Raw genomic sequence first — 60,948 nt, forward strand, 5'->3', positions numbered from 1 at the left:
TGAAAGCATCTCTCACTCAGCTGGTTCATCTATGAAAATCCTCGTATGGTGGCGGGAGCTTTACCAGCACCATGGCAACAGAGGATGGAGGTGGTCTATGATGGGGAGCTGGGCTAAAGCAATTTGAAGACAGGCACCAGGCACCCTTGAAATCAGCTTGCAGAAGACGTCGCCAGCGAGCTCAGACACCTGCTCCTGCACGCGCTGAAAATCCATTGAGATTACATGATCAAATATCTGTAAGTTCAGCAAAGCAAACCACACTCTGTTGACTCTCCATCCACTGAAAACTCACAAACCTGCTACTATATTCAATAATGGAGCCAGTTGTTAGTGACTGTCATGATTTGCTCGACTCTCAGTGGTGACAATCTGGCCTGCAGTGCTGCTAAATATAGAAACTCATGTATTGATTCAAATACATGCTTGGTTTGCATAACAATACAATATGCTATGATACTACTACTGGCCAGAGGCGTCTGTTCTGGAATTATTTTATGGACATGAAAAACTGTCAGGTTTACTTTCATTGCTTTCATTGACTGGCATGTAGATTGTTTTATATATATATATATATATATTAATATATATATATATATATATAAACCCGGGTGAAACCTGTCCAGCATGATTCCAAGAAAAGATAAGAAATTATACTTTGTATATAAAAAAGTCCCATTTAACGGCCATTAAAGTTGTATTATATTATATTTATTATATTATAATATTAGATTACATACACATACACATACACATACACATACACATACACACACACATACACAAAACTAATACAGTTTTAACAAAATGAATAAAATGAAAAATTACAAATATTCAAAATATTTATAAAATCTATTATAGTATCTCAATAATACAAAAACAAAACAAACGAACACTACCATGCATTTTTTTTACTTTACTTATATTTGTTATTCTGCTTTTGTATTTTTTCACATTTATATATATATATATATATATATTTATATATATACAGTACAGACCAAAAGTTTGGAAACATTACTATTTTTTATGTTTTTGAAAGAAGTTTCTTCTGCTCGTCAAGCCTGCATTTATTTGATCAAAAATACAGAAAAAACTGTAATATTGTGAAATATTATTACAACTTAAAATAATAGTTTTCTATTTGAATATACTTTAAAAAAATAATTTATTCCTGTGATGCAAAGCTGAATTTTTCAGCATCATTACATTTACTTTTACATTTACATTTAATCATTTAGCAGACGCTTTTATCCAAAGCGACTTACAAATGAGAACAATAGAAGCAGTCAGGTCAACAAGAGAACAACAACAACAGTATACAAGTGCTATGACAAGTCTCAGTTAGTCTAGTATAGAACGCATAGCCAGGGTTTTTTTTTTTTTTTAATAAATGGAAAGACAAGAAAAGGAAAAGTGAGTTGGTTATGTGCTGTCGAAAAAGATAAGTCTTTAGATCTTTCTTGAAAATGAATAAAGAATTTCAGATTGGGAGGTCATTTCACCAGCTGGGCACAGTCCAGGAAAAGGTCAGTGAGAGTGATTTTGAACTTCTTTGGGATGGCACCACAAGGCGTCGTTCACTTGCAGAACGCAAACTTCTGGAGGGCACATAAGATTTAACCAGTGAGTTTAGGTTTGTTGGTGCCGTGCCAGTGGTCATCTTGTAGGCTACACTGGTAGCCAGTGTAACCTGATGAGGAGAGGAGTAACGTGAGCTTTTTTTGGCTCATTGAAGACAACCCTCGCTGCTGCATTCTGGATCTACTGCAGAGGCTTGACAGTACATGCAGGAAGGCCCGCCAGGAGAGCATTACAATAGTCCAGTCTGGAGAGAACAAGAGCTTGGACAAGAAGTTGGGTTGCTTGCTCTGACAGGAAGGGTCTAATCTTCCTAATGTTGTATAAGGCAAACAGGACCGGGTCGTTGTAGCAATGTGGTCTGTGAAGCTTAACTGATGATCCATCACAACTCCTAGGTTTCTGGCTGTCCTAGAAGGAGTAATGGTTGACGAACCCAGCTGTATAGAGAAGTTGTGATGAAGCAATGGGTGAGCTGGAATCACCAGGAGTTCTGTCTTTGTAAGGTTAAGCTGAAGGTGATGGTCATTCATCCAGCTAGAAATGTCACTCAGACAGCCTGAAATGCGAGCAGCTACCGTCGGGTCATCTGGTTGGAATGAGAAGTAGAGTTGGGTGTCATCAGCGTAGCAGTGATAAGAAAAGCCATGATTCTGAATGACAGATCCTAATGACGTCATGTAGATGGAGAAGAGAAGTGGTCCAAGTACTGAGCCTTGAGGAACCCCAGTAGCAAGGTGTTGTGACTAAGAAACATCACCCCTCCAAGACACACTGAAGGATCTGTCAGAGAGGTAGGACTTGACCCACAGAAGTGCAGTTCCAGAGATGCCCATCTTTCTGAGGGTGGGCAGGAGAATCTGGTGATTAACAGTATCAAAAGCAGCAGACAGGTCCAGTAAGATGAGTACTGAGGATTTTGAAGCTGCTCTTGCTAGTCGCAGGGCTTCAGTAACCGAGAACAGAGCAGTCTCAGTTGAGTGGCCACTTTTGAAGCCAGATTGGTTGCTGTCCAGGAGGTTGTTCTGTACAAGAAACATAGAAAGCTGGTTGAACACAGCTCGCTCAAGTGTCTTTGCGATGAATGGAAGAAGGGATACCGGTCTGTAGTTTTCAAGAAGCGCTGGATTTAGAGATGGTTTCTTGAGCAGTGGGCTTACCTGAGCCTGCTTGAATGCTGAGGGAAATGTTCCAGAGTGAGGAGAGGAGTTGATAATGTGAGTAAGTGAAGGTATGACTGAAGAAGAGATCGCTTGAAGGAGGTGAGTGGGGATCGAATCAAGTGGACAAGTAGTAGGATGATTGGACAGGAGAAGTTTGGAAACGTCCATCTCTGAGAGTGGGGAGAAGGAGGAGAAAGAGTGTGCATCAGTCATTGTGAAGTTGTCCTCAGTCTGCGGTGTGGAGAATTGGTCACTGATGGATCTTGTCTTATTTATGAAGAAAACTGCAAAGTTGTCCGCTGTAAGAGTCGATGGAGGAGGTGGTGGCGGCGGATTAAGAAGAGAAGAGAAAGTCTTGAAGAGTGTCCGAGCGTCACAACAGTTGTTAATTTTGTTGTGGTAGTAAAATGTTTTAGCCGTGAAGACATTTGCAGAGAAGGAAGAGAGGAGAGACTGATACACACTGAGGTCTGTGGAGTTTCTTGATTTCTGCCATTTCCTCTCTGCAGCCCTGAGTTTAGAGCGATGTTCACAAAGAACCTCGGACAGCCAGGGGGCAGGTGGTACGTGCTGGTCTCGACAACAGTGGGCAAAAGTTGTCCAAGCAAGATGTTAAAGTGGAGCAAAGAGTGTCCGTAGCGCTGTTCGTGTCCAGAGCAGAAAACTGAGAGAGTGCAGGAAGTGAGGATGAAACCACAGAAGATAGGCGAGATGGAGAGAGTGAACGTAGGTTCCGTCGAAAGGTGACCTGCGTTGGAGTGTGAGGAACTTCAGGAGTAAGTGCTAGGTTAGCAGTAATGAGGATATGGTCTGAGGTGTGCAGTGGAGCAACTGAAGAGTTGTACACAGAGCAACAGCGCGTGTAGATGAGGTCCAGTTGGTTACTCCAGCCTTCAGTGTCACATGTAACATCCAGTCTATCACATGATCATTTAGAAATCATTCTAATATTCTGATTTATTATGAGTGTTGGAAACAGTTCTGCTGTCTAATATATTTGATGAATAAAAGGTTAAAAAGAACTGCATTTATTCAAAATAAAAAAAAAGTCTAATAATATATATTCTAATAATATATTTTCTTTACTATCACTTTTTATCAATTTAACACATCCTTGCTGAATAAAAGTATTGATTTCATTTAAAAAAAAAAGAAAGAAAAAAAAATTACTGACCCCAAATTACTGACCAGTAGTGTATATTGTTATTACAAAATATTTATATTTTAAAAACATAGCATCTTTTTTTTTTTACTTTTTATTCATCAAAGTATCCTAAAAAAGTATCACGTTCTGAAAAAATATTAAGCAGCAGAACTGTTTCCAACTTTGATAATGAATCATCATATTAGAATGATTTCTAAAGGATCATGTGATAATGATCCTAAAAATTCAGCTTTGCATCACAGAAATAAAGGATAATTTAAAGTATAATAAATTGAGCAGAAGATGATCAGACGAAACTTCTTTCAAAAACATTAAAAATAGTAATGTTTCCAAACTTTTGGTCTGTACTGCATATATATATATATATATATATATATATATATATATATATATATATATATATATATATATATATATATATATATATATAATGCTTAATCATCAATAAATAAATAAATAAATATAAAAAATGAGGTAAGAAATTATATTTTGCCCATATATAAGCCCATTTTAAGACCACTAGTATTTTATTTCATCATGATATTATTTTCAGTTGTGTGACAATTAAGCACATTTTACATCCAAACTTTTCATATGTATATATACACATAACCCTTTTTCCATTATATTTTGAGGTAAAATGTGATTTGGAAATATGTTTGTTTTAGCCAATATCAATATCTATGTATTTCAAGTGTCCTGTGAGCTTTTCACAATTAGCAACATTTAATTAAATACCATCTAGAATCTGAAGACTGCGTCACTCAGATGAATATCATTCTGATGTTACTCACTGCTGCTTTCACAAACTGACATGAGTAATGACATGCTGAAGTTTGCTGCAATACACTTGCACTCGACTGAATCATAATGGATTCTCTTATATAAAAGGGCAAGAGGAGAGCAGAGGGTGTTATATACTGCCAAATCCACATTCAACTCATATGACCTCACTTCCTGCTGAGTTCACACTCATGTCCAGGTCACATTTAAAGGTACAATTTGTAAGATATTTGCAGTAAAATATCCAAAAACCACTAGGCTAGTGTTATATATTTTGTCCAGCTGATTACTAACAATATCTCTAATGTTTTCAACTACTTGTAAATCATGGGAAAATTCCCATTCTAAACACAGGGCAGTGCAGTCGCCTGTCAATGACATTAGTTCCCCTTTGTTAAAGCCTTTACTGACGTAGAAACCACATGACAACAGTGTCGTGGACAAATGCGGAAGTAGTGTCTTAGCGTCCAGCAAACCACTAGCTTGCTTCAAGCAGTTCCTTATTTACTTCTTGCACGTTTTATGGTGGATTGTGTTACTTATTAATGGAACATAATTACTGTTTACCGTCTGCCGCTGGTTCTGTCAACAAGGACAGCTCCCATAAATGTAAGCGTACGGGCCAAACGACCCAAGAAGCATTTGGGACAAGAGGAGAGAAAGAACGAAGATCAATATCGGTGTTGTATTTTCTAGATGAAGAAAACTTCGTGAAAAACTTCAACTAGAAAGAGATGCCGATCTCACTTGTGTTTTACTCGACAGGTGAGTTGTTTTGCATTGACTCTGTATGTAATCTATTCGCGCAAATCGTTGCACTCGCATTTGCTATGTATGCCCAATTATTGTGTTTGAATGTACACAAGTGTATATATTTGCTGAACAAGTGGTAATCGTTTTCATATCGTCTGATTGCTGGCCGTCAGCTGTTGGGTAGAAGACAACAAATCCCATCATTCCACGCTCCTTCTTAGCATCATCAAACCACACGATTGTTATTGTTTTGATAGTGTGCCCTCTAGTGGCAGGTCCTACAACCTGTACCTTTAAACTTGAATAAAAGTAAAATAAATGTCTAAATGAATAAGAAAAATAAATACATTTATACATTTGAAAATAACAAATACATTTTAAAAAAACAATAATTACCTTAGACAAACAAATAAATAAATTAATTAATTAATTAAACAAATAAAAAAAACATTACATTAGAAGATTAGATACAGTAGACAGACAGAAAGATAGACAGATCTTAAACCATTAAAATAATTGTTCAATAAAACAAAATAAAAATATTGATCTGATAGTTGCCAGGCAAAATTTCTCATAGAAAAGAAACACAACAAAATTATTAAAACATTACCTAAAATAGGAAATGACCCTAACCCTAATGGAAAAAATAAAAAATAAAAACAGATTCAAAATATGACTAAAATATTTAACATTATTTCAATGATAATAAAATAACACTGCTCACAACTTCAACTTCAAAATTTTATTTACGTTTAATTCAGTATGTAACTTGCCATAATTTTGCAAATATTTCTGAAATTTACTAGCAATATTTGTTTTTCCTCGCCCAAAAAAAAAAGATTTAAACAATATTTAAGACCAGTAACATGCATTAAGAAGTGGACAGGGGCAGTTTGATTTCATGTATAATTCTGTCTGAAAATATATAAAAGACATTTTAGGTTCATCAAAAGAGGTGAATTAATATAAAATAAAATGAACAAGTGCAAAGTATTTTTCAACATTCTTTTACTCCAATTCATTTTCACGGCAAGTGAGCACTTCATTTTCTGATTTCATCAGCTCAGTGGCCTTAATTTTCTATAATAAGAAATGACTGTGCTTTCTGACACAGAATGGCAGAATGAACTGATGTTATCTTACCAAACGTGCTTGTGATTCTTGTGATTCATGTCATTGTCTGGCATCCTGTACTGCAATGCTGTGTGCTTTTAATATAATGTGACATCCTGTTCTCTTCACCCACACTTAACTCCATCAGATCATTTCAACACAATTACTATTGAGCACCATCTATTAGATGGTGTTTATCAGCTCAGCAGCTCCAGGTATCTCAGTTAAGATCAACACTGAACAGTATGGCTTTATTTTTATGTTAAGATTGTTAATGGAAATGCAAAAAAGTGAAGGACAGACTCTGGAACACTTAAAATGAAAAATCATCTATACTTGGATGAAAATCACTCATTTAAAGGGGGACATTTCTCTGAGCCAGGCTCTGAGGCGATGTGAGCATTTGGCTGTCGGTGCTCCATCTGGACATAAAGACTCAACCTCATTCCCTCCGGACAGACTTTGGAAAGTGACTCCACACAAGATAAAACAAACTGTTTGGTTCTGATGAGATGTATATTTATAATGTATTGTTTTAATGATCAGGACACTCAAGCTTAAGGATGACGTGTGTGATTTTTAATGTTAAAATTATTTCAATGTCATTGGCAGGTTAGTCTAGACCTCAGGAAAACCCAAGGACCAATGTTGTTACCGTTAACAAAAACTAAAACTGTTAAAAACGGTAGGTTAATTGAAATAAATTAAATGTTAAATTAAATAAAATGGAATATTAAAAATGTATTAGAGAAATATTTATTTGCAATTAGTTGCAACAACAAAATTTCTAATGTTTATTTCGTTTAAATACTAAATGAAGAAATAAAAATAAAAAATAAAACCTAAATAGACATATTTAATAAAAACAAAAAAAACACAACAAAATTACTAAAACTTTTTATTGAAAATAAAATAAAAAAATATATTAATAAAAATGAAATTTAATGTTAATTTATATGAATTAAATAAAATTGAATATATAACATTTTACAGAGACATATGAAAAAACAAGAGCTCGACCGATATATCGTTTAGCCGATATGTAGCCGATATATCAGAATCTGCGAATGTGCCGCAGATATGCCGCCGATATGAATTTTCTTTTACAAAACATATAACGCAGATTAAATGCATCTGAATGGTGAAATTACTTAGTTTTTCAGTGCGCTGAAGTTACTTAGTTACTTAGTTTTAGAAACAGTGCGCTCCATTGTTTGTTACTGGTGACCCAGGTCACTGTTGTACAGATGCACGGATGAGCTCAAACTTCAACCGAGTACACTGCTTCAAATTATCTGCCCACCACCCACCCTCACCTATTTGATTGCCACATTACAATGATTCTAATTCTTAGTTTTGCCTGACGATATGATGAATGGATGGCTCATTTTTAACAGCAGACTCAGCGATGTTAGAGACAGGCATCTGCGGCGCATTAAAGCCTGTGTTACAGCCACCGGAGCTGATCGTGGACACTCAGTCAATGCAGGTGTTTAGCTGGTGTAGAGGCCCAGAACTCATGCTTATCACATCGGTCTATTGTATTTTGTCATACCGCACCACACTAGGTGCAGTAAACTGATGCCTCGTTCTATTTATGACATGTTGACACAAAGTTTAAGTTATTTTCAGTGGTCGCTCCATCGCATCTGTTGTAGCGCAGACACTCTGTCAGCATATTTGGTCTGTGAATAGGCTATTAAACTGCAAAAAAAAAAATATTTAAATACGAATGTACTGCATGTTCACTTGATTACCAGAAAAATACACAACACAAAGTTTGTGATTTATGTTTATTTGTAATTAATTATTATTGTTTATTCATTTTATTCCTGCATGAACCTGCCCCTGATCCTTGCTTGCCCTTCACAGTTACCTTGTTTAATTTATTAATTCAAGTTATATAAATTTTGTTCTATTTCTGTTAAGTTATTTATAATAAGTGAAGTAAAGTTTACTGTTAAGTGCACTTATGTCAGACTCATTTTGAATAATAAAGTGTATTGTTAAATTGTTAAATACCCTGCCTCTACTACATAGGCCTATGTTTGGAACATTATTATAAGTGTTGATCACCACATTTGAGTTATCATTGTAAAAAAATGGTTATGTATGTATATATATTCTGTTTATGTAAGCTATATACTGTACTGTATTCTATATATAGTACCAGTCAAAAGTTTGGACACATGACACATGGGAAGTGGGTCCAAACTTTTGACTGTACTGTACTATAATATAGCCTACACAAAGAATATTGGCCGATATATCGGTATCAATATTTTTTTTTGCTCCCTAATATCAGTGGCAGCATTGGCCCCCAAAAAACCCATATCGGTCGGGCTCTATTTTATTTCAATTAGATGTAATATATATATATAATAAAAATGTGATTTAAAAAAAAAAATAATAATATATATATATATATATATATATATATATATATATATATTTTTTTTTTAAATCACATTTTTATTTACTTTAAGTACTAAATGAAGAAATTAAAAATGAAATTAAAAATAAAAACTAAAAGGATTTATTTAATGACAATCCAAACAACAAACACAATTATTAAAATTTTAACTAAAATGAAAATTAAAAGTATTTAAATAAAAACTAAACACTAGTGAATACTAAGGTGGCATGTTGATAATACTACAATAACACTGCCATGCATGGTTCAGAAAAAAAAAAATTAACTTAATTTTTAGTTGCTTTGCATTGATTTTTATCGTAAAAAGTGCTATACAAATAAACTTGAATTGAAACTTGAATTGGATGGTTCAGCAAAAATTGCACACAAATCTAAGAAGCACTTGTGAAAAAACAAAAACCAAATAATCACAAGCTTCAATAAAACTGCATTCTGGTTTGAGAAATTGTACCTTATTCTGATCCGTCCAGTACAGGAAGTATCCCTGAGGATCGACTCGTAATGTCACTGGAGTCACTGTAGAAGAATCCTGAGCAGAAAAAAAATGATATATTTAAGTATAAACACACAGCAGAAATAATATAAAAATGGCTATGGACAACATATTCACAATATGCTTTAAAACTTGTTTTATTTCTACTTGTTGCAAAGGCAATATTTTTTTCATTTCCGTTTAGTTCAACTTGAAGTACTAAAGTAAATAAATGGGAAACACTTGCTGTTGTTAGATAACAATTTTGGACAATATCTAAATCCAAGATGTCATTATTTTTGGTCTGTACCGCCATGCATTTTAAATGCATATATCTGCTGAAAGTTTCCTTTTACACTAGCATACAGAGCAGGGTTATTATAATTATAATGAACTAAAATCATTAAACAAACAAACAAATAAATAAATAAATAAATAAATGTTAATAGAAATCAAATAAATATATAAAATAAATATATTAAATAAAATATTTCTCATTTTCATCAAGTTTTATTTTATTTATTGTATATAGACTAATAAAATGGCAAAAACTCACAACAAAGTTACTTAAAATAACAAAAAAAATTAAAACGATTCAAAATATTAAGCTAATAGTATATACTAAAATAACAGTGGCTTAGAGCAAACAGATGGAATAAAATAAATAAGTTACATTTGAATATCATATATGGCAGAACATAATCCATAAAATTCAATAATAATAATAATAATAATAATTATTATTATTATTTAGAACAAACTTACTTGCAATAAAAATCATATATATATATATATATATATATATTTATTTATTTATTTATTTATTTATTTATTTATTATTATTTATTTTTTCATTTTCATTTAGTTTAGGTTGAAGTACTAAACTGGCTAAATAAAAAAAACTAATAAATACAAATTTATATATATATAAAACAAATGTATACAAATGACAAAAACACAACAAAATAACTAAAAATAAAATTCTAAACATTAACCAAAGCTAATAGTATATACTAAAATAGCAGTGGCTAAAGGTCTGATTTTGATATCATATGGTCTGTGCAGTGAACTGCAGCAGTTATTTTAAGCGCTCAGAATAAAAAGCACAGCAGAATCAAAGTCTTCTGTAAACCGACGTCATGTTTCAGAGGGAGGTAAAGACTAATCTTGCCTTGCACAAGAAAAACACTTGGGATTTCTGTGGCAATCCACTTGAAAACATGTTTCTCGATACGGTCTCGGGACGAACCGAAATTTGGGGTTTGACTCAGACGTTGCATAAGCGTTCTATATTTGTGTGATTCACGCTGGCTGCAATAATTTCCCACTGGTGGAAGTCACAACATTTAAGTCACAGAACATTTGAAAAGACTAGGGATCTGCTGAGGGAAGCCGCCGACGTCCTCTCTACAGAGATCTGTAATTGATTGTGTTATTTCAGCTCTTGCGTGGGTCTGCCCACATTCTAACTGCACATCCAACTTGTGTCTTCGCTAATGTAAGACAGACAAGAAAGAAGAGGAATTTAAAGCATGAAAGTTGCCATAGCAACAGGCCAACATTTCTCATTTTATTTGCAGAGAAAAGCTTTTAAACGTCAACAGTTTCAGCATAAGCTCATGTAAAGCTGCCCGGCATTATTGTGCTGATGGCAGGCAGACTCCTCAAAAATACTCACACCTACTGCATTTCCTTAGTGATAACAGCTTCTAAAAGAGCACGAATACATTGAAAAGATGGGGTTCTGTCTCCTTTTAAACTTGAAAATGTTCAAACCAATATGCAAAATGAAACAATATTTCAGATTCTTGGACATATCATTCAATTAGAGGCACAGACACTGGTTTCTTCTTCCTTATAACATCTCAAATCATTCTGGAGAACATGATCATCAGGTTTTGTTCAACTGCAGTACATTTTAAAATCCATGTTAATTGTGTGAATTATTCTTAGGATGTTGTTAATTTGTAACGAAAATGTGTTTAAATTAGAAAAAAAGGTAGAGCATGCTAGATAAATGGTATCTAAAAATGTGTGATAAACAATGTTTTAAATGAGGAAATAATGCTGGAAATGGTATCTGACTTAAGTGTACTACCTAAAACATTTTTTAATCAGAATTCATAGCAGAAGTTTCTAAAATGAATGTACTGTATTTAGCTTTAGAGCATTACATAATAGACAAAAGTACTGTTATTACCAACATCAACAAATGTTTTATTCTGGATAATGTGCATTAAAAAAGTGTTTAAATTAAACAAAATGCTAGATTATTATTTATTTATTTTTTATGTAAAAAAAGGGTATCAGACTAAATTTACACTAAAATAATGAACCAGCGTTTTCAACATTTTTTTATAAAAAAAAAAAGTTTGTTTTTGTCAAATGAATGATTTTTTTTTTTTTTTTGGACATGAATGTAGCCTATATGAAAAGCCATTCTTTATTATTTTTAGAGCATTACATAACAGACCAAAATACTGTTGCTACCAACATCCACAAATGTTTTACTACAGAACAGAATCTGAAAATCTCTTATTAGCTGAATCACATTTGATTTTTGATTAATGATGTAACCAAATATTCAAGATCTGTGTAAACTAAAAGTAAAAAGAACAAGAATTGGACATTAAAACCCATGTTGTTCAACAACTAAATGTATTATTACAGAGAATATGATCAATATTCTATGAAACGCCTCGCTTCTTAAAATCTCTGGTAGCTTTTTGGAAAAGAATAGAAGCAGTTTCTAAAATGAATGATTAAAAATTACCATGAATGGCCTTTATATAGCCTTAGAACATTACAAAACAGACAAAAGGTCTGATGTTAAAAACAATAACAAATGCTTTACTTGGATCATTTACAAAACCACCTCAAAATCTCTTAATATTTAAAGTGCCCCTTTTATTTTTTCATTTTTACGGTTCCTATTTAGTTTTGGGAGTCTCCTACAATTGGATTTCATGCATTCAAGGTCAGATTTTGTGTGTGTGTGTGTGTGTGTGTGTGTGTGTGTGTGTGTGTGTGTGTGTGTGTGTGTGTTTTATAATACATTTAATATCACATGATTTTCCAGCAATTTTCAAATTATTCATTTAAAGCAGTTCTAAGATTTAATGTCTCTCTCTAAAAACTTAAAAATAAAATTTTTGGATAGAATAGCAGATGTGTCTTAAATTAATGTAATGCTATTATTTCAAGCTTTAGAGCATTAAAAGTACTAAAGTTAATCAACAAATGTTTAATGTGTAAAAACCTCCTCGGTTTCAAAACCTCATACTGAATTACAGTTGATTTTTAAATAATGGTGTAATGAAATATTCAATACCTGCATGAACTAAATGCTAAATTCCATTAAAACCCATGTTGATCAACAGCTAAATGTAATTACAAAGTTGTAAATAAAAACAAAGATCACTGGAGTATGTTTCAGTCAGCCTCATGTCAATTTTACATTTACTTCCATGCGTTTCTTTATAATTCATTGTAAAACTGTTAATTGTAAATTGTTTCTATATCCGTTTTTTTTTTCAGTGTAAGGAGAATGTACTAAATATTCAACAGAACCCCTCATTTCTTAACATCTGATACAAAATAAAGCATCTGCAATAGGAGAAACAAGAAAAAATGTGTATGCTTTTAAATACAGAAAATATTAGATATTTATCTTATAGAATCTTATCTTTAAATTGCTTCATCTGTAGCTGCAGTGAGAAAACTCTTTCATCCAACAGGTGAATGTGTGTGAGATCCTCAGCACTCAATCAATGCTCATGCAGCACGCGCGATATAATGCGACACACCACTGCACGCTTGTTTTTAAAGGTTTAGGTTTCACATTACGACCCATAGTGTAGTGAGGAATCACATGAGAGCTTGTTGCATTAGTGCAGTCAGGTTTCTAGTGACAGGTTGGTGAAGTGATACATTATACTGCACACAAGTAGCCTGATGTCATTCTCTTGAGGCTCTGCAGACTCTGACACTCGCTCCAGATGGAGTCTGTGATGGACTTGAGAACTCCCAAACCTTCTCTAACCTCAGGAAAGATCAATGGGGAGCTGATTGAGAGGGTCTGCGCCGTTTGCTGGGTTGATGTTGGGCGATCAAACAAACCGCATTCACCGCCGAGGCATCATATGCACTCATTCTCTGACTTGAAGACGTCAAACACCCCCCCACACACACACACACACACACACACACAGACTGATACTGGTGACTTACCTCATCCCATTTCATAAATCTGCTGCCTCGCTTCAGACTCTCGGACACGCGCACCCGCTTGAGCTGAAGCGCATGAACGCCAGGTTGAGCTCCAGCCATTCAAGCTTCAACATTTACAGCCAAAGCAGCGGGGAAAAAACAAGAGTCTCTCTTTTTCTTTTCCGGGAAGAAGCAAAAGCGGAGCGCGGAACAGTTGTTGTGAATGGAAACGCTTTACGCGCACGGATGGTCATTTAGAAGCGCTTAGCGCGCGGACGCGTTAAACGCATGCTTTCTGATTGGACTGAACGATCTGTGATTGAGAACGAAAGAAGTGATCGAAGACGCGGAGCAAATGAGCAGCAGATAGAAAGAGCGATCATAAATGATGGAGAGAGAGAGAGAGAGAGAGAGAGAGAGAGAGAGAGAGAGAGAGAGAGAGAGAGAGAGAGAGAGAGAGAGAGAGGGAGAGAGAGTCCTCCGCACATTGACTCATGTGCGCACTGAGATTCAGCGCCTCCTAGTGCGCATCGCATCCCTCCCCTGCAGGAGCAACCGGCACAATTAAACATTTCATAACACCTCTGCAAAGAGAATGCATGCAGGACACTCGTGGGGATTTTTGAACATCAGAATCATCATTTCATCTTTTACAATAGTTACAAATAAATCAAGGTTTAAAAGCTAAAATATGTTGCAGTAGGAAATTAAATGAAAAATTAATTAAATTAAGTTTATATATATACACACACACACACACTCTCTCTCTCTCTCTCTCTCACACACACACACACACACACACACACACAATTAAGCATTTTTTCATTGTGGCAATTTTTCATGACAATAAGAAATTTTCCCTTTTAGTAACCTATTATAATGCATGTTAATTAAAATGTTTAAAAAAATATTATAAATGAAAAATAAATAAAATGACAAATTGCTCAGTTTAAATACACAATAATACAGTCGTAAATAATAATAATAATAAAAAATAAATACATATATAGATAAAGAAAAGCCTATTTTTTTCATTAAGATTTCTTTTTATTGTGTCCATTTTTTTTTCATGACATTTAAGTGTTATTCTCTTTTAGTAAAATATTGTGATGTGACTAAAATATGTGTGACTAAAATAAATCAAACTTTAAATCCACCATAATATTATGCTGCAGTAGGAAAATAAAATAATATATATTTTATAAATACTTAAAGAAAGAAAAAAGCCTATTTTTATTGTGATTAAATTTTTTTTTTTTGCACTGTGCCAATTTATCATGACAGTTACAGTTTTTTACAGACGCTAGGACACATTTCTCAATACTTAGGTCACTTTTGCAAAACTCTTCACACAGTGAGCACAACAGAAGTCTATTTGGGCTAAATTGAGGATCGATTATCATTGCTTTAGCACAAAATGCATTCAACGACTACATCTCTCAAATTTCATGAATTCTTCTCTCACTCAGACACAACAACGGCCAAAACTCTTTGTACGTACAAGTCAATTTGCACATGCTTACATACTGTTTTCAAAACTGTTAAACTTATGTTCAAAACAATAACATAATACAAAACTGAATAAGACAGCAATTTGTTACATTTCTACAGTAATATCTGAATGAAATATATTTTAAATCTTAAAATTAAATGCAATTAGTAGATTTGCATTACTATTGTATCTGTATCAGTGGATGGTGTGTATACAATTTCTTCTATTTTGGAATTAATCCTATAATTGCAAAAAAATAAAAAATAAATAAACTACATAAAATATTGACGAATAACATATATTGCAGTGAATTATAAACAGAGATGTGTCCTTGTTTTACACAAGAAAACACTGTATAATTCTACATGTTGTTAGTGTTTTTTAGGTCATTCTTTTGTGGATGACAAACTGTGTCTGTCGGCTGTCAACCTTTGCTAGTGTTCTGGAAGAATGAGTTGATTTGAGACCTGAATAAAGTGTTTTGGTAGTTGTAGTGCATTTTGAATGTGAAATGAACTGCTTTGCCAAGCTGAAAGTTGGTTAGGAGAACTGTGTGAAGAGTTTTGCAAAAGTGGCCTAAGTATTGAGAAATGTGTCCTAGTGTCTGTAAAAAACTGTAAGTGTCTGTTACCTTTTATTAACCACTTGAGCTGTTATTTAGATTTTTTGAGAATTAGGCATATGCAATATTGGACCCACCGGTGGGTCCCCAGAGTTGATGTGGTTAACTCATTGTAATGTGGCTAAAATGTGGGGGGAAAACAGCAAAAAACTTTGTTAAATTACAAATAAATTAAATTACAAATGAAATTTTAAATAAACAATTACAATATGCTGCAGAAGGAAATTAAAAGAAAATATATTTTATAAATACATTTATAAAGAATGAAAAAAAACTTATTTATTAGCATTCAGTTTTTTTTTTGCAAAATTAAAAAAAAAATAACTTTTAAAAATAAGTATGTATACATCATGGTAGTATTTGTTTAAATAAATTACACTGACAATATCATTGCCATTACTGTGATTGAAATCTAGAGCAATAACATATCTATTTGTAATCTATAATGTAATCATAATACAGCTCAAATCTAGAATATGATTCATGCGTGATGCACAAACAGACATCGGAACATTAAAATACACAGAAGGAAAGCTGAAACTGTGTAAACGGCACAGAAAGAAGCACACTGAACAAACTGGACAAAATAATCCCTGATAAAATCTGCTTCCAGTATTGACCAATTCAGGCAGAAGGTGATCATTAAAACACTAATGCACTAATATTGACTGACAAAGACAGCACTGGCATTTATCATTTCAGAGTCTTCTTTTTCTCTCCCACATCTGTGAATCTAAATCCTATACAGTTCAGCCCTGAATGCAATCATGCATCTCATATATTACAGTTTTTCTGAATTGCTAAAACACTAAATCCCATTGTAAAAACTAAACTGGCAACTGCCAAAACTCTTTCATCAAATCAATCACACTGTTGTCAAAATATTTAACACTATTCATCTGTTTAGGACACAATTTGCGAATCTGAATCGCCCATTTACCAAAACTCTAAACACATTCTCAAACACAGAACACAACTTTGCAGTGTCATACACTTGTACCCCGAAATGTGCACACAGGCTACAGAAGTTAAACACAACTAACACACTGTTCTCATCATTTACACACTACCACTCAAAATTGAAAACACATGTGTCCAATCAGTGCACACAATTAGAAAACAGTATTTAAGCCTAGTCAAATGCAAATGGCATGAGTTGATCCAACAATGGAGCAGAACAGAGGAAGAGGTGGAAGAGGTGGAAGAGGTGGAGGAAGAGAAAGAGGAAGAGAAAGAGGAAGAGGAAGAGGAGTCTGTGTCAGAGGTGGTGGGTGAGGACAAAGACCAAGCAGATCAATAATTTCAAATGACATTCGAGCAACTGTCATGGATCATGTTCTGGTGCATGGCATGACTATGAGGGAGGCAGGGCGACGTGTGCAACCAAACCTAAGCAGGTTCTCAGTGGCTTCTATAATCCGGACCTTCAGAGAAGAAAACAGGTAAAGTATACTTGTCTCAGAAAGGGGACAATGACACATAACTTTTCCATGGTACTGTGTTTTGAAAACATTTACTGAATAAAATGTGTGTGTATGTGTATACTTCTAACTAAATGGGGTTCTTTTTACAGAATTGAAAGACGGCCTCATGAGGGTGGAAGGACACGCATGTTCTCACAACACCAGGAGACACTTATTGTGGATATGGTCCGTCAGAACAATGCAATTCGACTGCATGAAATACAGCAGCGGATTGTAGAAGACAACGTACATTTCGAGGGAATAAATAGTGTGAGTCTGTCAACAATTGATCGTGTCCTGCAACGCAACAAGATAAGGATGAAACAAGTTTATCGGGTACCATTTGAGCGAAACTGTGAGAGAGTGAAAGAGCTACGATGTCAATATGTGCAAGAAAGTAAACTCAGTACTAGAAAGTACTGTGTAGTTTGGGAAGCAGCACATGTATACATCTTACTGTGTCATTTATGGAACTAAATGTAGTTTTCACTGTGTACAGAGAATCTTTGAGCTTGACTCAATGGCTATGCCTCATGAATACATTTTCATGGATGAAGCTGGATTCAATCTAGCCAAAAGGAGAAGAAGAGGTCGCAACGTGATCGGTCAACGTGCCATTATTGAACTGCCTGGCCAGCGTGGTGGAAATGTAACCATCTGTGGTGCCATCAGCAGCTATGGGGTTCTCAACAGTCATGTTACTGTTGGGTTATACAACACCGAACTGCTGCTAACATTCCTGGATGGTCTACGGGGTGCTCTGCTCGAGCAGAGGGAGCGCAAACAGGCGGAGCGTCCCATGTATGTTGTCATTTGGGACAATGTGAGCTTTCACCGTGGTCCGAGAATACGCGACTGGTTTCAAAATGAGCAGCATTTTATTACTGTAATGTCTGTCTTCCGCCATACTCTCCCTTCTTAAACCCTATCGAGGAGTTTTTCTCAGCATGGAGATGGAAAGTGTATGACCATAACCCTTACACACAGGAGAACCTAATTCAAGCAATGACTGGAGCATGTGGCGACATCAGCGTGGAATCTTGCCAGGGCTGGATTCGGCATGCTAAAGCATTCTTTCCCCGTTGCCTTGCAAGGGAGAACATAGCATGTGACGTGGATGAAGTCCTGTGGCCTCACCCAGCAGAGAGGCGTGATCCTGAGGCAGAATGAATGCTGTAAACATGTCTTGTTTTTTTTTTCTTTACATAGCTTTTGTTTCTCTTTTTTGCTGCAGTTTTTTTATAAGCTTTATTTTATTTCTTTGTTTAAATCGGAGTACAAGAATAAAATTATTCACGCTATCCCACAGTGTTTTGCATTTATTTATGTAGTGTGTAATGGTAGCTAAGTTGTGTTTGCACATTAGCTGGTTTTGTGTGGTTTTTGACGGTAGTGAGTGATTTTGATTAAAGTTAAGTTTTGGGTCAAATGTTTGGTTTTGCAAGAGGTGTCAGAGGTTTTGTGAATGTAGCTTGAAAATTGGGTTTTGTGTTCACCGTTTAGAGAAAAGGAGAGCAGGTTTCAAGAAATGTGTCTTAGCAATTCAGAAAAACTGTAACTTCCCCTCAGCTTTCATCTCTTACAAACTAATCTATGAGCTTATTTATCTAATGCAAAACGATAGAGCATGCCTAATTAGCTTCTAGAAAATTAAATGTAATTTATGTTTAGTTCATGAATCTTTTAGTTAGGCCTCACCCATATTAATTCAGACCAGTGATGATAATTAGAAATATAATATGCTAATATTGGCAGATACCAATAAGATCAATAACAAACCCTAAAATAGTTGGTTTCTTCTGGAGACTACGTTTTTTTTTTTAAAGACTTCTATAGACACACAGTTATAATAATATGTAATATCAAAATGTATCTATATCATATATTTTAGAAAATGTATTTTATTCTTATTTTTATTGTATTGATTTTTTTTTTGTTTTCAATTTAAATATACATTCAATTATTATTTTTTAAATATATATTTACACATACAAATTTATTATAGAGGTATAAAGGTATACGAATGGATCTCACCAAGGTAAAGGCGCTTGCTGATTTGCCCACCCCAGATAGTCGTAGAGCAGTCCAGCATATTCTGGGGTTCGCCAATTTTTACAGGCAGTTCATTCTGAATTTTAGCCAGATCACCCTTCCAATGATGGATCTCAGCTCCACAAGTCATCGCAGGCTCAGACTGCATTTGAGAACTTAAAGAGTCGATTTATTTTGGCTCCTATTTCAACTACCCCTGACCCGTCTCGTCAGTTCATTGTGATAGTGACGTGACATTCAGCCAAGTATGGTGACCCATACTCAGAATTCGTGCTCTGCATTTAACCCATCCAAAGTGCACACACACACAGAGCAGTGAACACACACACACACTGTGAGCACAAACCCAGAGCAGTGGGCAGCCATTTATGCTGCGGCGCACGGGGAGCAGTTTTGGGGTTCAGTGCCTTTCTCAAGGGCACCTAAGTCATGGTATTGCCTGCCCGAGACTCGAACCCACAACCCTAGGGTTAGGAGTCAAACTCTCTAACCACTAGGCCACGACTTCCCACAAATTTTGGAGGTAGATGCGTCTGAGGAGGGGGTTGGGGAAGTTCTGTCTCAGAGATTAGATTATTATCCCTGAGAAAATACATCTCTGCACTTTCTTTTCTCATCGTTTAACCCCCATGGAACGGAACTACAGCATCGGGAATAGGGAGTTACTAGCTGTCAAGCTGGCCCTGGAGGAGTGGTGTCTCTGGTTAGAGTTTCTGTTTATCGTTTGGACTGATCATGAAAATCTAGAGTACATCCGCACTGCCAAGAGAATAAATTCCAGACAGGCTCACTGGGCATTATTTTTTGGACGTTTCAGGTTTACCATTTCTTATCGCCCGGGCTCTAAGAATGGTAACCCTGACACGCTGTCACGGGTCTTTGAGGCTGAGGCTAGTCCCACCCTCCCCAAAGCTATTCTGCATCCCGAACGGGTTGTGGTGGCAGTCACATGGGGTGTCCAAAGTCTATACGGTACTATGTAATGCATCTGTTCCCGCGGGATGCCCAGAGGGTCTGCTCTTCGTGCCGAGTCAGTCTGAACTAGCGTCCTACAGTGGGGCCACTCTTCTAGCCTAGCTTACCACTCTGTAGCGACTCGTACATGTAGGTTAATCAAGCAGCGGTTTTGGTGGATGTCCGTGGTGCGGGATACTCGAAAGTTTGTGTCGGCCTGTCCGATTTGTGCTGCATGTCAGTTATCCAATCGACCCCCAGAAGGGCTATTCCAGCCGTTGTCTGTCCCTTCGCAGCCCCATTGCAAACATAGCAAATGCGGTTCTCAAATGCGGCCCATTTTATTCCCCTACCCAAATTGCCTTCTGCAAGGGAGACGGAGACGATTGTCTTAGATCACGTTTTCCTTATTCATGGCCACCTGGTGAATTGGGTTTCTGACAGGGGTACAGAGTTCTGTCGACAGCTGGGAGCCACTGCGAGCCTATCCTCCAGACCATCGGCAGGCCGTCACCATACTAAGCCACCACTTTAAGTGTGTGGTCAGAGAGTCTGGTTGTCTTCTAAAGACATAAACATTAACCCAAATTTGTTGAACCGTTTATTATTGCTAAAGTGCTCATTCCGTTCAGCTTCCCCTGCTGTCTGTGTTGTCCTGTCATGTTCGGTAGCTCGTGGTTAGGGCAATCAGTGCTGATTTCGCAGTGGGGATGTGCAGATCACAAGCTGACTCTTCCCCACCTGTCGCTCATTCCTCCACTCCCTTCGATGTCTCCACCTTTCTATCTGTTGTCGTGAGTAGATTGTGTTGTCCTCGCTAGTGCTTTGTGTGCTCATGCAAGCATCAGTGTCTGAATCTCTGTTTATCTTTCTTAAGGACTCATAGTACAGAGATCCGGCCGCTTCAGTGGTCTGCAGTGTGCCGGCGAGCTCTGGAATATCTGTTTACCTGAGCAGCATTTAACTACTGTTTATGTTATTTTGTGTTTTGTGGTGAGAATAAAGATTTCTTCTTTTTTTCACCACTCTGCATCTGTGTCCTCTCACTGTCCTAGACCCAGACACATACATAAAAACCATAGTATGTAGTAAAAAAATAAAAATAAATGTTATATATATATATATATATATATGTATATATATATATATATATATATATATATATATATATATATATATATATATATATATATATATAAACGCACACAACCATAATTAATAAAATATAATTAAAATATGATACAAAAAATGTATTACTAAAATTTATTTTTGTTAATTACTACTAATACTAAAATTACTTATTGTATTTCCTGTATGTATGTATGCATGTGTATGTATATATGTATTGTTGTTTCTATACACACAGTATTAGCAATAATAATATTTTTTTAAATATGAAAAATAATATATATATATATATATATATATATATATATATATATATATATATATATATACATACATACATACATACATACATACATACATATATATATATATATATATAATAAACATCGACATGTATTTTAATATATGTTATAAAATAAAAATAGACACATAGTGATGTTCATTATTCATTATGTTGAATTCATTATATTCATTATAATGTTCATTATTTTGTGTATATTTACAAAATTTATTGACAATGTTTAACACACACAAGCATTTTTTTACTGTATTGTGTGTAAAATTAAATTAAGCTACCAGTATAATGTGTGCAGTATTAAGGCGTGTGTGTGTGTGACTGCAGAAGTGCTGTATTCACATCTGTCGGGTTCAGCTTTAAGCGCCGCCGCTGTATTTCCTGCTTGTGTTGAATCATGTGCTCCTGCAGCAGCAGCAATATGGCGGGACTGAGACGCGCTGACATGCTGAAATACAGCAGAAGCTCCTGCTGGATCTGTGCTGTGTTCCTGATGCTTGCGGCTCGTGTCGTCGCTCAGACGGACGCCAGTAATGTACTGACGGTGGCCGACGCAAACTGGACGCTCATCTTGCACGGCGAATGGATGATCAAATTGTGAGTACGGTGTGTCTGATCTGATCTGATCTGATCCATACTCTGCAGGATTCAGATGTGAATGGTCAGATTAATAGCGCTGGGATTCGATGATGCTTTGATCAGCCGCGCGCTGCAACAATGTAGCAATTTATACTGTAACAGTGTGTCTAAATAATAACAATAACAAAGACTGTTGTGCAGTGACGGGTGTGCCGAGTTCTCACCGGAAGTGATTATAAATCTCTTTTTTGCTGCAATAGTAAATATAAATGCACGCAAATCGTTTCAGATCGTCATGGTATGCAATAAAAATCTATATGCACATATATTGTGTATGTTATTGTGTAAATAGTGGCGTACAGTGGACATGATCACATCATCAGGGATACACCCACATTTACATACGATATGCAGCATTTATGCTCGCATGTAAATGAATCGATCTGTTTCATGTGTTTTATCAGTTATGCTCCGTGGTGTCCGGCCTGCCAACATTTACAAACAGACTGGGAGAGTCTTGGAAGACAAAGTGAAAGTCTGGGAATATCAGTGGGCAGGGTTGACGTTACACAACAACCAGGTTTGACCATTGCTTCTTCCTGTATATGATGCTGTTTTGAAATTAAAATGTGAATCATTTAATGTCTTTAAAGGTATATCTCTCCACCTCTCTCTCTCTCTCTCTCTCTCTCTCTCTCTCTCTCTCTCTCTCATAAATATATATATATATATATATATATATATATATATATATATATATATATATATATATATATATATATATATATATATATATTTATTTATATGTATATTTATATGTATGTGTGTGTGTGTGTGTGTGTGTATATGTACAGTATACACACACACATGCACACACTTAATAAAATATAATTAAAATATAATACAAAAATGTTATTGTTGTTATTATTACTACTTAAACTACAATTACTTATTGTATTTAATGTATGTGTATATATGTGTGTGTGAAAATATGTATATACTGTATGTTATTAATAAGTGTCATCATTAATATTTTTCATACCACAAAATATTACAATATAGTTATTTTTTATTGGTTTGTATATTACATTTTAAATAAAAATGTTAATACATAGATCTTGTTTTATAAAGTGAATAAAATACTTATTGTATTTTTATTTTATTTTATTTGGAACTTGATGGGTACAATTAGTCTGACATCAGTGCCAAAAACATTTTGACATTGTGCAACAGTTACATAAAACAGGATGAGCCACATTCAATGCCGTTGAAAAGAAATATATGCGTATGATAGTGAGAAGGCCTTGTTTGTGTCTGGTCTGATCTACAGCAGTGGGTCTGGCATTTACATTGAACACTGCTGGATTGTTTGCACACAGAGTCCCTTTAAGTTTAGTCATGTGGCTCAAATGAACTAAAGTGGGACTTTAAAGGAGCCCACTTTAACAGATTGCTAATTTGAATTCTTACTGCAGTTATTATCAGCGAGTGACATCACAAGCAGATGAAAGCCATTGTTCAAGACCAAAGATTGCATTTAAGCGGCTAATGATGCAGTGCAAATGGAGTCTGTTGTTTTGTGCTTCCACCTGCAGCGAGGTTTGAATGGCGTCTCTTCTGTACGTTTCTGTGGAAGTCTCAGGTGGCGAGAAAACGCCTCTTACTGTCAGAAAGCTGTCATGCTTTACTCTTATTACTGTGCTGCTATAGACCATTCACCGCCTTTACATGCCGAAGGGATTTTTTCGGCCAGTATAGGATGTGCTCGCTCTTCTATCTGTATTTCTGCATCAATATATCCGTCCTCTCTTCTTTTGTTCTGCAGGTCTGAGTGGGAGGTTTCTGGTTACAACACTGCCGACTATATTTCAGTAAGTCCTCAGATGGCTGAATTTATATTCCCTCAGGTGTTATGACAAAAATGGACTAAAATTTTTATTTTAGGTTATTTTCTGTATTTATTAAAAATGCTACACATTTAAATTATAATACCAAAAAAAACACATCTCATCCACAGTGCTAAAGATGGCAATTTCCGCAAATATGTTTCATCACGTACTATTGAGGATATTGAGGCGTATGTTGTGCAGAAGAAGTGGGAAATGGTTGAGCCGGTGCCAGGATGGAAGTCTCCATCCTCTCTTCTGTAAATACAACCTTTTCTGTCTGGAAAAAAAAGTGCTGATGTGTTTGCCTCACATCAAATGGGTTGTTCGAATTGAATACATTTGATATATAATTGCATTTATTCATTTACAGAATGTCAGGAATGGCTAATCTCTTTCGTCTTTCCGTGTGGATCAGAGTAAGAAACATTTAGCAATTTGTTCTGTAGTATTGTCTTAAATAAAAAAGTATAGATGACTCAAAAATGAAAATTTGGAGAAATATCCAAATATTTGGCAATCGATGCTCAGCAGCGAATGGGTGCCGTCAGAATGAGAGTCCAAACAGCTGATAAAAACATCACAATAATCCACAGCACTCCAGTCCATCCGTTAACATCTGGAGTAGTGAAAAGCTCAAACGAATTCATCGTGAAGACCTTTTTAACTTCAAACCATTGCTAAAGATTTAAGTCCATAATAATGCTTCCTCCAGTGAAAAATCATCTGGTTGAATCAGGAGAGAAATCTGCACTGCGTTTAAACAGCTCTAAACAAATATGTGGCTGGATTTTGATGTGAGAAATTTTCATTTTTGGGTCAACTTTTCTATAATTACCATGTCTAAAGCTATACACCTGATTCATATTTGATAACACTTCATTTGATAACACTTCATAATTGCCTTCTGTTTCTCAACATTAGCTGACAACATTAGTTGATAAAGAAAAATACTGCAAAAGCATTTATTACTCTTCTAATTTCTAATGTAATGTGTTACTGATGCTCTTTCGTCCTTTTGGGTAATTGATGCATTCGTTCACCAAATGGAGGTTTATTTTATGAAGAAACCTGTCAAGTCTGAATTTAATCTTGCTATTTGTTTTAAATGCTTCTCTGTTCTGTCCATTCAACACAGCAAATCCACACGTACCTGACGAATACTCTCGGTATCCCTTCCTGGGGCTCTTATGTGATTTTTGCCATCATTACGCTCTTTATGGGACTGATGCTCGGCCTGGTGAGTTTAAAAACATCATTTTCACAGTTTAGATTGGTTCATGTATTATTCATGCTTCGAACCTAAAATGAAATGCTTTAGTCTTTGCATGAAAGTACCTCATGCATATATATTCCTGCGGACGGAGCATTCGTGCTACAGATCTAAAAAGACCATTTACCAAAAGGGAACCAACAAAGTGCACTTGACTTCATCTGATGTGAGAGCTCTATGAAGCAGATCGCACATACTGTACTGATACATGATGACTTGCACCAAAAGGAATTACATAATAAATGTTGAAAAAGAAGTTCCTACATTATACAACGGTGAGTTGTGTAACACTGGTCGATTCTGCGGCTCTTTTTGAGGATACAGTGGGTGGTTCTCACATGTAGTGGATCAAACCTTCAAAAGTGAACTTTAGCTGCTGGTTTTGGGATTATTACTCAGTCTAATGGTAAATATATCTCAATTAGATGCTGGTTTTGATCGCTGACTGCATTTGGCCGTCCAGACCCAAGCACAGAGAAAAAACAGGTGAGATTCGAATCGCACTTATCATTTACTCTGCACTAATTATGTTTAAATGGTTTAATTTGACTTTTTAATATCTCATTGTAGCGTAATGCGGTTTAAAAAGTTTATTATTGCATATTGCACACTATTTGTGGTATGAATCTACGATAAGTTCACATCGATTAACATTAGTTAAAACATTACTAACAATGAGCAATACTTTTGTTAATGAAAATACAACTGTTCTTTATTAGTTCATGTCAGCTCAGATCAGTTAATGTTAACTTTTGATTTTAATTAAATATAAATGATGCAATTAACAAGTTGTATAAGTGCTTTGAAAAAAAAAAGTTGACAATGTTAACAAATAATATCTAATTGTAAAATGTTACTATTTGTTCATTTTATATAGTACACAGATTTTCACAGATTCTCTGTACTTTTACCATTTTCCAGTATAAATAGTTACATTTTTTAAAATCAAGATACTTTTAGTTAGGTATTAGGTAAAATGACATAAGATATGAAGTCTTGTTTTCTGAAAAACATATGAAAATGTAATGAGTTTAAGTTTAAAACAGGAACAAAATATCTGTCAATGGGGTAAGGAAAAAAAACTCAAACTCACTTAATTCAAGACTTGGTCCTTTTGATTCTCAAGTTAATGTTTCTAGATTTAATAATGTTTAGATATTTATACTGGAAAACAAGACATCATTTTTCAGAGATGCATCATTCAAACACATTGTTTTTATTGTTTAGAAATAAATATTATTTAAAAATATATTGTTGCTTATATTTTAAAACTTAAGTGAAATCATTCCAAATATATTGTGAATATTTAATGCCCAGTTTCAGTGTTATTTTGTATCATAGATATACTATAAAAATGTGTTAATATTTTACATTATTTTTAATGTTATATTTTCCTTTTCCATTAGATTTTTTTTTAAGTTTAGGTTATTTTTTTTAACACTTTTATTTCAGTTTTAATTTGAGCTGTTTAAAAAAAAAAAAAAAAATTAGAAGTGTTTTGTTAACTAGCTGAAATAAGTTTATTTTTTTTCTATATTTCATTTGGTTTCAGATTCATTTTCAGTTACAGAGGAAGAGGAAGAGGTGGAGGACATCCTGACGGAGGAGAAACGCACATCTGACCTGGACAATGAGAGCGAGCGAGTGTCTGGTGATGAGTCGACCGATGAGGAAGGAGTGATGAGTGATGGAGCCACCGCTGGCAGTGACCAGCCTCCGCCAGAGGGGGCAGCAGAGAGTTCAGTGAGGAAACGCAAACCACTGGAGCAGAACACTACCGAGGGAACATAAAGTCACTGCAGTTGCCACCAAAAACAAGAGCAATCTGCCATATCTGTAGGATATGCAAAGCAACGCCAGCTATCAGCTGATTTCTGCTGATTTCATACATGCAGAACGTGGTTTGCCCATTCAGTGCTTTCCTCACGTTTTACCTGCGGTTTAATTCAGTTTAGTTTTTAAGAATAGTTGCTTAAATTAATTGCTGAAAGATACCAAACATTGACAGTTTTATATTTTCTATAAATGGCAAAAATATGAATGTGCATAAATAGAATAATTTTAATGCTGAGGTTGCAAAAATACCATGTTTACAGTGTATTAGGATGAATATCTAAAAAATTTCACTTTAAAAAACAGAAGAAAAGTGCAACCTGTTAATGTATAATTAATAGTGGTTATCCTTTTTTTTTTTTTACATTTTGACATTGTTTATGCTGATTAAGCACATACAGCATCCCATGGTACATATATTGTACATGTGACACTGAAGACTGGAGTAATGATGCTGAAAATTCAGCTTTGCATCACAGGAATAAATTTCCTTTTAAAAGATATTCATATAGAAAAAAAGCTATTTTAAATTGTAATACTTTTTCACAATATTACTACTTTTACTCTATCTTTAATCAAATAAATGCTGGCTTGGTGAGCAAAAGAGTCTTCTTTCAAAAATATAAAAAAAAAAATCTATTAAAAAAATAATTTAAAAAATAATTATTGCAAACTCTACACAGTGGTGTGATTAATGCATTTAAATATTAAAATATGTATCATTTGTTGATTTCTTTTTTTTTAATAAATTGTGTAATTGTTGTTTTTGACTTGACCTTTTTTATACTGTAATGCAGTACACAAATATTGTGTTAGAGTAATGTAAATAACTGAAAATTACAGAACTCAGAAAAAGGTACTGATGCGTTATAACATTGAGAATTTGGGGAAAATGTGCTTATTTGTCATGAAAATGTTGCAATGCAAAACCTATCAAAACTTCTTATTATTTTGGTGTAAAAAATATAAAAGCCATGCTCTTAACAGGTTTAATGAGATGCATGCATTACACAGTTGTTTTACCACAATTCCTTAATTTGCTGTAATGATAAACGCTTCCTCGATTGTTCATGTTTCACATTCTTGTGCCACAACTCAGTCCTGACTGTTTTCAGAAGGAAAGGAGTATTTTTTGCACTATAGCATTCACACACACACCGGATGCATATAGTATTGAATTGCACAAACTGTCCATAATCATAGTTCCATAAGCACAGCGTATTATCAGACAGATGTTTTGTGTACCAGGTCTCAGGATAAGTATTTCTTATTGATATGAAGATGTTGTTTTGTACAGTGTAGATTTTTTTTATGTATTCCCTGTAATTGCAAATTGAATTCATATATTGCAAAATAAACAATGTCTTTGGTATTTAAATCGGTGCAGTCTTTAAGAATTGCCTTTCATTTTTATACTCTGGACAGACTGTTTAAATCTGTGTAGCAAATAAATGTTAGTGATTTACCAGCACAGAAACACACCAGCACATCTGTTCAATGTTTCTGTGTCCTTTATCATATGCTGAACATCTATTGTCATTTTATTGTCAATGTATTGTGTGAGAGATTGTTAAAATTGTGTAAACTGTTCACAACTGTTGGGTTTGTGTTCATTAAACAGTTTGATATGAAGCATTTTGGATTTTAGTTTGTCATGTCAGCATTTAAAAGCACAACAGGCAAAATTATTTTTTTTTAATCTTTGTTCATTTTATTACACTTTGGCTATCTGCCTCTTTAATGATAATAGATATTTTTAAAGGGCTGTTTTCTCAAAAAATTTTTCTGCATTTCAGCAATAAAGACATAAATATATTTATGTAAATAAATATATACAAAAATAAAGAAAGAAAGAAAGAAAACGAGTCATAAAGTGTACAATAAAGCACAATCAAATCCTTATAATCACATTGCACTTAAATCAAGGTATAGGTTTAATCTGCCGATTGTCGTGCAGGTGATCACATAAATCTATCTCACGATGCACTTATGCATTGCTCGAATTGAATCAAGTCTTATGGGGGGTCCAGGCATGTCCAGGAGATTCTCAAAAATCATTTCATTTATTGATAACAGCTCTCAAGGTGATTACAGGAACCAGTAGGTGAAGACATAAACCGATGTTGAAAACAGCTGTTTACAAATTGTTTTCAGGATTCTTTGAGTAGAAAGTTAAAAAGAACAGTGTTTACCTGGAAAAAAAAACTGTTGTAACATTTTAAATGTATTCACTGTCACTTTTGATCAATTTAATACATCCTTTCTGAATTAAAAATATTTCTTTCTTTCCACCCAAAAAAGAAATAGTTACCCCAAACTTTTTTACGGTAGTGTATAATGTTACAAATGGTATCTATTTCAGATAAATGTTGTTCTTTTGAACTTGCTATTAATCATAGAATCCTGAAAAAATAAAATTGTACACAAGTGTTTTCAACATTGATAATAATCAAAAATGTTTCTTGAGCACCAAATCAGCATATTTGAATGATTTCTGAAGATCTTGTGACACTGAAGACTGATGCTGAAAATTGTTTACTATTGTATTATTATTATTTAAATTGTAATAATATATCATTATATTGCTGTTTTTACTGTATTTTGGATAAAATCAATGCAGGCTTAGTAAACAGAAATTACTTTTGAACAGTAATCCACATCCAACAGAATAACTGTAGCATTATTTACCAATGTAGTATTTATTATTTTCCCTAAAAACAACTGGATGATTGATACTTTGTGATAATAATGTTTGTTCCAAAAGGCTTGTTTAAATGCAAGAAACTAGTTTATAAGATATTAAAAATATAAATTGTGACTGGCTGTCAGTCTGTGTGTTATTGTTGTGGGGATTTTTCAATGATTTCAGTGAAGTGTTGTGCAAGTTAATCTGAAAATTTAATCTGATTACTGACAAAAGTAATTAGTTACATTACTAGTTCCATTACTTTTTTTCTCTATAAAATTTATGAAATCCCATCATACACACTCCTGATAAATATTTGTTATTAAAGCATCATCATTCACAGAACACTGTTATTTTTAACTAAAGCAAGCGGCTCAACCCGATCTCACGGGCAATTTGTACATTTTTCACAAGGTGGCTTATTCGTACGAATTCGTACAACCACACTCGTACAAATTCATACGATTGTTGCCATATCATACGTATTTTACGAGTTGCACAATTCGTATGAATTTGTACGAATTACCTACACCTAACCCCACCCCTAAACCTAACCGTCACTGGGGTTTAGACAAATCGTATAAAATCGTACGAGTGAGGTTGTACAAATTCATACGAATAAGCCACCTCGTAAAATACGTACGAATTGGTCGTGAGATAGCGTTGAGCGGCTGCTGCATGTTTTGGCTGAATGCAGGCAAAGAGCACTGCATTTATAATCTCTTAGACATCTCAATTTATCGCAATCACACAAATCTCTGTTATAACACAATGAATATATGCATAATTAATTTTTCACAATGTCTACAATTCATGTGTTATAATGAGAGGAAACGTGAGCATGCAAATTTCACCACTGCATTGCTCAATGCTGCAAACACTTGTTATAGCCTAAATAGAAACTCTGCATACACATGCGCCTCCGAGCAAACATCGGTCTGACAAATAGTGAAAGAGTCAATCTTTTGTTCGTTATCTGGCTCGGCTCGGTGTTCATCTTCAGTTCTCTCTTCACAGCAGTTCAGTCCGTGTACTGTTTGAGTAAATGAATTACTCCGGGATATTGGTTTGTTTGAACTCAGAGCGAGTGTCAGCCACATTAAAAAAGTTAACAGCTTAAGTCATTTGTAGATTAATGCGTATTAGAGACGTGAACCGTTTCAAATGATTCAGTTCGATTTGCTGAACTGGTTCAAAAAGATCCGGTTACATTGAATGAATCGTTCGCGAACCGGATATCACAAACTGCTTTGTTTTGAACTGTCTCACAACAGACACGGAAGAGAAGACAATGTTGAATAAAGTCATAATTTTTGCTATTTTTGGACCAAAATGTATTTTCGATGCTTCTAAATATTCTAACTGACCCTCTGATGTCACATGGACTAATTTGATGATGTTTTTCTTACCTTTCTGGACATGGACAGTAGACCGTACACACAGCTTCAATGGAGGGACTGAGAGCTCTCGGACTAAATCTAAAATATCTTAAACTGTGTTCCCAAGATAAATAGAGGTCTTACGGGTCTGGAACGACATGAGGGTGAGTTATTAATGACATAATTTAGATTTTTGGGTGAACTATCCCTTTAATAGTTTTTTCCCCTCTGATTTCATTGCCAGATTAAGTGGAAAAAGATGATGTTACACCCCAGTCCACTGATCCTATAAGCAAAATGTATCAAAAACTACTGCCTTAATCCTTCATCCAAGGGGTTATGTAATTACACAGTAAACACTCCCATGCTTTCTTTTTCTTTGCTTTCTACATAAATAAATGACTACAGCATTGCATGTTGTATTGTATTAATTTTCTAAAAAAAAAACATTTGGATCTTTACATTGAGGAGGAGGTGCAGTGAAAGTGATATGAAGTATATAATATATATATATATATATATATATATATATTTAAAACACATAATCTGTCATGATCCGGTCACTGAACTTCCATTTATTCACCACCAGAGGTCATCATCCACAACACAGACTCTTACACTACACAGAAAACCCTGGACTACATTTCCCATGCTCCATTGCACCAATCACAATCACCTGAAAACAATCACACACAGCTGCCACCAATTACACACACATAGCACAATCATCAGACACGCTTTATAAGCATTGGACGTCCTTTCACACACAGCCGAGTATTGTTCTGCACATATCCCTCCCCTAGCGATAGCTGTGTAATAAAAGCTTGCACATGGATCCACACGTCTCAAGACTCATCAGCCCCATTACATAATCCTAACCCAAATTAATTCAATTAAAATAATAAAAATACATTAATAAAAAATATCTAAAATATTTATTAACAATAATAATTAATAAATTATATTATATTGTGTTATGTAATAATTGGTCAAATTAATTACATCAATATTTGCATCATGGTAGAAATTTCTTTTTTCTTCTTCTTTTTTTTTTTTCTTTTTACAAACAAACATTTGGATGCATGATTATTACCTTTGTGAATAATTAATACAAACAATACATACAAACAAATTCAAAAGTAAAACATCCCGATGCATGTCCATAATGAAATTATGGGCTTTATTTTCAAGAAAATAATGTCACTATAATATTATAAATTAATCATTTGCTTTATGCTAAATTATTTTTTTACATTTTTACCCAATGACACATTGTTCCTGTCATATTAAATTGTTCATTTTAATGTAAATCTCTTACGTGACCATTATGTACAGACAGTATTGATTTTTTACTCAGTTCTGTGTTGGTTGTTCACATATTAATGACAGAAGCCCCTATAGCTGTGACGGGGCAAAGGGTCCGATGCTGGATAAACATTAGTTGAAAGCCTGCAGAAAGTTAACTTGAGAGAGTTAATAATTGATCAGTGTCTCTCTGAACCTGCTAAAATCCAGCTGGCTGAGAGCTCTGAGTCTCATCAGTGGAAACATGTCAGACTCGTTGGTGTGTGTCAGTGACTATGAGCATCAAGCGCAAAGACTTTTACCAAAGTCAGTGTTTGATTATTATTTCTCAGGAGCAGACGAGCAGCAAACTCTGCGTGATAATGTAGCAGCATTTGCCAGGTAAGTGACCGTTCATCATCATATAAACGTCTTCTGATTTGACAAGCTTTCATTACAGAGAGTACATGAAGAAAGGCATATACTGTGAGAGTGAATCTTTACAAAAACATGTCGGGTCGTACACTGTACAGAATTTATTTTTCTTTCACATTAATGCAATGTGTATTTTGAGCTTTTTTATTATTATTTGTGAAATTTACTAGAAAATCCTTTACAAAAGTAAATCCTATAACAAATGTTAGTGTAGCTTACCTCAAAAAAAAAAGGAAATTATATTTAAGTAAATTATATAAATTAAGTCTATTTTTAAAAACATTAAGATGTTTTGCAAAGTGAGATTATTTTCATTAAGTACAGTTTCCTTTTAGGCATTTTTTTTTACTTTTACTTTGGATACTACCGAAGATAATTATATTACAGTTCAATTACAAATCATGCATCTGACATTACGTGCTATCAAACTGCTAATTTATATATATCATATTATATATATATATATATATATATATATATATATATATATATATATATATATATATATATATATATATATATATATATATATATATATATATCAAGAGGTCTATGACGTTTATAACCATCTTAAATGAGTGGTGTGTCTTAAAAATCTGGCCTTCTAACCCAAGAGTTAAAGGTTTAAAGCCCAGATGATCTGATTCCGTTGAACACGTAAGCACACGTTTGTCCAGGCGTAAGACAAACATATTCTCAACTGGTCAGGAATGAACAAGTCAAAAGTATGAGCAAAAGGACCAACTATTACCTGATAGCAACAAATATATCTTACAGGGGCTAATTATCACATTCAAAATCTCACAGGGTTTAATTAAAGGCAAATTTATATTTAAAAAAAAAAATATTCTAAATCATTACATACTAAGTAATACTTATGACAAAAAAAGAGAGAGAAATGAAGATGTGGTTCAAATTATGACATAAAAAGTCAAAATTATGACATAGTCATATATGAAATAATAGATATAAGAATGAGATAAAGGTTACAATTGACATAAAATGTCAAAATTATGAAATAATAATTCCTAATTATTAGATAAATAATAAAAATATAGTCATAGTTGTGATGTGCTCAGTGATTACTATGAAAATGAGATAAAAATTAGACAAAAGTTGACATTATAACATGAATACAAAATTATGACAAAAAAAGTTTAAATTGACATACTAATCATAATTATGAGATGAAAGTTGATAAGTCATAATTATGATGATTGAAACTAATACAAAACTACTATAAAAGTTGAAAAGTTGAAACTACTGTATGATGTAAAAAGCCATAACTGTGACAATATATATATATATATATATATTTCACACATATTGTGACATATCATTATATTGGCTCTTTGAGTCATACGTTTAACATACGTTTAACTTTTTATTTCATAAATTTATATTTTTCAATCTCATAATTTAAATTTTTTTGCATTTTTCCAAAGTATGATTAAAAAAAAGAAAAAAGAAAAAAGAATTCTATTCGGCAGAAATTGGCTTCCATACTGTTAAAGTTATAACACGCACACACACAGACAGACACACACACACACACACACACACACACACACACTGTTAACTGTTAATTGAATACATTTGATGGGGCATGTTGTCACACAATATGGGGAAATGTACTCACAATGAAAACCTGCTGTTTATTGACATTTCTTTATCAAATTCAGAAAAGGACACTTTTTCCTGAAATATGGTCTTCTGATTTATACTTTTCTATAAATTCTATTTAAAGACACTATATGTATATATAAACAAATATGTGAGAGAAATTAAACAACGTTAAAAATGACCAAACAGGTAATAACACAGAACTCCAACTGCTTTTAAGTCAAGAAGTAAACGCATGAGTCAGTCTGTAATAGTTTGAGTCAGCCTATCACAATGTTGACTAGAATTACACTTCTTCTAAATGTTTTGACCTAATTTTAGACAGTCTCTCTGGGTTGTGTGGGGTCAGTTAAGGCCAGTTATAATCATGTGTGTTTATCTTGGCCTGGAGCGTTCGTGTGGGTGGGCAGACGGACCCCAGAGACCTAAACACGGCCTTACAGCAGTGTCAGCAAAGGCACTGTCAGATGAAGAATGCCACTGTATTAGTCATACATATATATTAGTCATATATGCATATTTATAAAATGTGCAAACAAGACGTCCTTCCAGGTTACAAACACGCGTTGTGAAAGTTAAGTGAGCTGTGGTCAGACCCGATGAGTCATGAAAACAAATATTAACACAAAATTGAGTGACCGTCAGGGCTGAAGTCATACACAACTCATGCAGGAAAAAAACAGAATCAGAATCAGAATCAGAATCAGAATGAGCTTTATTGCCAGATATGTTCACACATACGAGGAATTTGTTTTCGTGACAGAGCTCCGCAGTGCAACATAACAGCGACAGAACAAAAAACACAATAAGGAATAAAAAATACAAAAAAATACAAATAGGTGGGTAAGGATTGACAATATACAAATTGACAATGTATGGCAGGTATATTAAAATGAGCATTTATGTATGTACATGTATATTATGTGGAAAAATTTTAACTGTACGCTAAGTATGTGTGTTTGGATAAATAAGTGTATGTGTATATAAATATAAATATAAGTAGTATAGTGTGTTCCATGTATGTACATGTATATTATGTGCAAAAGATTTACGTGTACGCTAAGTATGTGTGTTGGATAAAAAGTGTAGTGTATATAAATATAAATAGTGTAGTGTGTCCCACAGTTATTATCAGCTGTTCATAAGATGGATTGCCTGAGGGAAGAAACTGTTCCTGTGTCTGGTCGTTCTGGTGCTCAGTGCTCTGTAGCGTCGACCAGATGGCAACAGTTCAAAGAGGGAGTGTGCTGGATGTGAGGGGTCCAGAGTGATTTTAACAGCCCTTTTGCTCACTCTGGATAAGTACAGTTCTTGAATAGATGGGAGGGTTGTACCGATAATTCGCTCAGCAGTCCGGACTACCCTCTGTAGTCTTCTGAGGTCCGACTTAGAAGCTGAGCTGAACCAGACAGTTACTGAAGTGCAGAGGATGGATTCGATGATGGTGGAGTAGAACTGTTTCAGCAGATCCTGTGGCAGGTTAAACTTCCTCAGCTGGCGAAGGAAGTACAACCTCTGCTGGGCCTTTTTCACAATGGAGTCAATGTGAATGTCCCACTTCAGGTCCTGAGAGATAGTGGTGCCCAGGAACCTGAATGACTCCACTGCAGTCACAGTGCTGTTCATGATGGTGAGTGCGGGGAGTGCAGGGGGGTTTCTCCTGAAGTCCACAGTCATCTCCACTGTTTTGAGCGTGTTAAGCTCCAGGTTGTTGAGAGTGCACCAGACAGCCAGCTCTTTAACCTCCTGTCTGTAAGCAGACTCGTCACCGTCCTGAATGAGGCCGATGAGTGTGGTGTCATCTGCAAACTTCAGGAGCTTGACAGAGGGGTCCTTAGATGTGCAGTCATTAGTGTACAGGGAGAAGAGCAGTGGGGAGAGAACACAGCCCTGGGGAGCTCCGGTGCTGATTGTACGGGTGCTGGATGTGTATTTTCCCAGTCTCACTAGCTGCTGCCTGTCTGTCAGGAAGCTGTTGATCCACTGACAGACGGAGGTGGGCACGGAGAGCTGAGTTAGTTTGGGCAGGAGGAGGTTTGGCATGATCGTGTTGAAGGCAGAGCTGAAGTCCACAAACAGGATCCTCACATAGGTTCCCGGTCTGTCTAGGTGTTGCAGAACATAATGCAGTCCGATGTTTACTGCATCGTCCACAGACCTATTTGCTCTGTAGGCAAACTGAAGAGGATCTAGCATGGGTCCAGTGATGTCCTTCAGGTGGGCCAGCACCAGTTTTTCAAATGACTTCATGACTACAGACGTTAGAGCCACAGGCCTGTAGTCATTTAGTCCTGTAATTTTGGGTTTCTTGGGGATGGGGATGATGGTGGAGCGTTTGAAGCATGAAGGGACTTCGCACAGCTCCAGCGATCTGTTGAAGATCTGTATGAAGATGGGGGCCAGCTGGTCAGCACAGGATTTCAGACAGGCTGGTGTAACACAATCTGGGCCTGGTGCTTTTTTCCTTTTCTGCTTCCTGAAGACCTGGCGCACCGCATCCTCGCTGATCTGTATTGCAGGTGTGGGGGAGAGGGGGGATGCAGGAGTTGTGAATGGTGAGAGCGCTTGATTGGAGAGGTGATCAGGATGGGTTGCAGGAGCTGTGAATGGTGTGAACGTTTGTTTGGAGAGGCATTCAGGGTTGGTTGCAGGAGTTGTTATTGGTGTGAACGGTTGTGTGGAGAGGTGTTCAGGGCAGGTGATGGGTGTTCTTTCAAACCTGCAGTAAAACTCGTTCAGATCGTCTGCCAGTCGTTGATTTTCCACAGTGCTGGGGGGTGGTGTCTTGTAATTGGTGATCTTCTTTAGGCTTTTCCACACTGATGCGGAGTCGTTCGAAGTGAACTGAGTCCTTATTTTTTCAGAATAATTCCTCTTTGCCACTTTGATCTCCTTTTCCAGTGTGTATTTAGCCTGTTTATACAAGACATTGTCCCCCTTCCTGTAAGCATCTTCTTTGGCCTGACGGAGCTGTCTGAGTTTTGCAGTGAACCACGGTTTGTCATTGTTGTAATTTAGTTGAGTCTTGGTAGGAATACACATATCCTCACAGAAACTGATATATGATGTTACGGTCTCTGTGAGTTCGTCCAGATCGGTGGCAGCAGCTTCAAAAACACTCCAATCAGTGAGGTCAAAACAAGATTGTAAATCCTGCTCTGCTTCATTAGTCCATCTTTTTACAGTCCTTAATACAGGTTTAGCTGATTTTAGTTTCTGCCTGTAGGTCGGTATAAGATGAACCAGAAGGTGATCAGAACGTCCCAAAGCTGCTCGTGGAACAGAGTGAAATGCATCCTTTATTGTTGTGTAACAGTGATCCAATATATTACTGTCTCTTGTGGGACAAGTAACATGCTGTCTGTATTTTGGCAGTTCACGGGAGAGATTGGCTTTATTAAAGTCCCCAAGAATGATTAAAACAGAGTCTGGGTGTTGTTGTTCTGTCTCTGTGATCTGCTCAGCGAGTTTCTGTAAAGCTGAGCTCACGTGCACTTGAGGAGGGATGTAAACACTAACCAGAATGAACGAGTGAAACTCCCGCGGCGAATAGAACGGCTTGCAGTTAATGAAGAGCGTTTCGAGATTTGAGCAGCACGTCTTCTTTAACACAGTTACATCTGTACACCACCGTTCATTGATGTAAAAGCATGTCCCGCCGCCGCGCGATTTCCCCGTTGATTCTGCGTCGCGATCCGCTCTAAACAGCCGAAAGCCCGGCAGATGGAGCGCGCTGTCCGGTATGGTGTTGTTGAAAACAAAGAAAACAAAGAAGTTGAAAACAAACATTGAATCTATTGATAAACATGGTTTCCATAAGAAGCAGCTAGTTGCAATTGTAATATTTTAAGTTTGTGTCTAAAAAATGACTATAATCAATTCATAAGTAAACTCACCCATTCCCGGTTGCATCTATATTTAATTATTATATAAGGTTTTTATTTCTGAAATATGAATTGTGACTGCTGTGTCCTGCAGGTGGTGCATTTACCCTCGTGTGCTCAGAGACGTGTCCACGGTGGACATGTCCACCACAGTTTTGGGCCAGAGAGTCAGTATGCCCATCTGTGTGGCAGCTACTGCTATGCAGCGAATGGCTCATCCCGATGGCGAGACGGCCACTGCAAGAGGTCAGACACCAAGACACCATTAACTTCCTCTGACCACATGGTGGCGCCATTAGTCCTTCCTACATTCTCCTGCCCCCAATCACACTTAAACAACCCTTACAAAAATGGATCAGGTTTACCATAGTATGAGCTAATATACTATAGTTTCAGTGTGGCCATAATATGGAAGTCCATTTCTGCCATAAAAAAAAAAAAAATACTAATATCAATCCTAAATATTTCTTGTCATGATTATGACATAAAAAGCTGAAATTATGACATAGTCAATTATGAGACAAAAATGATAGATGATTACACTTATGACATAATTATGTCATAATCATTATGTGCTGTCATAATTATGAAATAAAATGAGATAAAAAGTCAAAATAATACCATAAAATGTCATAACTGTGAGAGAAAAAAAGAAGAAAATAAATGAGATAATGGTTGAAACTATTACCTAAAAAGCCGAAGTTATTAGTCACAAAGTCATAATTATGATATAAGAGAGATAAAACTGATATTTTAATATTAAGATAAATAAATTAAGAATTAATATATAAATTGAGATATTAAGTTATACTTACTAACTACTTAAGTTTTACTAGTTATACTGACATGTTAAGTCATTATTATGAAATAATAAGAAAGTCATAATTGACATAAGTCATAATTATGAGATAAAAAGTAGAAATTATGACATTAAATTAATATGACATTGAATTTTCATAATTTACAAGATAAAACATCAACATTAATGACATACAAAGTCAATTATGAGATAAAAAGTTTAAATGATGACATGCTAAGTCACAATTATGAAATAAAAAGTCAAATTAGGACATACCAAGTCAGTATGAAATAAACAGTCACAATTAGGACATAATATTTAATATTTAATCTCATACTTTAGATTTTCTTAAATCTAAAAATGTATACTTTTTTCATAAGTTGACTTTTTATTTTAAAACGTTGTATTTTTAATCTCATACTTTCAAATTTTTATATCATATTTTGCTTTTTTTTTTTTTTGTAGCAGAAATGGGCTTCCATACTTCTGTACTACTGTCAGTAATAGTGAATAAAAGATTTCCACACTTTTATTGAAATTGTTGAAATTCTAGTACCTATGCAGAGCTTAGGCAGAAACTTGTTAGCTTGGCACTTTGTGAAGGATCTATTATCTCTGAGCAGATCCCACACAGTTTAGGTCACACAGTTTAAGGATCACCCCTTTTTGAAAGTTCGAACCCATGACCATTCAGTATCTTGTGAGCCACACCACCCTTATGAGAATGACCCTGCTGTTCTGACTGGTCCTCTGTCTCTTCCCATCCACAGCCTGTCTGTCCTGTGACACGGGGATGATGCTGAGCTCATGGGCCACCTCCACCATAGAGGAAGTAGCGCAGGCCGCACCTGGAGCCGTGCGCTGGATGCAGCTGTACATTTATAAAGACAGAGCACTGACTCAGTCTCTGGTCAGGAGGGCCGAGGAGGCCGGGTATAAGGGTATCTTTGTCACAGTGGACACACCTTATCTTGGCAGGCGACGTGATGACGTGCGCAACCGATTTAAGCTGCCCTCTCATTTGAGGTAAACGCTGAGACAACCACACGTGACGTGCGTGCGTGCCAGAAGCAAGCTTTACAGACATCGCTGGTTGTGTTTGTAAACTCAAACACAGTGTGAATTGTTCATCTGATCTGAAATCAGAATATACATAGAGTAATCTGATCTGAGTCAACAACTGGTGATTTGAGTGTAACTTTTTCTGCTGCTCCAGAGGTTTTCTATGTCTTTTGCACCATCATATTAGAGACAAGACACATAGTTACAATTTATCCCAAGGCAACTCCTTTGCAACCACATAATCAGTCTCAGAATATTTAGAAACTCCCTAAATGCAATGTCATGTCATTCATTTAGAAATGATAATCTCAGAATTTTAATCACCTTAGCAATTGCATAACAAAGTCCTGGCAATATATATTGATCTACGTATATTTAGAAATTACATTTTATATATCTGCAACTTGACTCATCTTAGACACTGCATACCAATGCCCTGGCAACCACATAATGTGCTAACAGACTCTAGATGCTTTAATACTTACCTTTAACCCCTTAACTGTCACTCACATTTTTGAACATACTGTAGACTTTATAGTGCACAATCCAAACTTAAATTTTTTGTTACATGATATTGATGTACCAATAACATGGTAATGCAATGTCTGATTTTAAAATGGGTTTTAAAGGATGAATTTTGAGATTTTAAGTTTTCAGTTGATATATAATTTCTGATTTCTAAAATGTGATAGAGAAAATGCAATAAAGAAGTCAAGTTTCTTTATTAACACCTTTAGTCAAACAGATGCTGCATTGTAAACATGTCAGTTTTGATTTAATGCATGTAAAAAAAAATCACAAGAACTTTTACTTTTACAATTCTTGTGAGGTTTCTTCACAAACAAAACCTCGGTTTTCTCACCCTGTTGGACAGATTATTTTACAATTTCGTCGTCCCTTGAAAACCAAAGCTTTATGTATTTATGGAAACAGAAATCTCTCTCTTGAACCGGGGAAGCGTACTGTAGATCACACCGCTCGTGGGGATTAATACTCCGTCAACACTCACTATATTATGTTTCTTATGTGGGGAAACATTCAGATATCAGCGGTTCTACAGATATGCCAACAGCAGCCCACTATAAAAATGCCCTCATGAAAGTAAAGCCTTCCTGCTCTGGATCCCACGAGGTGAATTACGGCAATTCGAAATCTAAAAAAGCATCACGGCCCCAACGTATATTTCAGCACGACTGCCTCCATTTCCATCAGCAGTGACACAACATGAACTTCATCTCAACCCTCCCGGAGACTTTCTCTCGGCCGCACAAATCAAAGTGCAGCAGTGGCAACAAGGTGCCTTTGAGCGTGAGCTCTGCTGTTTGGATAAAACCCCGGCTCAGTTTTCATACGCTGACCAAAAACATCACTCACAGGACTAATTCCATTTTGCATTCTCATTTTATTTTTATTATTTTTCCCCCCAGAATGGCTAATTTCGAGACCCCTGATTTAGCGTTCTCCTCAAAAAAAGGTTACGGGGAGGACAGCGGCCTGGCGGTGTATGTAACTCAGGCCATAGATGCCACGGTGAAGTGGGACGACATCGCGTGGCTGAAGAGAATGACCTCGCTGCCTGTGGTGGTCAAAGGGGTTTTGACAGGTGAGCCATCCCGTTGTGTTTGGGGATTGGAGGAGCTGTCATGTCATGTGTGCTTGTGTCCGAAAACGGTTACAAAATACTGGATTCAGACAGGCTTCAAAAGCAGCATACCAACATAAATAACCAAACAAAGATTTAGTGGAAAATATATATATATATATATTAATAATAATAATAAAACTGCACTTACATCATCTGTGATTGTATCTGAAAACCTTTATTTTTAAGTGTGTGAAATGCTCACCATCACTGATACAGAACAACCTATTTGCATAATCTTATCAGGTCGACCCCCGTCTGTCAGCGAGGGGCCACTAATTAAAGATAACGTGTCATTTATCTCCCGGTAGGAAAAAGCAGTCAGTCTGTGAGCGCTGAGGTTATCTCAGAAATGTCTAGAAGCTTTACTGCAGTTATTGTGTCTTCAGATAAACTTTTATCTTCTCTTTGGCTCTGGAAATAGCACATTCTGTAAATAAAAGAGCGAACACACACACACACACACACACACACAGTCTTTTTATTTCAGCGTAGACCAAAGGATTTAAATGTGTTCCCTGACAAACTCAGAAATGTATGTTGAGGGGGGGGAAGTAATTGGGGAACGCCATTAATTATTTTAGCTCATGTGTGGAACATAATTTTCCTTGAAAAGTGCATCCTTTCCTGTTGGCCTTGGCTGAAAGGAAAACGCTATTTAATCATTTTTGGGATTTTTCCGAACAGAACAGACCTGGAGAAATTAAATTACACTATGTAAAGCTAATTTTTCACATTTTCTGTAGCTGCTTTCCTGTGCAAAATAAATTGAGCAAGTCTTTTCAATGAGTAAATGCAATAGTAACAGTAATGCTTGAAATAAAGGAATAGCTCATCCAAAAATTTAAACCTGCTTACAATGTACTCTCCCTCAGGCCATCTGAACTGTAGATGAGTTTGTTTCTTCATCAGACTTGGAGAAATGTAGCATTGCATCACTTTCTCATCAATGGATGCTCTGCAGTGAATGGGTGCCGTCAGAATGAGAGTTAAAAACACCAGAATAATCCACAGCAATCCAGTCCATCAGTTAATGTCTTGTGAAGACAAAAGCTGAAACAAATCCATCATTCAGATGTTTTTAACTTAAAACTGTTGCTTCTGGTCCATAATCCATAATAATTCTTCCTCCAGGGAAAATGTGGTCTGGACTGAATCAGGAGAGAAATCTGCACAGATCAAGCACCATTTACAAGCCAAAACACAAATATGTGGCTGGTTTTTTATGTGAGAGACAACAAAAGATGGACTTTTTCAGTGGAAGAAGCATTGTTATAGATTATGGACTCAGTTTGAAGAAAAAAAAACTTGTTGATGGATTTGTTTCTTACAAACACAAAGCGTTTGGCTTCTCAAGACATTAACTGATGGACTGGAGTGCTGTGGATTATTGTGATGTTTTTATCAGCTGTTTGGACTCTCATTCTGACGGCACCCATTCACCGCAGAGCATTTATTGCTGAGCAAGTGATGAAATGCTACTTTCCTCCAAATCTGATGAAGGAACAAACTCATCTATATCTTGCATGATTGCAGATTTTTTTTAATCCTTGGGTGAACTAGTCCTTTAAATACAGATAAATACAGTACTGCGTACCATAATTGCAATGTAACATAATTTCCTCCATGCAAAAGATTTTGCCTCCAAATTGAAGAATGAGAAAAAGCAAAACTGCTTCAGAAGAACCGCAGTAATTAATGCTCTGCTCATGGTGAATCTTGCCATTTTAGCTGAAGATGCCAAAGAAGCTCTGAAGTATGGGGTGGATGGAATACTTGTGTCAAACCACGGAGCAAGACAGCTTGATGGAGTTCCAGCCACCGTAAGTGTCTGTTGAAGAAATGAGGCATTATTGTTCTCCAGAGACCTCCAACCCACAAGTCCTCTTTGCAAACTATCCTCTGCGGCCTGTAAATTGCATCTTTGATCGTGTGAAATACGGTCCCTGGTTTACCAAAGTGGACGCCAAACAAAGGTTTGGATACAACTGCAAGTTTTATGAGCACATAGTGGTCTTCAAAACTGAAGAACATCAACTGAGCGTGCCGAGCGTTCTGAATATAGATGCAGAGATGGTGTATCTGCTCCAGGTCATCCAACAATTGCATTTTATCTTATGATCTATAATTAGTGCTGATGATGATTTATTGAAGCTCTATCCTTCTAGAACTTTCTGTGATAACCAATTATGGTGACACAATATACTGTAAGACAAGAAACATGATACAAAGTTTTGATAGTGAACATACTGAAAACGTTTTTAAAAGAAGCCTTTTCTGCTCACCAAGGCTGCATTTATTTGATCAAGAATACATTAAAAATAGTGAAATATTATTAGAATTTCAAATAACTGTTTTCTATAGGAATATTTTGTCAAATGTAATTTATTCTTGAGACGCAAAGCTGAATTTTCAGTATCATTACTCCCGTCTTCAGTGTCACATGATCTTCATGAATCATTCTAATATAGTGATGTGCTCAAGAAACATTTCTGATTATTCGCAATGTTGAAAAGAGTTTTTACTGCTAGATATTGTTGTTGAATTGTTAAAATTAATTACATTTTTTCAGGATTAATAAAAATCTTTGATTAATAAAAAATTCAAATGAACAGCATTTATTTGAAATAAATAATTTGAAACATCATAAATGTCCTCACTGTAATTTTTGATCAATTGAAAGCGTCCTTCATGTATAAAAGTATTATTTACCCCACACTACTGAATGGTAATTTTTTACCAAAATATTCAACAGCTGTAACTGCTTTCAACATTAATAATGATCAGAAATGTTTACTGAATGGCAAATCAGCATATTAGAATGATTTCTATAAGATCACGTGACACTGAAGACTGAATTAATGATGCTGAAAATTCAGCTTTGGTCACAGAAATAAATTACATTTTACAATACCTTCACATAGAAAACTGTTATTTGAAATTCGAATAATATTTCACTATTTTTAATGCATTTTTGATCAGATAAATGAGCAGAAGAGACTTTGAAGGGAATCGTAAATATTATAGTATATAACTGAGAATGAAAGAGCCTTTAAGCAGAAACATCCAGTAATGTGATGTGTATGTCAGTGCAGATTGACGCTCTGCCTGAGGTCGTGGAGGCTGTTGAAGGAAAGGTGGATGTCTTCATGGACGGTGGGGTTCGTAAGGGCACAGATGTGCTGAAGGCTCTGGCTCTGGGAGCAAAGGCTGTGTTTGTAGGAAGACCCGTCCTGTGGGCGCTCGCCTGCGAGGTAAAACACAGTAAATATTGAATTTCTGGACATGCATGTTAGTTCTGATGTCTAACCAGATACAAAACTTTCCATCCATAGGGTGACAAAGGAGTCAGTAATGTTCTCCAAATACTGCGTGAGGAACTTCACCTTGCATTGGCGCTTACAGGTAGATCGGTTTGAGCATTAACATGTACATGGGAGATCAAAAAAAAAAAAAAAAATTAAACATTTTTTATAAATAAAATAAAAAAAAATATAACAATAAAAAAATAGAAACAATATTATGAAGTCAAAAAATAAAAAAAGTTACTAAATAAATGAAATAAAATAATTAATTAAATTATTTTAATTGATTTAAAGTAAAAATAATTAGAGTAAAATGTATAAACAGTACTGAACTACGTACTATATTATATAAAAATATTGAAAAATACTACTTAAAAAAAAAAGTTTAACAAGTGTATTTGATATTGTTTTTTCTGTTTGTTGTCTCCTGGCAGGATGTCTCTCACTGAAGGAAGTCAATAGATCCCTTTTGAGAAGATCTGAACTCATTTCAAGGTTTTAATGCGCTGGGGGATTTCATGTATGTCTGTGACTGGACCGACTTGTGTAAATCAAATGAACCCAGAGGATTTGGGCACGACAGATTTAGCATCATGAATAAAACATTTGTGCAAGTCATTCGTGTAAAAGTTTGAATAAATGCATCAAAAGCGTGTGGTTTGTACAGACGTACTGTGCCTGACAGCAGTAATCCTTCCTGTTTACTGGAAGCAGGCAATGTTTAGTAACCCAAACCAGTTTTGTGACTCTTCCAGTTTTCTTCACTGTCCAGAGACTGGGAACAAAACGAAAATGATATTCATAGGCATAATTCACCTAAACATTAACCATGCAGGGTTACTGTTAACTAAAACTAACTAAAACTTATTTTATATAAAAAAATATATAAAAGCATATTTAAAAAGATATTTTGAAAAAGAAAACTAATAAAACTGGCAAAAACACATTGCAAAATTACTGAAATATTAACTAAAAAAAAAAAAATGAAAATGTAAAATGTGAAAGTTAGAAAAGTTCGAATTATGAAATATGAAGTCTCAATTGCGAGAAAAAAGTCAGAATTGTGAGAGAAAAATTCACCTTTTAAATTTTTTATTCCATGGTGTAAACAAACAACTAATAAATAAAAAAATAAAATAAAATAAATAACAATATTAAAAAAAAAAAAACATCTGTAATTTCATAATTGTTAGAAAGAAAATCTGAATTACGAGACAAAAAACTGCATTATGAGATAAATTACCTTTTACCTCACAATTACCTTTTTTATGTTTTGTGGAAACAGGCTTATGTTTTGAAAAGAAACAACAGTAAATGACTACTTCATAATTGATGTTACTGTTGTTTTTCCTCCATGCATGATTTCCTCGTATTGTACTTGTCATTCGTATTTCTCTTTTTCATTACAGTAATGTGAACGGTTTCCCTGCCGTACAGTTGCTGCAGCAAGCTTCTCATGAATATGCATTTTCCCTCCACGGGGCCCTAAAGGCAAACAGGTTTGTGAGAGGTTCAGAAAGGTCACACACAAGGCATGGGATTTCTTTACTAGCTCTTTCCATGGCTGAACCACAGGACCTGAATGAAGCCATTATATGCATTTACTCTCCACAGGAAAACAAACTTTGTCAGGGTCTGTTTATTAGCACCTAACACTTTGTTTGAACCGCCTACATGTGTGCAGGGGCCAGAAAGGGGAAGTGAGCTCCTGCTAAAATCAAACAAAACCTACTCTTTATGAGATTTCAAGAGGTTTCACATTGTTTACGTGCAACCTAAAAACTTAGATGATAAATACAGTGGCTCCAAATGATTTTGCATTAGATACAAATGTTTAAAATCAATTGCATATGCATACAGATGATCTCTTGCTTTGCTGCTTTGTTATCCAATGCAATTATATTTACAGTGGCTATATGAAAAAGAATCACCCCTGTTGATCTTCAGCCGTCATATCGCTAGTGAAGACACAGCAGGTCACCAGTTATCTTAATATAACCTCGCCTGCAGGCCGCAGAAATAGAGCTATATCATTTAGAAACACTGTGTGGCCATGAAGAATCTGAGCGAAATGCACCCGCATCACACAGCTGTTATTCTAATTTGTTAGAGCGTTTGCAAATAGCACAGAGACCGCATCACCCATAAAAGTTAGCAGAGGTTTTGCTTTACAAGGCGCTTTTGTCTGACCAGAGGAGGGCACTTGTTCAAACACACAAACCAAAGTGAAGAAAACAAAAGTGGCTCATCGAGAGAGAAGAAACTTCTCCGCTCATGGCACCAGCCCTACATGCAGATACTCAGAATGGCATACTACAAAACTACTATTTTTGCAACAGTATTGTGGGAACAGAATATCTAGATTACTTACTATACATGTAAAAACTGGCATTATAACCAAAGCATCCTGTGTGTGGTATAATTCATCCCATGATGCAATGCACTCAGCTTCTTACATCGCCACTGCAGTGTTGTTAGTACTTTCTTCAAATACAAAAAAAAGGAAATAAAGCTACAATAAAATATAAATATTAAATGAAAATACATGAAATATGAAACTAATATAAAATACAAAATTAAAATAATGTTGATTCAATTAAAACAATTGTTTTAATTATTTATTTATTTAAATAAAGCTGAAATAAAAAAATATTAGGTGAAATATAAAATATTATAAAATATCAAAATAATAGAAACATATAAAAATGTAATAATATAAAATTATAAACATATAAATGTAAAAGTATACAATTGAAATTTAACTGAAAATAGGTTTATTGAAGTACTAGAATTACTAAATGTAAAACTGTACTAAATAAAACAGAAATAAATAACTAAATTTAATAAAAGAATATAAATAAATTCCTAAAACCTTTAACTAGAATTAATTAATACATTGAAATTACAAAAATAAAGGCTAATTTGAATTATAATTGAATACTCTAATAGTTTATACTCACTGTAAAAAACAATTTGTTGCGTCAACTTAAAAAACGTTGTTCTATTTTCTTAAACTCAGTTTTTTTTCTCTTCTCTGTGTCATACAGTTATTTCAACATGCACTATTTGTGTTGAAGCAGCAGTTATAGTTCATTTGACTTTCAGCTTAGGTGAAGGCCAGTAAAATTTGTAAAAAGTTAGTTATGTCTAAAAAAAAAAAAAAAAAAAAAAATATATATATATATATATATATATATATAAGAATTGAAATGGCAAAAATAAAAATAAAAATTTTAGTGCAGTGGGTATAGAAAAAAAAAATCTTGTTGCACCGAGTAAATACAGCTGGATAAAACAAAAGCTGTTTACTCTTGCTCATGCTCAGGGTTAGGGAAATTAACAAACCCATAATTGTAAGAATTCAACTTTTACAAACATTTGAGCTTGTGAATGAAGCCCTTGGTATTGTATGTATCTCAGCTGTAGTCCGCTTAGATTTGTTCAGCCGTGATCTGGCAGGCTAACGCTGCGACGGTCTGCGTGTCTGTTTCTGAAATCCAGTGTCTGGCTGTGGTCCAGAGTGTATGGCTTCAGCTTTGGTCTCTGCACAGTGAAAGCCACTAGGGGAAGTCAGTGTGGGACAGGGTGTGTCCTGCTGAAGCTGTGCTCACTGTGACACACAGGGTCAGGAGAATCAAGCGTTCAGACAGCAGAGATCTGCACCTGTGTGTCTAGACATAGACTCGTTCTCCTGGACCGGAGCCCAACGCTTCTCTGAGGAGGGAATAAGAGCGTGTCAAGAGAGATTTTTTATCTCTTATTACTTTCACATACGATTTTATTCCTCTTTGCTACAAGTGAACATAAATTTTGTATGTAGTGAATTGCTATGTGGTTGCAATGGTGTTCCATACATTCGTAGGGTGTTGTTATGTTATGCCCATGGATTTTCTATTCAAAAAGCAAATTAGATATTTTTTCATGTCTGTGTATTTGTTTGAGCTCTGTGTGGCAATACACTTCTCTTTTAGCCTCAGATTCCAACCAAAACATTCACTTTAATATGCATAAAAATACACTGCACATGCAAGTAATGTGTAAATAAGATTACACATAAACAGAGCTACTTTCACTGAGATTGTTTAAATGCATTGTGGGATTTGCTTCTCTGTTAAAAATGCTGTGGTCAAATTAAGATATTTTAGAAGACATTACAGTTATGCAGCCTACCTTTTGGAACAAGCTTCACTCAAATGATGCTTTAAATGCCACCTACACAGAGCCTAAAACTCTGCTCCCTTCTGACTGGCTCATCAAACAAGAGATTCCAGTTATATATCCAGGAGAGGGCAATGTTTAGCTGCTCATCTGTGAAAAAACAACAACATTCGTCTGATTATTGGTTTTCCCCTGTAAATGCAAGCAGGTTATTATTTAAAACAACTGTTCTTCATCGAGACAAACATCTTTGCCTCATTTTTCAGAAAACATCTTTGCAGGATGCAATTTATGCGCTCCAAATTAATGCTGCGGTGTGGGATTAAACAAATACACATTAAACCCAAGAGGAACAAACCTGACGTGCAGATCATTGAGTTATACCCTCATTAAATGTCAACAAATGCATCTGATTAACTCTTTTATTGCTCTTTCAAGCCCAACTGTTGATGGAAAATCAGTTGAGTTAAAAGATCTGGCATGGGCGATACGGCAAACAGAACAAGGCAGTTCCTTCCTGTGGCACAGAATGTAATGGCCTGGAAAACCATATCAATGTGCAAGTAATTACTCCATCATACTTCCCACAGTAGTCATCTGCCCGGGGATGAGGCATGATTGTTAACCCACCAGAACTGATCTCAAACTAACACTCAGGGTCACTAAAACAACTTTGGACTGACACTAACGCACGGCCGTCAAGATGGTCTTGACACGTTGGGCATCTATGAGGAGAAACGAGCAGAAAAGAAGGGGAAAAGAAAAACAAACCGTGCATGTTGTGATTTCATACATTTAGGGGCTTCTGAAGCCTTCCCACGTGTTTCACCGCTCCGGCTGTGTCCAGAAGGGAATACTAGCTCACTGTATACTGCATACTTATTTTTTCAAAAACACTATGAGCAACAGTGTACATTAGGGTATTCTCAAGTTAAAAAAAGCAACGCCAAGGTCAAGGGTTCGATTTCATGAACTGATATAAATTGAATGCAATGCAAGTCGCTTCTCATAAAAGCGTCTACAAAATGCATAAATGCAAATGTGATGCAAACAGTATCCCAGCTAACAAGGAATGTTCTTTCAATGCTATGAACAAATGCTCTTCCAGTTATGTAAATAGAGCATTTGTTCAGAGTTATCTGGTCTTTACTAATGTTCTCAAAACGTTAGCACATAAACGTTATTTAGACATTGTTTATGAAACGTTTTATTTCTGAAACATTTGTATGGTTTTAAACATTTTAAACATTTAGAAAACATTCAGAAATAATGTTTATTAAATGTAAATTAATGAAACATTAGCAAAAAGTTTTTAGTATGTATTTTTGTTAGCTGGGGAGTTGTATGTTCTTTAATAATGTTCTCAAAACATTATTATGTATGAAACATTTTATGTATGTAACTTTTAGTTGGATGTTCATTTAATATATATATAAATGTTACTTTCAGAGAACATTCTAAAACAACAACATAGCCATAATGTTTGCAAAATTCTAAAATGGAATGTTCCCTTAACAACCACACAAATAAAAAACGAACAAAAACTAAAATTGATAAAACTGGATATTTTGAATGTGCAGAAAACATTCAAAAGTAATGATTTCATAACTTAATGGGAAAATTAGCAAAACATTGTTAGAAAATATTTTTGTCAGTTGTGATCATGCTACATTATTGCCACATGATCTCGTTAGGTTGCATGTTACAATTTATGGTTGATATAAATGGAAGGTCAAGTCAAGATACAGTATTGCATTAATTGCATACTGGACATTTTAGCAAACCATGCATGCAGTTCACATACTACTGCTGAAATATTATGAGTAGCATGATATTTCAAACACAGCCCACATTTTTGGTTCATCAGACAGAAACTCTCCAATTCTTTGTTTTTGTTCTCTACGTGTAAGAATGTGCGAGTTTTTCAAATGACCATTTAAGTCGTACCAGGTGAAGAAATATGATTGCGGGGAAAGCAGTTTTGAAAACACTCCGTGTCTCTTTAACACTCAGTGACAATTGCTCCAAATTATCCATTTATTTCCGCACAGGCCTGATGACAGTACGTGTTTTCAGATATGGAACTCACAGCTGCGTGCAATTAATAACAACTTCATGTGCAACGCTGCAGCAGGCCACGGCCGAGGGAGGGGGCTCGGTTCGAGTAAATTTAGTTTCAGAACAAGATGAACGTTCAAACCAGAGAAAGAGAAAGAGAGAGAGAGAGAGAGAGAGAGAGAGAGGAGGGAAGGAGGAAAAAGCACACATCTGTTGGCATCAAAATTGTGGAACCTTGAATTCTTCTTTTTTTCAGTCATTGTGGTGTTTTACTACCACGAGTCCGAGTCCAACATCTGGGCCTGTTGTTTTACGAAACATTTCCCACAGATCTTTCTGTTTTGTTTGTCAATTCACGGACGTTTAGCGCATGAATCCATAAGACATGAAAGCGAGAGCATTGTATGTGGTCTCTCGCTCTCCGCCTGACGCAGCTGCGTCTGTTCGATATCCATCTAAAATCAATATCTGTTGATGATTACAGCCGGCACTATTTATTCTTCTTGGGCTGGGATGTGGCCTTTGGTCAGCAGATGTTCGGCTGAGATTTGGATTCCTGTTTTCTTCCCATTTACCAGCAGATGTGCAGATGTTCAGAAATATAAAAGTTGTGTTAGTGGGTCTGGCTGCGTTCGCAATAGCACACTACAAGCCTTACTATTTGCATACTTAAGCTACACTTAACCACAGGATGTCATGCCAAACATTTGACAAAAAGATGTTTATGCATTCTGCAATGCTAAAACAATGGCTCTAGTGTTAAAAAAAGAATACGAACAACACCTGGTTCCTCTGCTAGGACACCTGTGTGAACTTGAAGAGAACTGACTTTATGCATCCACTAAAAATCACCAAAACACCAGCTGATTCAGAGCAGAAATGATAAAGAAAAGTGGATAAACTTCTACATTTGCCAAGATGTGTAAGTGTAAAACTACAGCATACTGCATAGCACAATTGCAATATCAACCAGGATTTTAGCATCTTACTTTGCCTCATTATATAAAATATTAGTTCTGAGATGATACCAGGATGACTATCTGTGAAAAAAATTAATTAAGAACGTGCTATTTTTAAATTATACATATTTAAATAACAGTACCCCATATGTCAATAAATGCATAAATAAATATTTGTCAAGACAATTTTAATGCATGTAATTATGTTTTGCCGTATGGGATACACTGTGCACTATTCAGTAAGCAAACTTATATTCCATTTTGGACGTGGCAAGTCTTTGAGTTTGGCAGATCTGCTCTGTCTGTCGTTTGCTGAGCATCTGCCCACAATGCAGGTGCAATGGGTTCATGCAGTCCAACGTTCAGAAAAGAATGGATTTATTAAACGAGCATGTTGATACACTGCTTTAATTAGTTGAAATATTTTATAGGGCTTACACATAATGGCAGACATACTCAAAAAAGAGGAGTTTTAAAGAAAGGCATTAAAGTGTCTCATAAAGAAATACTTTACTGTGATCCCTCTGAGAGTCTGGGGCTGGAACAAGCACACTTAAATCATCTGAACTTCTCTGGTGAACTCGGCATGATTGATATAAGAAATATTCTCTGCAAAAAAAAAAAAAAAAGTAAATATTGAAGTCATGAATATTGTTTCGGTTCATGGTCCCGACAATTTAACCAGCCGTCCAATCAACGAACAGAGGGCGGGCTGAGAGCCATGACATAGACGCTAAGCACCAAACTTAAGATCGTAGTTTAGGTTAGAGACTAGTGTTAGTGTTTCAAAGTGGTTTCTCAAGTGTCTGGAGTGATATATATAGCATGCTGTAAGGTGTCAAGTAAAAATATTTGTGTACCCTTGAGAGTTCTCTAGTCTCTTCATATGCAACTTTGAGATTTATAAAAAAACAAATCATGAAAACCAATAGCTTAGAAAATTAATAGCACAATTATATGCACTAATCCTAAATAGGAGCAATAGTAATCATGATGCTTGACTTAGAAAACACTATCAATCAAAATGTGTAGACAAGTACACGCACACAGGTCATATATCTTTCTGCTTGTTCAAAAGGCTTCTCCCACACTTAATTGATATGACACTAATCCGCCATTTGTTTTGCGGTTTTCCCCTATGAGGAAGTATATTCACCATATTAACAAGCTATTATCATGTGATGTGATGTGACAGAGGTTTGGACGAGTGTCAACAGGAAGAGATGTGAGGCAGATAAAGCCATGCGTAATGGTTTGTTATGACCTATACACTAACTGCCCTCAGGTCAGAAGTCCATATGGAAGGTGGACGGGGCCAAAATTCCTTAAATATAAATGTTTTTATTTGTTAAACATGCACAGCAGCTAATGCAATTGCTGTATTTCATACTATATTTGCATTTATGATGCAATGTTATGTTGGTATGTACATATAGAAACATCAGATGTCCTGTTTATTCAGGAAGGATGTCAAGATATGTTCTGTTTAAAGATTTTTGGCCCCATTAGCATTCCATAGTCTATTACCTGAGTTGGACTTTGGCAGACGTGCTGTTGCCCTAAAGGGAAATACACATGCAACATGTATCTAAAGCAACAAACAAATTCGGGTGGGACCATTTGCTAGGAAAAACTGAGATGTGTGTGGACATTGGCTCTCAAGCAATAGTGCTCATAAACAAACCAAGAGGAAGAGAGCATCAGCCATAGTACACAAATAAATGTAAACTACACAGTTGGGCATCTTTGGTTTCACACCAGAATAAGAAGTGCACAGATATTTAGACAGACAGGGCTTGATTGCAAGAACGAAACCAAAAGTAGCCATGACAATAAAAAGTTAAATACTGGAGTGTTAACTTTTTTTTTTTTTTGGCACTCTGTTTTATTCTACTGATTATCTCCATCATGCTATGTTAATAAATTAGAAATTATTTGACAAATTAAACCATGGAGAAAAACAAGTATGGTGGGATGTGATTTTAGCCATCAGGAACTGACTGGAAGGGGAAAAATTGAGATGACATCAGCTGAAAAAGAAGATTACTAAAAAAAACAATTTTTCTCTGGAATAAAGTGCACTGATGAATAACTGACATGAAAAATGTGTTAAGAAATTAAACTGAGTCAATTCTAATTTTATTATTTGTCTGCAATGGAAGAAATAATATAAAAAAGAATTAATAATAGTATATTAATTATCTTTTTATTCTAGTTATATGTCCTTTGAATGACAATTTTTATATTTATGACTTTTTTATATTTCTTTACAAAAACACATGCATGTGTGCACACACATTATAAATATTATTAAGAATGTAAATACATCTAAATTTATGTTGATATATAATCAAACATCCTATAAAAAATAGTAATATAAAAATTATACAAATACTACACACACACTTCTGGATGGATGGAAGAAGACCTCTTTATGCACCGGTCGTTAAACTCTATGACAAATGAAAGCATACATGCACCTGCAGCCCACAGTGCCACATCCTTACGTCAACAGCATGACTGTCTCTCTCTTACCTAAAGCTGTACATTTACAATGCAGGTGTCGAGCTCCGTCTGATTACACAGACCTGGATCTGCTGCCAAACAAACAAAACCCTCTGCCAGCCCTTCTGAGGAACCACTCAGCCTATTTTTACACAATATTCCCCAACACAGCATCGCTCTAAATCAAGCATGTAGATTTGATTTTGGCATTGGTGAGTAAATAACCGCAGATTACAGGCCTTTCATAGTTTGATCAAAATTAGTAGTCGCTGGATATTGGTAGGGACATGTCAAAGTGACTCTATTAAACTCATACATGCCCTTTCTCTAAATCATCTCTGAAGTCTGTAATGTGATTTGCTTTATGACCCAGTTCATTTCAGCCATCATCCTTCTGATGATGTGAAGTTCATCAGTAAACTGAAAAAAACTAAAAAAACTAAACACAAATACTATAAATACTATATAGATAATACTAAAATAGCACTGTTCCATATGCACAGACACCTCCAACATATACATACATATACATATACATATATATATTTGAACTGTTGAAATACTGTAAAAATATTTTTTATAATAATAGGGGGGAAAATCATCATTTACTCATTTCCCACAGTCCCATTTATTTATTTATTTTTACTTTTTATTATTATTATTTTAATTAAAAACCTATACAAATGACAAAATCATGCAATAAAGTAACTAAAAATCCAAACTAAAATTGAAATTGAAACATGAAATAAAAATTAATCAAAATATTAATTAATAATACAATATGGTAATATATGGTAAAAAAATAATTATATATATTTCACAACAAAATGACAAATTTCATCATTAACTGATTTTACATGGCCCACAAAAGGAGATTTTTTTTTCCACGAAAAGAAAATGAACTGAAAAATAAAGTGATGTTGAGCTGCAAAAAATAAATAAACAAATAAACAGACTTTTCAGTGAATACTGAATAAAATTTGGGTCTGTTCCTCACACAATGCATCATAAGACTTAATTGCATGCATATCCACTCATTTGCATGGAAAAGAGCAACGTGTTCATTCTCCATTTGTGCTGCACAGAAGAAAGAAAAACAAACAGGTTCACAACAACACGGCTAAGTAAATACAGAAGCGAAAGCCACATCACACGCATCTACCCTGGAGTATCGTGACGTGTTACGCCAACAAAGGTCAGGAGAACACACGTGGGAGCCAAAACACACAGAGCGGGTGATGTAAACTAGAGGAACAGCGGTGTACCCCGCTGGATTCGCCTCTTCAAATGCTACCGGTTTCCATTTCCATTTAACAAATTCCTTGATAATGAATCCCACATGCGCTAATAAATGACTTTGAGAATTGCTCACTGGCTCGAGCAGCTGGATCCGCTGGAATGCTCGTGTGGTTTACTAACAGTTCACCATCTTTGGAGTAATGCACATGTGACATCTATTACTGCAAAGCTCAGACTCTTTTATTGTGTCTTTGGAGTGTATGTTGGCAAAAGCTGGGCAAACGACACGAGGAGCCAAACCTCACCAATTTTGTGCAAGGAAAACTCAATGCACAATAAGCTATGTTTGTTAAGGTATTTTCTATTTGGTCAATTTGTCTTTCATTGGAAGTATACTGTATAATTAATTATTTTGGCTAAATTGCACTTGAGTTCGGTTGCCTGCATTGGTTATTATTGATTGCAGTGTTCTTCTCATTGGCTGATTTGTGTTTTAAAGTTGTGTGTCTTTGACTTCCTATTTGAAAGCAGTGTCTGATGAAGGTCAACTGACCCGAAACATTTCATTAAAATATAGTTTGCAAGCAAAATACAGTGTTATAAATGTACATTATTAAAAATAAAGAAAGTCAGAGAAAGGAAAAAGAAAATATGAAAATGCATCATCACAGTCTGTGCAAACGAACCAGTGAAACAAAACAAAACAAAATATATTTTTATTTATATTTTATTTATTATATATATTTCTGTTAGCTGCCAAGGCAACATTTCTCATTTTCGTTACATTTTTTAATCTATTATTATTTTTTTGCCTGATGAAGGTCTCGTGACCAAAATTTTGTATTAAAATATAATTTGTAAGCATAAGAAAACACAAAATATAGTGTAATAAATGTACATTAATCATTTTAAAAATGAAAATATAAAAATCTTGCTAGATCAGTGCACTGTGCACATTTGACTATAATACATTTCCATGGCTATTAACATGGTAAATTTAGCAATATTTAAAATATTATTATTTTCTATGATAATAATAATAAAATAATAATAATTTATTTTATTTCATTTAGCTGCCGAGGCAACATTTTTCATTTTCATTTAGTTTTTCATCTAATATTTTTAAGATGGTGTACTTAAATTTCTAAAATAAACAATAAATAAATAGAAACATTAAAAATTTATAAAACGGTTTGAAGACAAATCCTAAAAAAGGTTGCACGACAAGTAAAACAGTAATATTGTGAAATATTATTAGAATTTAAAATCACTGTTTTCAATGTGAATATGTTGTAATATGTAATTTATTTCTGTGATGTAAAGCTGTATTTTCAGCATCATTCCTCCAGTCTTCAGTGTCACATGATCTTCAGAAATCCTTCTAATATGCTGATTTGCTGCTCAATAAACATTTCTAATTTTCAACAGTGTTGAAAACATTGAATACATGGAATTTTTCAGGTTTCTTTGATGAATAGAAAGTTCAAAGGAACTGTTTATTTGAAATAGAAATCTTTTGTAACATAAATGCCTTTTACTTTTGATCAGTTTAATGTATCCCTGCTGAATAAAAGTATTAATTTCTTTCAAAAACAGAATGCAATGATGCGGAAGTTTCAAATTTCAATGTTTTATTCAGAATACAACATAGATGACATATCAAATGTTTAAACTGAGAAAATGTATCATTTAAGGGAAAATAAGTTGATTTTAAATTTCATGGCATCAACACATCTCAAAAAAGTTGGGGCAAGGCCATGTTTACCACTGTGTGGCATCCCCTCTTCTTTTTATAACAGTCTGCAAACATCTGGGGACCGAGGAGACAAGTTACTCAAGTTTAGGAATAGGAATGTTGTCCCATTCTTGTCTAATACAGGTTTCTAGTTGCTCATCTGTCTTAGGTCTTCTTTGTCGCATCTTCCTCTTTATCATGCACCAAATGTTTTCTATGAGTGAAAGATATGGACTGCAGGCTGGCCATTTCAGTACCCGGATCCTTCTTCTACGCAGCATGATGTTGTAATTGATGCAGTACGTGGTCTGGCATTGTCATGTTGGAAAATGCAAGGTCTTCCCTGAAAGAGACGACGTCTGGATGGGAGCATATGTATATACTTGGATATACCTTTCAGCATCGATGGTGCCTTTCCAGATGTGTAAGCTGCCCATGCCACACACACTCATGCAACCCAATACCATCAGAGATGCAGCCTTCTGAACTGAGCGCTGATAACAACTTGGGTTGTCCTTGTCCTCTTTAGTCCGGATCACATGGCGTCCCAGATTTACAAAAATAAAAAATTTCCTGACATTTCAGCGGATTGTGCTCACCAACACTGTTTTCTGGAAGTATTCCTGAGCCCATGTTGTGATTTCCATTACAGTAGCATTCCTGTATGTGATGCAGTCCGTCTAAAGGCCCGAAGATCACAGACATCCAGTATGGTTTTCCAGCCTTGACCCTTACACACAGAGATGGTTCCAGATTCTCTGAATCTTTGGATGGTATTATGCACTGTAGATGATGATAACTTCAAACTCTTTGCAATTTTTTTCTGAGAAACTCCTTTCTGATATTGCTCCATTATTTTTCGCTGCAGCATTGGGGGAATTGGTGATCCTCTGCCCATCTTGACTTCTGAGAGACACTGTCACTCTGAGAGGCTCTTTTTATACCCAATCATGTTGCCAGTTGACCTAATAAATTGCAAATTGGTCCTCCAGCTGTTCCTTATATGTACATTTAACTTTTCCGGCCTCTTATTGCTACCTGTCCCAACTTTTTTGGAATGTGTAGCTCTCATGAAATGCAAAATGAGGCAATATTTGGCATGACATTTCAAAATGTCTCACTTTCAACATTTGATATGTTATCTATGTTCTATTATGAATAAAATATAAGTTTATGAGATTTGTTAATGATTCCATTCCTTTTTTACTCACAGGAGACGATGCTCCAGCCAATCACGTCACTGCTGCATTGACTTCATGTCTTCACAATCTTCAAGTAAGTATTGTTTGCTCACAGCTGAGGATTCAGATGAAAAGAGAGACAGTCCTGTTGACTAACAGTGGTTTTCCTGATGGAGGAGCTTTACATGCTTCCAAAGACGCATTTCATTGAACAGTTAACAAGGTCAAAGCATCCCATCAACGAACACAATATCAACAGTTGATTCTCAGCTTCCCCATTCAGACGGCACAGAGACTGTTAGCTGGTCATTCACACACATTCACAGAAATCAACACGAGAGCTCACAAACACTTCACTTTCTCATGTCTTTCCTCGCCAGGAAGTACTTCCATGTGTCCAAATACAAAGCAAAAGTCATGTAAGCTGTAAGTGAATCACTCTTTGCTTTCATACTGAAAAAAGTGGAACCATTAGGGAGACAAACAAGAGCTTCTCAAGTGTCTTATGGTTTGTTTGTCTAAGGTTTTAATACTATTGCATTGAAATGCCGGTCTACCTTGAAAAATAAGCAACCCTGTAATTGGTTTCGAGTTTGCCTGAAGAAAAACTCTAAGAAAAATACCACATTCAAATAAGCAGAACAAAATGAAGAAGTAACAGTTTGATAGTAATGATAGATATCTACATAATCTAAAAAAGCATGCAAAAATAAAGAAATGATACGGTGAAACATCATGATATCATAAAAAAGATTTTGCAAAAAAAAAAATAAAAAAAAAAATAGATTGTTGGAGAATATTTTACAAGAAAATACTACTTCAGTCGTTCGATGTCCTGCACCATTTTTTAAAGTGTTCTGAGAAATAAAACATTTAATTTAATTTAAGTCAAATTTAATTGAAAACTAACCCAGACACATTACAGTCATGAGAATTTGAGAGGAAATGTGTATAATTGTGATAAAAAATACAATACAAAAAGTCTTAATAGACAAAACAATCTAAAAACAAGATTGATTTTCTTAATGCTTGATAAATTACTTGAGAATTAAGTCAACATCTGTATATTATTCAAAAACTCTGATGTTAAGAAGGCCCCGCACCTGGACCAGTGACATAAAGAGCCACATTCATCTCACTGATGCCAACACAAATGTCAGCGACCACAAAAGCCTATCGTTTCAATCAGAGCGGCGTCTCATGTACATCATACAGAGCTTCAATCTGTTCAATCATAGCATGGTGTAACTGAGTGGATACAGATACCAAAGAGCTGCAATCGATTCAGTCAAAACTGAAGCAGAAAAAAAAAATAGAGTGGTTGCAGACGCTACCAGATCACGAAAAACTCTAATTGACTCGAGCATCATGCCAGCAAACTCACAGCTAACAGATTGTGGTTCATTAAAAAAAAAAACAGAGGAAAGCATGACTTTGGACACTATGATAAATTTCCTGCAAAAAAATGCTTAAAGGTGGCTTATCTGGCCACTAAGTCTGGTTTGGTGGATTTAGAGGGATTAAAACTTCAGGGGTAAATGTGTTTAATTGTGATGATAATTTTTAAATAATTTTGGGATTTATAAACTGAGACTACTTAAAACTAGTAAACCATGGTATACATATTTTTTTTAGTTACCAAATAAAACTATATTATATTATATTATATTATATAATGTAATATTATATTATATTATATTATATTATATTATATTATATTATATTATATTATATTATATTATATTATATTATATTATATTATAT

At 35.1% G+C, this 60,948-nt stretch overlaps 3 protein-coding genes across 4 annotated transcripts in view; 2 read left to right on the forward strand and 1 right to left on the reverse strand.

The window, feature by feature from the left end:
* Positions 1–14,033, reverse strand: part of LOC132111255 (1-phosphatidylinositol 4,5-bisphosphate phosphodiesterase beta-1-like) — an 84,984-nt gene extending 70,951 nt beyond the window's left edge. The window contains exons 1-2 of the mRNA XM_059518400.1: positions 13,695–14,033; positions 9,444–9,521 (exon numbers count right to left, since the gene is read on the reverse strand). Of these exons, the coding sequence (XP_059374383.1) occupies positions 9,444–9,521; positions 13,695–13,793 (177 nt within the window). The 5' untranslated portion in view covers positions 13,794–14,033. The remainder of the gene's footprint in view (positions 1–9,443; positions 9,522–13,694) is intronic.
* Positions 14,034–22,059: 8,026 nt separating this feature from the next.
* On the forward strand, positions 22,060–27,860 carry LOC132111277 (thioredoxin-related transmembrane protein 1-like). Its single transcript, XM_059518434.1, has 8 exons — positions 22,060–22,276; positions 22,723–22,838; positions 24,084–24,129; positions 24,276–24,404; positions 24,518–24,563; positions 25,283–25,384; positions 25,843–25,903; positions 26,982–27,860. The coding sequence occupies exons 1-8, from the start codon at positions 22,077–22,079 to the stop codon at positions 27,206–27,208; spliced, it is 927 nt and encodes a 308-aa protein (XP_059374417.1). The 5' UTR covers positions 22,060–22,076; the 3' UTR covers positions 27,209–27,860.
* Positions 27,861–32,814: 4,954 nt separating this feature from the next.
* On the forward strand, positions 32,815–45,967 carry hao1 (hydroxyacid oxidase (glycolate oxidase) 1). Of its 2 annotated transcripts, XM_059518430.1 has the most exons (8): positions 32,819–33,001; positions 38,636–38,787; positions 40,111–40,366; positions 41,830–42,005; positions 43,776–43,867; positions 45,140–45,298; positions 45,380–45,449; positions 45,784–45,967. In XM_059518430.1, the coding sequence occupies exons 1-8, from the start codon at positions 32,865–32,867 to the stop codon at positions 45,849–45,851; spliced, it is 1,110 nt and encodes a 369-aa protein (XP_059374413.1). In that variant the 5' UTR covers positions 32,819–32,864; the 3' UTR covers positions 45,852–45,967. The 2 variants fall into 2 exon arrangements, 1 of the variants encoding a protein (XP_059374413.1); XR_009424777.1 differs by lacking the exon at positions 45,784–45,967 and having other exon boundaries at positions 32,815–33,001; positions 45,135–45,298; positions 45,380–45,450.
* Positions 45,968–60,948: the final 14,981 nt, after the last annotated feature.

Source organism: Carassius carassius, chromosome 31 (assembly GCF_963082965.1).
Source record: "Carassius carassius chromosome 31, fCarCar2.1, whole genome shotgun sequence".
Taxonomy (NCBI): domain Eukaryota; kingdom Metazoa; phylum Chordata; class Actinopteri; order Cypriniformes; family Cyprinidae; genus Carassius; species Carassius carassius.

What these genes read in the sequence shown, in the direction of transcription:
- hao1 (XM_059518430.1), top strand. Translation starts at nt 32,865, where the DNA reads ATGTCAGACTCGTTGGTGTGTGTCAGTGACTATGAGCATCAAGCGCAA. An exon ending in AAGCTGCCCTCTCATTTGAG is followed by an intron (nt 40,367 to 41,829) that starts GTAAACGCTGAG and finishes TTTTCCCCCCAG; the next exon opens with AATGGCTAATTTCGAGACCC. An exon ending in GGTCAAAGGGGTTTTGACAG is followed by an intron (nt 42,006 to 43,775) that starts GTGAGCCATCCC and finishes TTGCCATTTTAG; the next exon opens with CTGAAGATGCCAAAGAAGCT.
- LOC132111277 (XM_059518434.1), top strand. Translation starts at nt 22,077, where the DNA reads ATGTGCTCCTGCAGCAGCAGCAATATGGCGGGACTGAGACGCGCTGAC. An exon ending in GGCGAATGGATGATCAAATT is followed by an intron (nt 22,277 to 22,722) that starts GTGAGTACGGTG and finishes GTGTTTTATCAG; the next exon opens with TTATGCTCCGTGGTGTCCGG. An exon ending in AAGTCTCCATCCTCTCTTCT is followed by an intron (nt 24,405 to 24,517) that starts GTAAATACAACC and finishes ATTCATTTACAG; the next exon opens with AATGTCAGGAATGGCTAATC.